This window comes from Malania oleifera, chromosome 3 (genome assembly GCF_029873635.1).
Source record: "Malania oleifera isolate guangnan ecotype guangnan chromosome 3, ASM2987363v1, whole genome shotgun sequence".
Taxonomy (NCBI): Eukaryota; Viridiplantae; Streptophyta; class Magnoliopsida; order Santalales; family Ximeniaceae; genus Malania; species Malania oleifera.
The window spans coordinates 28,042,537-28,114,625 of record NC_080419.1 but is presented as its reverse complement, the minus strand read 5'-3'; the positions used below and the strand labels follow the sequence as shown (position 1 = coordinate 28,114,625).

General features: G+C 34.1%; 2 protein-coding genes across 2 annotated transcripts; both read left to right on the top strand.

Annotated features, from left to right (window-relative positions):
• Window positions 1-42,604: 42,604 nt before the first annotated feature.
• LOC131151228 (beta-D-xylosidase 1-like) lies at window positions 42,605-50,028 on the top strand. Its single transcript, XM_058102482.1, has 7 exons — window positions 42,605-42,895; window positions 44,805-45,095; window positions 47,267-47,436; window positions 47,548-47,645; window positions 47,743-48,096; window positions 48,620-49,042; window positions 49,421-50,028. Exons 2-7 carry the CDS (start codon window positions 44,829-44,831, stop codon window positions 50,026-50,028), a joined length of 1,920 nt encoding a protein of 639 aa, XP_057958465.1. The 5' UTR covers window positions 42,605-42,895; window positions 44,805-44,828.
• A 17,476-nt stretch (window positions 50,029-67,504) lies between these two features.
• On the top strand, window positions 67,505-71,834 carry LOC131151062 (uncharacterized). The gene is made up of 7 exons (XM_058102237.1): window positions 67,505-67,616; window positions 67,725-67,821; window positions 69,370-69,438; window positions 69,565-69,612; window positions 71,079-71,141; window positions 71,264-71,333; window positions 71,587-71,834. Exons 2-6 carry the CDS (start codon window positions 67,768-67,770, stop codon window positions 71,327-71,329), a joined length of 300 nt encoding a protein of 99 aa, XP_057958220.1. The 5' UTR covers window positions 67,505-67,616; window positions 67,725-67,767; the 3' UTR covers window positions 71,330-71,333; window positions 71,587-71,834.
• Window positions 71,835-72,089: the final 255 nt, after the last annotated feature.

The window sequence follows — 72,089 nt, the reverse complement described above, 5'->3', positions numbered from 1 at the left end:
AAAATGAATTACAAATCAATTTTAAAATTTATTTTTAAATAAAAAATGGGGGATGGTTCAGAGGAGAGGAGAAAAGGCGAGAAGAGACCAAAGTTCGCCATGTGTCACCCATCCATGAGCTCTTTAATGGTAGAATTTTTTTTTTCTTTTAACTTAAATGTGTGTGTGTGTATATTCTTTTTCTTTTTCTTTCTTTTCTTTCTTATTCTCTCTCTCTCTCTCTCTCTCTCTCTCTCTCTCTCTCTCTCTCTCCCTCTTCTTTCTTATGGTTCTCTCTAATCTTTTCAATCTTTCTCTTCTCAAATCTCTCTTCCTCAATCTCACTCTCAAATTCCTCTCTACTCCTTTGATCTCTCAAATCTTTCTTTCTCTTTTCTCTTTGTTCTGTAGGTTTGGATGAATACTCAATGGCAAAGCCTAGAGTAAACCCCATTTTCCCTTCCTTTTTTGCTTTCTCTCTCCCTTTCTTTTTATTGTTTCCTTGATTTTCATGTGAATGAAACAAAGCTGAGGGGCTCGGTTGATTAACTGAGGTTGGGTTAGTGTTAGTTTAGGTCTGGGGCTAGGTTTTAGTTAAGTTGGGCCCAATGAATTAAAGGGGATTTAGGGCTTAGATTTTAGGTGGGTTTGGGTTTTGGGTTTTGAGATTGGCCCTGACTAGGATAAATGGGTTTGTGGGATGGGATCTTAGGTAAGTTGGGTTAAGGGTTTAGTTCATAAGTGGGTTTAGGTCTAGGGTATATAGGTCAGTTGACTCACATCAGATTTGGTTATTGGATATGAGTTGGCCTGATTTGGGTTTGGGTCATGTTGACCCGAGTCTGGGTGGTTTGACTCGAGTATTCAGGTTGGCTATTTGGGTGTATAGGTCAAAATTTCAGGCCTTGCCTCGGGTCTATGTGGGATTTCTGAAGGGTTTTTTTGGCAAAGTTTTTTCTTCTTCTTTTCTTTTTGATTCTAATTTTAGCACTCTTTAGGGATTTTTGAATTTTTGGGTACTTGCTGAGGCTGTTTTGGCTTAATTTAGGTTTATAACTGAGGAACTTGATCAGTATTCAAAACATTTTGTAATTTGGAACAATTCAACACTGTTAAACTTAATTAATTATTCAAGCAAACATTTATGGCTAAAAATGAGATGGAAGTAGGGATTGGGGTACCTACCTCTTTGGTCTTCTTTCTCGTTACCTTTCTTTACTGCAATTGCCCACTAAACTTCTTTTTTTTTGGCTTTAAATACAGTAAGCTTCCTCAAATTATTGCCTTGGCATCCTCTTAATGCCCTTCTTGATGGCTTTTATTTTCTCTCAATGGTTTTTTAGAGTTTCTCCAATTACCCTTTTTTAGTACTTGTTTTTACCCTCTCTATGTCAAATTTTCCCCTCTATGAATTTGCACTTTGCCCCTATTTTTAGGCAATTTGGCATGGGAACCAACCACTTTGGAAAATGGTGCATGAGGAAGGAGCTATAAGAGAGGCTACCAACTCCAACCACCAGAGGCCTTTAAATTGGGCCCTTGCTGCTTCAGCCCAAAATTGGGCTTCAATTTAAAATCCAAACCCACAATTGGCCTTAATTCACTATAAATAAAGCTCAAGAGATGCCTTTTCAACAATAGGCCCAACATGGGTTCACAATGGCTTTAAAACACAAAATTGGCTCATAATGGGTCCAAAATGCTTTAACATATGAACTAACATTGTGACCCTTCTCCTGTGTACGCAAGTGATGAAGAAAGCCCAACAACAATAGCCTAAGAATGAAGAATAATATTTTTCCCCTTTAAAATTTTACTTATAAATACTCATGATGCAAAAAACATATACAAAAAACCCTGCTTAATGAAATCTCATTTCAACGTGGTGAGGTCAAAAGAATCAATTGAGACATCCGACTAGGTGAAAACCTTAGATGACACCAAAGCAATTTGACTAAATTAAAAGACAAGAATCAAACCCCTAAAATTTTGCTATATAATGGCTTGACAAAATGAGGTGTCTACAGATTGACTAGTTAAAATTTATAAACCTATTGAGAAAGTAAGATATAAAAAAAATTCACAATACAAGTGAAATTTAAAAATTCTAGATCGGTTCATCACTCCATTAAAGGAGGCCACAGAGGTAGCAAAATCAATTGTAATCGTCTCCAATTCATACATTCCCTCATTAATTATTTTTTTCAATATGTTTTATTATTTCAATATGTTTGCCCAAGGATTGAATTTTTTATTTTATTTTTTATATGATGGTGTCTAACGCCCTCTAGGTACTTGAATAATCTACCAAGATATTGGACCTACCCTTTTATGCTTCTTGACTAAAATACCAAGATTTAAATCTCAATTGAAAAGTAATAACTCCAAAACACGAATCCTAAGAATTGACAAGGCCATATGCACTAAGAAATTGTTGGCAACTAGTAGGGAAGCTCCTAGGCGACCCCTAGGAAATAAAAGATCATGTGTAATACCAAGAGAATTAAGAAGAGATATGAAGGTTTGTAACTTCACATAAATACCATAACCCCTAAATCAGTACGAGCATTTAAGGTGGGGAATGTCGTGTTGATAAGCAGGGAGCAAGATAGAGATTAAGGACTCTCTAAGACATTGTGGTTACAAGTACTTATACTTTATCAGTATTAACTCCAACTTAGTGTCGAAAAAGACCAGCTTACAAAGGTTAGTGGGATCTCATGAACTCTTTTATTTTCCTTGATTGTAGGTAATCATCTACGATAGTTGTTGTTAGGGATCTAGGAACAATAATCACACACACAAGCAAAATAAGCACACAAAATAAGAACACCAGATTTACGTGGTTCAGTCTAATCTGACCTACGTCCATGGAGCACACCAGATATACTATAATCTGGTAGAATAATAAGAGGAGGAGACACACACTCAACTTAACTCTTCTCACACTTTTCTCTCTCTCACCTTCAGCACTCTCACACTCCTCACTTACTCACTTCACTTGCACATTTCACACAACACAAATGTTCTTATTTATAGATACATAGTGTAAGAACCCGAACCATGATATATGGGTTAATTATGTAAAAGAAAGATAAAATGGTAAATGGAGCAGAGTTCATCGACGAGGCCAGGGTTCGTCGACGAAGTTCCTTCTATCCTCGTCGACGAAATTCAGAAGCTCGTCGACGAGAAAAAATCGAGAGGTTTGGAAATTTGAAATATCAAGTTCGTCGATGAAATCGCTGTCTCATCGACGAAATCCCTGAAGACCTCATCGTCAAAGGCCTTTAAAAGATCTCATGGGATTGCTTAGTTGCTAAGTTTTGGAAATCCTCTCCCTCTCTCTCTAGAATTCGAAGCTCTCTTTCTTTCTCTCTCTCTCTCTCTCTCTCTCTCTCTCTCTCTCTCTCTCTCTCTCTCTCTCTCTCTCTCCTCGATTTCTTCGCCTTTTGTCGCCTAAATCGCAAATCCAAAGTTATTGCGAGGATCAATGAAGGATTCTCTACGTTTCTAGCGGATCAGAATCTCGTTTCGAGCAATTTTGGGTTTTGAGCTAAAATCGAGGTAAGACTCGATTTTCGTTTCTAATTCAATATATGTGTAGTAGTACGGATTGAAAGCCTGTATTGTACTGTGGTTTGTAGGTTTTGGAGTCCCGATTTGTAGTTTTGGGGACCGTAGAGTTCATAATTGGAATTCGGGTTAACGTAAGAGGATTCAGTTTATATCAGTTTATTTTCGAAATCAGGATCGGTAAGCTTGTAGGCTACGATCGTATGTATGTTTTGGCTACTTGTTTGGGGAAATCCATTGGGTAATAATGCGGGATTTTCAAGTTACAGTTTTCAGGAAAATATGGGATTTCGGGTATCATCTCTAGCTTGTTTGGAAAACTGTTGGTTTTGTTAAAACTGTATTATTGAGGTGACCGTAATCCATATTTGCATAAACTGTATACTTGAATTAGTAAACGATATGATTTGTCGTAAACCAAATAAGTGTGATATGTATGATTGTATGTATTTGTTCCAAGTAAGTGTAAAATAGTTATGTGGTGTACGACATGATTTGTCGTAAACCAAATAAGTGTGATATGTATGGTTGTATGTATTTGTTCCAAGTAAGTGTAAAATAGCTATGTGGTGTCTTATTATCATACGCTGAAATGTTTAGGAACGTGAGTTCCAAAATGATTCTAGGGATTTGTAAAACAGCCATGTATCAGTTAACTACCGTGGGCGAGAGTGGCCAGCTCTATATCCAGGGTGTGAAATATCACCAGTATGTTCCGGCTGGTCACCGAAGGGTGTATACTACACCGTAAGTAGCAATGTAATCACTGTGGGCCTAAGTCGTCGCATCGTAGTTGCGTATGTATCAATGTAATCATTGTAAGACTAGGTAACCTTGTGTAGTTTCGTATGTAGCAATGTAATCACTGTGGTACTGAGTCGTCACAGTGTAGTTGTGTATGTAACAATGTAATCGCTGTGAGATGAGGTGACCTTGTGTAGTTACTTAAGAACCCGAACCATGATATATGGGTTAACTATGTAAAAGAAAGATAAAATGGTAAATGGAGCAGAGTTCGTCGACGAGGCTAGGGTTCATCGACGAAGTTCCTTCTGTCATCGTCGACGAAATTCAGAAGCTCGTCGACGAGGAAAAATCGAGAGGTTTGGAAATTTGAAATATCAAGTTCGTCGATGAAATCGCTGTCTCATCGACGAAATCCCTGAAGACCTCATCAACAAGGACGCCATCTTGTCGACGAAATCGCCCAAGTCAAAGGCCTTTAAAAGATCTCATGGGGTTGCTTAGTTGCTAAGTTTTGGAAATCCTCTCCCTCTCTCTCTAGAATTTGAAGCTCTCTCTCTCTCTTTCTCTCTCTCTCTCTCTCTCTCTCTCTCTCTCTCTCTCTCTCTCTCTCCTCGATTTCTTCGCCTTTTGTCGCCTGAATCGCAAATCCAAAGTTATTGCGAGGATCAATGAAGGATTCTCTACGTTTCTAGCGGATCGGAATCTCATTTCGAGCAATTTTGGGTTTCGAGCTAAAATCGAGGTAAGGCTCGATTTTCGTTTCTAATTCAATATATGTGTAGTAGTACGGATTGAAAGCCTGTATTGTACTGTGGTTTGTAGGTTTTGGAGTCCCGGTTTGTAGTTTTGGGGACCGTAGAGTTCATAATTGGAATTCGGGTTAACGTAAGAGGATTTAGTTTATATCAGTTTATTTTCGAAATCAGGATCAGTAAGCTTCTAGGCTACAATCGTATGTATGTTTTGGCTACTTGTTTGGGAAAATCCATTGGGTAAAAATGCGGGATTTTCGAGTTACAGTTTTTAGGAAAATATGGAATTTCGGGTATCATCTCTGTCGCGACGTCCCGGACCCGGCCCAGAGAACCAATCTCTGGTTTAAAAATGGGTTCGGCTTGCGAACTGGGAAAAATGAATGTGTATTTTGAAAATGTGAATTTTCGTGAAAAACGATGTGTGGTGGAGTCGCCACTAACCTTTTGAAGTGTGGTTAGAACACTTGATTACTACCCCGTTAGGGGTAGAATCGGTCTACGTCACCAAAGTTAGGCTCGGGAGTATGGTTACGCAAGGGGAAGGTATTAGCACCCCCTACACGCCCGTTCTTACGAATGGTACCAGATTAATAAAGAGTTTTCCCGAAATAAATGTAATAAGCCTTTAAAGATCACTCCCTTTCAAAAGTCAAAAACAAAATGAAAATACTATATAGGTATTCCCTCAGAACCGGGGCAATCTAGTACTCCGAAGAGTCAATGTTCTCGTTTGCAATCATCGGGAAGGAAAATCGAAAATAGGATACAAAATACGCTCCCGAGGATTTTGAAATCTATAGGTTTTTTTTTTAAGTATCAAAAATACTATTTCGGGAGGTTTTTGAGATTGGTTCGGGATTGGAATGAATTTTTCTTGTGCCTAAAAAGATATTTTTGTGATTTTTCCTAAGTGTGAAAATGATTTTTGATATTTTTCTCGAACTTTCAAAATAACACAAATGAAATCAATTGAAACCAAAATGTGAAAATACTTTTGGAATTTTTGAAAATTTCATGATTTTTGTGAATTTTATGGATACAACAATAATATACAAGCGAAATGGAGAAAACTGGGGTGAACCAGTTTGGGAATGGTGAGCCGGTCAAACGTTGACCAGTGTGGGGGGGAAAAACCAGTTTAAGGTCTTGGTCGAGACCAATGATTTTCCGGAATTTTCCAATGTCCTTCCGAATACAACAGAATTTTAGACAACAATCACGAAAGTCATGGTTTTAAAGATATGCCTTTAGAATGTATTTCTTGAATGTAGGGAAACAAATCTAACCTTTGCCAAACATGTTAGAAACTTTCTTGGATTTTCTTCAAAATTTTTCAAAGGTAAATAAGTTTCAAAGCTTTAAAAATTTTTGAATTTTCTTTGAAATTTTTTTTTGAATTTTTGTGTCTTTTATGAAATTTTTTTTTGTTTTTTTGTTTTTTTATGAGTTAAAAGGAAGCTATTTAAAGTAAAGAAAAGTGAAATAAAGTCAAATAAACCAACAGAGGCCGATTAGGGAAAGGGGGACGGAAATGTAACATAGGAAGAGAAAGTTCATTGGTCTTACCTATCGTCTTTTTCTCCTTCGGTCTTCTTCTCCTGTCTGTGAATCCGCAAGGTTAGTCTACAGCGCCTTCCCGAGGGTTGTTCTTGAGTTATGATTTGAGGCACTAGGGAGTACCTTCTTCAAATGGAGTGACCCGGTACCGGTAGGAAAAGGGATCAATCGATCGCTTGATCTTCTTTCGTTTTCCTCTGCTCCGGTCTTCTTTTCCTGCTGATGAGTCTACTAGGGCCGCTCTACAACGTCTTCCTGAGAGTTCTTCTTGAGCTCTGATTTGAGGCACTACGGGGTGCCTTCTTCAAATGGGGTGACTCAACACCGATAGGAAACGGGATTAGTCGACCTCTTGATTTTTACTCAAAAAAAAAAGACTAACTTCACAAACTCGTGATAGAAAACTTCAATATTTGAAATCTTCTCCTTACCACCACTAAGAGCTCCCCCCCTTGTGCTTGAAATGAGAGGGCTATTTATAGGCTTAGCTTGGGGCAAGCATAGGAAAGAAGACATAGGGGAGTCATGATGGGGGGAACCAAGTATGGGAGGAAGAATGATGAAGGGAAATTAGCATGGGAAGAATGATAAAAGGAGAAAACATGACATGTGGTGAGTGATGATGGAGGGAACAAAGTATGGGATGAAGAATAATGAAGGGAATATAGTATGGGAAGATTGGTAAAGGGAAGAAACATGACATGTGATGAGTGATGATGGAGGGAACAAAGTATGGGATAAAGAATAATGAAGAGACTATAGCATGGGAAGATTGATAAAGGGAGGAAACATGACATGTGGTGAGTGATGATGGGGGGACAAAGTATGGGATGAAGAATTATGAAGGGAATATAGTATGGGAAGATTGGTAAAGGGAAGAAACATGACATGTGGTGAGTGATGATGGGGGAACAAAGTATGGGATGAAGAATTATGAAGGGAATATAGTATGGGAAGATTGATAAAGGGAGGAAACATGACATGTGGTGAGTGATGATGGGGGGACAAAGTATGGGATGAAGAATTATGAAGGGAATATAGTATGGGAAGATTGGTAAAGGGAAGAAACATGACATGTGGTGAGTGATGATGGGGGAACAAAGTATGGGATGAAGAATTATGAAGGGAATATAGTATGGGAAGATTGGTAAAGGGAAGAAACATGACATGTAGTGAGTGATGATGGGGGAACAAAGTATGGGATGAAGAATTATGAAGGGAATATAGTATGGGAAGATTGGTAAAGGGAAGAAACATGACATGTGGTGAGTGATGATGGGGGAACAAAGTATGCTTGCATTTGACAAATTAAAATAAATAAATAAATAAATAATAATAATAATAATAATAATAATAATAATAATAATAATAATAATAATAATAATAATAATATGAGGGTTCTAGAAGCTGTGTGGAGCCCATCGGAGATGTGTGGGTCCCACGCGCCATGTGGGGTCCACAAGCCGTTTGAGGGTTACAAAAGCCCGAGCTAGCAAGGCACCGGATATGTGGATCCGAACTAGCATACCAAAGGGGGTAACGTGCACCGGATGTAGGAATCCGAGCTAGCGTACCAGGAGAAGTGGGGCCCACAAACCGTGTGGGGCCCAATTGAGATATGTGGGGCCCACAAGCCATGTGGGACCTAAAAAGATGTGTGGGGTCCACAAGCCATTTAAGGGTTATAGGAACCCGAGCCAGTAGACACAAGCATGCCAAAAGAGGTAACGTGCATCGGATGTAGGAATCCGAGCTAGCGTACCAGAGCAGGTAACGTGCATCGGATGTAGAAATCCGAGCTAGCGTACCAGAGGGGGTAACGTACGCCGGATGTAGGAATCCGAGCTAGCGTACCAAAGAGGGTAACGTGCATCGGATGTAGGAATCCAAGCTAGCGTACCAGGAGAAGTGGGGTCCACAAACCGTGTGGGGCCCAATTTGAGATATGTGGGGCCCACAAGCCATGTGGGACCTAAAAAGATGTGTGGGGTCCACAAGCCATTTAAGGGTTATAGGGACCCGAGCTAGCAGGCACAAGCATGCCAAAAGAGGTAACATGCATCGGATGTAGGAATCCGAGCTAGCGTACTAGAGCGGGTAACGTGCATCGGATGTAGGAATCCGAGCTAGCGTACCAAAGGGGGTAACGTGTACCGGATGTAGGAATCGTACCAAAGATGGTAACGTGCATCGGATGTAGGAATCCAAGCTAGCGTACCAGGAGAAGTGAGGTCCACGAACCGTATGGGGCCCAATTTGAGATATGTGGGGCCCACAAGCCATGTGGGACCTAAAAAGATGTGTGGGGTCCACAAGCCATTTAAGGGTTATAGGGACCCGAGCTAGCAGGCACAAGCATGCCAAAAGAGGTAACGTGCATCGGATGTAGGAATCCGAGCTAGCGTACTAGAGCGGGTAACGTGCATCGGATGTAGGAATCCGAGCTAGCGTACCAAAGGGGGTAACGTGTACCGGATGTAGGAATCGTACCAAAGATGGTAACGTGCATCGGATGTAGGAATCCAAGCTAGCGTACCAGGAGAAGTGAGGCCCACAAACTATGTGGGGGCCCAATGGAGATATGTGGGGTCCACAAGCGATGTGGGGTCCACAACCAATGTGGGACCTACTAGAATATGTGGGGTCCACAACCAGTGTGGAAAGGTTTTGACATGAGGTCTCCTCGGAAAGGCCTGGTTAAAATTGGGGTGTCGACAATCTCTACTTTGTTTGGAAAACTGTTGGTTTTGTTAAAACTGTATTATTGAGGTTATCGTAATCCATATTTGCATAAACTGTATACTTGAATTAGTAAACGATATGATTTGTCGTAAACCAAATAAGTGTGATATGTATGGTTGTATGTATTTGTTCCAAGTAAGTGTAAAATAGCTATGTGGTGTCTTATTACCATACGCTGAAATGTATAGGAACGTGAGTTCCAAAATGATTCTAAGGATTTGTAAAACAGTCATGTATCGGTTAACTACCGTGGGCGAGAGTGGCCAACTCTATATCCAGGGTGTGAAATATCACCAGTATGTTCCGGCTGACACCGAAGGGTGTATTCTACACCGTAAGTAGCAATGTAATCATTGTGGGCCTAAGTCGTCGCATCGTAGTTGCGTATGTAGCAATGTAATCGTTGTGAGACTAGGTAACCTTGTGTAGTTTCGTATGTAGCAATGTAATCACTGTGGGCCTGAGTCGTCACAGTGTAGTTGTGTATTTAACAATGTAATCGCTGTGAGACAAGGTGACCTTGTGTAGTTACTTATGGAGCAATGTAATCACTATGGGCCTCGGTCGTCGCAACGTAGTTGCGTATGTAGCAATGTAATCGTTGTGAGATGAGGTGACCTTGTGTAGTTGCGAACTAGTATGACGACACTGACCATATGTTTTGGGTATTGTATGTATTGGAATGTTTTTTGTGAAAATACTGGAACTGTATGTATCTATATGAAACTCTATGTAAATATTTCAAACTATATGTATCTGTACGAAACTGTATGTAAATGTTTTGAACTGTATCATATTTTATAGTGTTATGAAGTATGTAAAATAACAATGGTATGTCACACACTGACATAACTTGCTTTCTTCCTTATCGAGAGGTGTCTCACCCCGAATGTACGTACAATGTTTTTCAGGTCCTTCTGGTAGTCGTACTTAGCATCCTAGCATCTGGAAGAGGGGTGTCATTAGCTATCGCTAGTACCTATTAGGTACGAGTTTGGTTATCTAGGTTGTTAGGATGGGTTTTTTTTTTTTTTTTTTGTAGACACCTGGGGTATGTTTGGTATTATGGGAATGTATATCCTAGCTTGTATAGAATCTGGTATGATACTGGTTATATATAAAAGACCGTATTCTGCTGCATATTTTTTGATGAGTATGGATGTTTGTGTGTATATATGTGGGCATCCGTTCACCCCACGGGGTCGGATGCTCGTTTTGTATTGTATCATGTATGTTTTAAATTGATACAGAGATAGGTTAGGTTACATTTTCATCCTTGGGTCCCATTTCGGGGTTCGGGACGTGACACATAGGATAGATATAGAAGGAAAGGAGTTATTGCATTCTAATGGGATAATGAGCATGTGGTATTTAATGGAGTATTTTAGCACGTGATAATTGTGTTTTTGATGGAATGAATTTGGTACGCGGCTACAGCTCATCCTCTTTAAGGCGTTTCCATTTTATTCGTTTCCATATTTTCTCTGTTTTCATTTTAGCTTAACAATCTCCCACTTTGAGACGGAGATACTATCTCAACCAATATATAGATAATGATGTGCTCAAATCTGTCTTTAAGCATGAAGACCAACTGAAGTTGAGCACAACTTCAACTTCTCAATACTCACCACCTTTGTCAACAAATCTGTCAGATTCCTGCTACCTTGGATTTTTTTCAGTGTCAACACTCCATCCTCTAACAGAAATATGACGAAATGATAACGTAATCCAATGTGTTTGGTTCTGGAATGAAATGCAAAGTTATTTTCCAAATGTATCGGGCTCTAACTGTCGTTGTGCAAAACATTTATTTCGTACTTTATTCTGAGCTCTGTTAACAAATCTTGAAGCTAAATCATCATTTTACTAGCTTCTGTCACTGCTACATACTCAGCTTCTATAGTGAATAAAATAACAATCTTCTATATCTATGACATCCAACTAACAGTTGTTGTGCCAATAATGAACACATTTCTAGTGATGTCACGTAGATATCTCAAAATCCACTTCACTGCTTCCCAGTGAGTCTTCCCTGGATTTGACATAAACCTGCTGACAGCTCCCACTGCTTGACTAATGTTTGGTCTGGTACCAACCATGACATACATGAGACTTCCAATGGTTGAGGTTTAAGGTACCTTAGTCATGAAGTCCTTCTCTTCATATGTTTGGGGAGCCTGATCCTTGGAGAGACGAAAGTGACCGGCCAATGGTGTATTTACTGCCTTGGCACTGCTTATGTTGAATCTCTGTAAAACACGACTAATAAACTCTGACTGAGATAACCACAACGTTCCCTATAGTTTATCTCTAGTGATATGCATCTTAAGTATCTGTTTGGCTGAACCCAAGTCCTTCATGTCAAACTCCTCTGACATTTGCTGCTTCAATTTCCTGATTTCTCCTTTATATGGTCCTACAACTAACATGTCATCGACATATAGCAATAGTATGATATAACTAGAATGATACCTCTTGAAGTAGCAACAGTGGTCGATATTGCACTTTTGAAAATCTTTTCTGCACATAAAGTTGTCAAATATTCTGTACCATTGCCTAGGAGCTTGTTTGAGACCATACAAGCTCTTCTTAAATCGGCACACATCCTCTTTACCTTTTATTGAGAATCCTTCTGGTTGGTGCACGTAAATCTCCTCATCAAGATCACCATAAAGAAATGTTGTCTTCATATTCAACTACTCGAGATGTAGACCCTCTGAGGCAACAATGCTCAAGACTGATATGATGGTTGTTAACTTCACAACCAATGCAAAAATGTCAATGTAGTCAATTCCTCCCTTCTGCTCGAAGCCTTTTACTACTGATCGGGATTTGTATCTCTTGAATCCACCATGCTCCTCTTTGATCATGTACACCCACTTATTGTGAAGAGTCTTCTTACCATTGGGCAACTTAACTAGTTCCCACGTTTTGTTGGAGTTGAGGGACTTCTTCTCATCCTTCATTGCAAGCTCCCACTTGCTCGAATCTCCTGCCTAACATGCTTCATCATAACATTCGGGTTCTCCTCCATCTCTAAGAAGTAAATAATTCATATACCTCTTATTTGGTACATGCTGCCAAGAAGATCTCCTAAGCTCCGAAGCTGGAGTAGGAAACGGTGGTGCAACAATCTGCTCCATCGATTCCTCTACTTGAGGAATCTCGACATTTTGCTGTTGTGTCTCCTCTGCCTAAGGATTCTCAGTGTTTCACTGTTGTGTCCTGACACCTTCTAGGACATTATCCAAGTCTACATAGGTTGTTTCATTTTGAACTAGTTCTGGAGGTTTTGTTGGTTCCGTTGTGTGTTTGTCTTTGTACATCACCTTTTCATTAAAGATCACATCTCTGCTTTTGATCACCTTCTTGTTTTCATCATCCCAAATGCAATACCCATACTTATCTTCACCGTAACGGACGAAGGTACATTTCCGAGACTTTGGATCAAACTTGTTTTTGACATGCACATAGGCAACACAACCAAAAACTTTCAAATGTGAAAGTCTCACCTCTTTTCCACTCCATATGTAACGACCTCAAAATCTTAATATAAAATGAAACATAAAAAAAAAAATAGAATAGTCAACTTGAACCCGTGGGTAACGGGGACACCTGTCAATCACAGTAGGAACTTAAGTAGCAATAAATATAAAATCTCAATCATCCAACCATAAAACATAATACCAGAGTTTACTACATCATCAAAATACGGTATTTATATAAAACTTCCAAAACATAAAAATAACTCTAGGATCATACAAAAAAATAATCCTGATCCTAGTACAAAATCTTACCCTCCTAATGGGGTAACTCGATAAACTCAACGGCGGCCACGACTCGCTGGACTCTCAGGGTCTCCTGAAAAATTAATTAGATTCGGGGGTAAGACACATCTCAGTAAGGGAAAATAAACTAAATACAGCTGTGTGGCAACATGAATATATAATGCAGTTATACATATACAATACATTTCATATATCTGCAAACATTCGTCATAACATACTGAATCATCATATACTTTCATATTTTTCTAGTAACTCATATCATTCATAAATTATCTTTTATATCTGATAATACTGAAAACATACCCAAGATGAATAGTTAGATGATGTCATGTATTACCTCCCATGACGGGTTATGCAGCCTGAAGGCGATACCCGACAATGGCTGGTCGACCACTGCATAGTAAAAAATGTCTGTAAGTACGATGGGCCCGCCACACCCTAGTCCAGATTGCCAGGTGGACGTTCACACTCTACTAAAAGCCACATCGACTATCCATCTCCCACCCCCTCGTGGGGTGGTTAGCACAAGTCTGAACATAGATATCTGATCTATATAGCTACGGTACCGTGCTCCTGAATTGAACTAAACTAACATCCAGGTTTTGATAACATATAATACATGATATTATAGCATCTTTCATCATTTCATAAATACGGCCTTGTGCCGAAAATCATTTCATAAATATGGCCTCACGCTGAAATCATTCCATATATATATGGTCTCGCACCGAACATTTCATAAATATGGCCTCGCGCTGAAATCATTTCACATATATCATTTTGAAAATAAATCAATTATCATGTATTTTCAACATCATTTGTACTGTAACATTTCATATTCTTGAAAACATGCTTCATTCGTAACAAAGTCACCTCATAATACATTTCACGTAAAGTAATATTCATGCCACACATTTACTGTATAAAGCTATACATTGTATTCTAAAAATCATAATTTCTGGCATCTCATACATATATACACATTTCAACATAATAGCAGTATTTTCCCAAACGTGCATTTCCTTTGTAATATACAGATATATTAAATGCTTTCCTGAAAATAAATTTACTCATACATAATAATAATCTGCATGGAAAATAACTGTTTTAGTTTATTCCCTTACCTGGTTACTGAGAAAAGCCCCTATAAATTTTGGACTCACACATGTAGGATTTCTTGATCAATACCCTGAAAATGAAAACTCCCAGTACTAAATTTCAGTATTTTCACATGTATATCATTTCCTATAACTACCGTAAGACCAAATTAGCTTAAAAAGCCTTACCTCAACTCAGGGACGAATTTCAACGGAGTTCCATCGACGATGTGCTATGGCAGATATGTAGAGAACTTCTTTAGGAGCGTCGTGGTGGCTTCAAATCGTCGATCAGGCAAGCGACGGAGCCGGAATCGAAGAGAGAAGGGAGGGAAACCGAATGGAGAGAGAGTGTGTGAGATCTTTCTAAAATTTTACGTTTAAATCCGGGTTTTTGATATTTATAGGACTGGATTTGTTGACGAACCACGTCATCTCGTCAACGAGTCCTTTAATAATTTTGTTGACGAAACCCACTCCTCGTCGATGAAATTCAGACTGCTCAAAACCTCTCTCGGTATTTCCTCGTCGACAAATCTTGTCTTCGTCGATGAGGTCCTCTTATACTCTCGTCGATGAATCCCCTGTGTTTGTCGACGAGACCCCGGTAATTTCCCTTGGTTATTCCCTCTGTTACTATTTCCATTTCCTTTACTCTTTATTTTTTTAAATTCCATTATTATTCGGGTTGTCACACCATACCTCTTCTGGTAGATTATTGTCCAATGGTACTGATGGACTCCTATTAATAAAGTATGTTGTTGTATTGATTGCTTCTGCCTAGAACTGCTTTGGTAAGCCTGACTGCATACGCATGCTTTTGGCTCTTTCAGCCAATGATCAGTTCATCCGCTCGGTTATGCCGTTGTGCTGAGGGCGTACTTGACACAGTTCTTTACATCCTAATACCATGCTTATAGTAGAATTTCTTGAACCTGGTGTCATCATACTCACCATAGTTATCGGTTCCCAACTTCTTGATTTTTAAACTAGTTTCATTTTCAACCATTGCTTTCCAAATCTAAAAAGCATCAAAGACATCATATTTGTATTTTTGGAAGTAAACTCATACCTTCCAAGAATGATCGTCAATAAAGGTTATGAAGTAATTCCTTCCATCTGGGGATGAGACGGTCATCAGTTCCCATACATCTGAGTGGACTAGTTCAAGTCTCTCATTCTTTGGGGTGCTAGTGTATGTTTGGAAACTGACTTTCTTCCATTTCCCGAGTATACAATCCTCGCACATATCAATTTCTACTGACCGTAGATCACTCAACTTTCCCTTGAGTGGATCACCTTGAGTCCCTTCTCACTGATATGACCAAGTCATTGATGTCAAATGTTGTTATCGACATTTCCTATAGAAACTGAAATAGACATACATGCATTAGAAGTCACATAAAGTGTTCCACTTTTCTTATCTCGTGCAATCGACAATGCACCCTTTGAAATCTTCCATTCATCGTCACTGAATGTTGTGATGTATCCCTTATCTTCCAATTGACCAACTGAGATCAAGTTCTTTCTCAAGTCTAGAATATATCTGACATCCTTCAGCTTCCATACTGACCCGTTTATCTTGATCTTCACAATTTCCTGGTTATTTATGTTGCAAGGTTAATCATTGTCAAGGTATACCTTATCGAAGTCACCTGGTATATACTCCTTTAGGCAATCGTTATTGCAAGTGGCATGAAATGAGGCTCCAAAGTCTAAGACCTAAGAATCCCTCTTGCTTTCCAAAGAGTATATCAACATATCACCTTTTTCTAAAGCAACATTTGCTTATGTCTTCGCCTCATACTCCTTTCTTGGACCTTTATACTGGTTTTTGAAATGACTAAACTTTCCACAGTTCCAACACTCAATGTTCTTTGTGCCTTGGGAACCTTTGGGATTTCTGAATTTGGATCGCTTGGACCTAGATCTGCTGTGATTATTTGATCAACCATGCTCGCTTCCTTTCCATGAATCTCTCCCTCAACTTTTCACATTCAATGCTAAACTTGAAGTGGAAGCAATGTTTGACATCCTGATCTCTTCCTTCAAAATCATGATGACGATTTCATCAAAATTCAGCTTTGATTTTCTTGTGGAACTATTGATCACAGTAACAATAACCTTCCAACTCTCAGGCAACTAATTAAGAATTAGTAGGGCACAAATCTCACTATCAGACTTGATTTCAACTAAGGCGAGTTGATTCGACAACTCATTGAAATTATTTAGATGTCTACTAAAACTTTCACCTGCGGATATGTTCATGGTAAATAACTTATTCATTAAGTGTACCTTATTGGCGGCTGATGACTACTTATACATGTTTGAGAGCGCATCCATAAAAGACTTGGTGGTTGTCATGTGCTTGATATTAAAGGCAACAAACTTTGCCAGCATCATCCTGATAGTTTTGATAGCTTTTCAATCAAACAACTCCCACTCGTCCTCCTTCATGGAATCTGGTTTTCCCTTCAATGATAAATGCAACTTCTTACCAAACAAGTAGTCTTCGATCTGCATCTTTTAGAACCGAAGTTTGTGCAGTTAGACATCTCGATCTTTGAGCTATTTTCGTTTGACATCTCGATTCGTCAATTTAGAGATGAAATTAGCTTAAGTGGACAATACGGTTGGATTTAGAACAGCTGAAAACCTTAGAAATGGTTTATATTGTTCAAAAACAGACTTGAAATGACTTCGAAAACCTGGTCAAACCTGTTTTGATGGAATGAATTTGGTACGTGACTACAACTCATCTTCTTTAAGGCATTTCCATTTTCTTCGTTTTCATATTTTCTCTGTTTCTATTTTAGCTTAATAGTTGTGCAGGTGATCAATACTCAATTTTTTTTGTCAACAATTACAATACTATTTAAAATTTTATATATATCTATTTTCTTTATTCCTTTTTCATAAGCCAAACTCATTATGTGAATTAATAAAAGGATTTGAGTCTTGAAAAAAAAAACTAGAAGTATTGGGCCTATCAATAAAATAAATTAATAGGAATTATTTATATATTTTTATTATAAACTTATTAGCATAGAAATTCATTTATGTTGCGATGCACAATCTCCACAATCTCCTCACTAGCTACATTTAAGAGGAAAGAAAAGAAAAGAATGAAACTAAGTAATGTAGGCACAAGAACAAAGAATCTTCAAATAAAATATAGAACAAAGCAAAGTGAAGAAAATTTAAATTGCCAAAAATTAATTCCTTGAACAAGAATTTGATTTTTGGTCTCCAACAATCAAAAAATATGTACACATAGAAACAATAATAAGTAATATTGTATACATATCTAAGGTTATCAAGATTTTGAAGTAATGCAAGAGGGTATCTTTGTTGTATTGGAGGATGTAGATTTTTCGATAAATCATCTCTATAGAGAAGAGAATAAAGTGGTAGATGCGTTGGCTCGACAAGGTGTCATGGGGAGGAATAGTTTGTTTACAAATAGTAGTCAACTTTCTAGAGTTATCAAAGATTTATATAGATTGGATAAGATGGGTACGACTTATATGATGTGTGTTTAGTTGGCTTTCTTTTGATATTGGTATAGGATTGTTTTCTTCTTTTGTTTGGTTTGATGCATGAGGTGGTTTATTGATTATTTGTAAGTCTCAAGTGTCCTTTTTGTTAGGACCTTGTGAGCAACCAAAAAAAATTGAGACACCAGAAATTTACGTGGTTTGGTCAAGGTTGACCTACATCCACGGAGCACACCACAATTCATTGAAAATCGTCGGGAAAGAAATACAATTCTCTTAAACCTCTCTTCTCTCTTCCTCACACTCTCTTCTTCCTCTATTTTCTCCTCTATGTTTTTATGTGTCCACAGCTCCTCTATTTATAGGTAGCTTGGAATCAATCACAATAAATTACGCTGAATTAGATTTGAGAAATTTCATTCATCAAAATTAAATGGCCTGTAGATAACATCTCTAGCTTGCAGCTCACGCGTCTCCAGCTCCAGCACAACAATCTCCTACTTGGAGACGGAGACGCCTCCTTAACCAGTATTAGTATATGAATAGATGATGTGCTCAAAATATGTCATTAGGCATGAAGACCGACTGAAGTTGAACACAACTTTAGCTTCTCTGTAGTCACCACCTTAGTTAACATATCTGCCGGATTTCTGCTACCTTGGAATTTTTCAAGTGTCAACACGCCGTCCTCTATCAGAGATCTGACGAAGTGATAATGCAATCCAATATGTTTAGTTCTGGAATGAAATGCAGAGTTCTTTGGCAAATGTATCACACTCTGACTATCACTATACAAAACATTCCTCTCCTGCTTTAATCCAAGTTCTATTAACAAACCCTAAAGCCAAATCATCTCTTTACTGGCTTCTGTCACTGCTACATACTCCGCTTCTGTAGTGAATAAAACAACAATTTTCTATATCTATGACATCCAACTAAAAGTTGTTGTGCCAACAGTGAATATATACCCGGTGGTGCTTCTGCGATGATAAATTTCACCTGCAAAATCAACATCTACAAACCCTTGGATTTTCAAATCGCTTTTGCCGAAACATAGACACTTATCAATAATGCCACAAAGATATCTCAAAATCCACTTCACTGCTTCCTAGTGTGTCTTCCCTGGATTTGACATATATCTGCTGATAGCTCCCACTGCTTGGCCAATATCTGGTTTGGTACCAACCATAGCATACATTAGATTTCCAACGGTTGAGGCATATGGTACCTTAGCCATGAAGTCTTTTTCTTCATCTGTCTGGGGAGACTGATCCTTAGAGAGACGGAAGTGACCTGCCAATGGTGTATTTATAGCTTTAGCGCTGCTCATATTGAACCTCTGTAAAATACAGCTAATGTACTCTAACTAAGATAACAGCAACGTTCCTTGTTGCTTATCTCTAAAGATCTGCATCCTAAGAATCTGCTTTGTAGGACCCAAGTCTTTCATATCAAATTCCTCTGACAATTGCTACTTCAATTTTCTTATCTCTTCTATATTTGATCCTGCAACTAGAATATCATCAACATATAACAGTAGAATAATATAACTAGTACGATACCTTTTGAAGTAGCAACAGTGGTCGGCATTACACTTCTGAAAATTGTTCCTCTGCATACAGCTGTCCAATTTCTTGTACCACTACCTAGGAGCTTGTTTGAGACCATACAAACTCTTCTTCAATTTGCATGCAAGATTCGCTTTTCCTTTATTTGAGAAACCTTATGGCTATTGCATATAAATTTCCTCATCAAGATCACCGTGAAGAAATGTCGTCTTCGCGTCCAACTACTCAAGATGTAAACCCTCGGAGGCAACAATACTCAAGACAGATTTGATGGTTGTCAGCTTGACAACTGGTGTAAAAATATCAGTGTAGTTAATTCCTTCCTTCTGTTCGAAACCTTTGACTACTAACTGAGCTTTATACCTCTTGGATCCATCATGCTTTTCTTTGATCATGTACACCCATTTGTTGTGAAGAGCCTTCTTACCATTAGGTAACTTAGCTAGTTCCCATGTTTTGTTGGAGTTAAGAGATATCATCTCATCTTTCATTGCAAACTCCCACTTGCTCGAATCTCCTTCTTGACATGCTTCACCATAGCATTCAGGTTCTCCTCCTTCTGTAAGAAGTAGATGATTCACATACCTCCTGTTTGGTACATGCTACCGAGAAGATCTCCTAAGCTCTGGTGCTGGAGTAGGAGGTGGTGGTGCAACAATCTACTCTATAGGTTCGTCTGCCTAAGGATTCTCAGTATTCTACTGAGGATTCTTGGTGTTTCGCTGACGTGTCCTTACACCTTCTAAAACATTATCCACATCTACAAAGGTTGTTTCAGACTCTGTAGATTTTTTTGTGTGTCTATATTTATACATCATATTTTCATCAAAAATCACATCTCTACTTCTGATCACCTTTTTGTTTTCATCATCCTAAATGCGATACCCATATTCATCTCCACCATAACCGATGAAAGTGCATTTCCAGGATTTAGGATCCAGCTTATTCCTGACATGATCATTGATATGTACATATGTAACACAACCAAAAACTTTCAAATATGAAAGTCTTACCTCTTTATTGCTCCATAGTTCTTCTAGTAGATTATAGTCCAATGGTACTAATGGACTCCTATTAATCAAATAAGCAGCTATGTTGACTGCTTCTGCGCAAAACATCTTTGGCAAGCCTGACTGCATATGCATGCTTCTGGATTTTTCTATCAACATTTTGTTCATCCGCTCGGATACGTCATTGTGTTGAGGCGTACCCGGCACAGTTCTTTCCATTCTGATACCATGCTCATAGCAAAATTTCTTGAACTCGGTGTCAACATACTCACCACCGTTATCTGTTCACAGCTTCTTGATTTTCAAACCAGTTTCATTTCCTACCATTGCTTTCCAAATTTTAAAAGCATCAAAAACATCATATTTATATTTTAGGAAGTAAACTCATACCTTCCGTGAATTATCATCAATAAATGTTACGAAGTAATGCTTCCCACCTGTGGATGAAATAGTTGTTGGTCCCCATACATTTGAATGGACTAACTCAAATCTCTCCTTCCTTGGGGTACTGATGTTTTCTTGGAAACTGACTCTATTCTGTTTCACAAATATGCAATCCTCACATATGTTCTTCATCGACTGTAAATCACTCAACTTACCCATTGAGTGCATCACCCTGAGTCCCTTTTCACTTAGGTGTCTGAATCGTTGATGTCATATGTTGCTATCATCATTTCCTGTAACAACTATAATAAACATGCATGCATTAGGAGTTACATAAAGGTATCACTTTTCTTACCTCGTGCAATCGTCAGTGCACCCTTTGAAATCTTGCATTCATCACCAATGAAAGTTGTGTTATATCCTTCATCTACCAATTGACCAACTGAGATCAAGTTCTTCCTTAGGTCTGGAATATACTTGATATCTCTTAGTTTCCATACTGACCCATTCATTTTGATCTTCACTGTCCCCTTTCCGGCAATGTCGCAAGGTTAATCATTGCCAACATATACTAGACTGAAATTTTTGAATGTATACTCTTTTAGGCAATCTTTGCTGCAAGTGGCATGGAATAAAGCTCCAGAGTCTAACACCCAAGACTCCTTTTTTCTCTCCAAAGAGCAGATCAACGTATCATCATTTTCTGAAGCAACATGTGCTTCTGTCTTTGCCCTCATCTCATATTCTTTCTTCAGACTTTTGCACCAGTTCTTGTAATGACCAATTTTTCAACAGTTCCAGCACTCAATGATTTTTGTGCCCTGAGAACCTATGTCCTGAGAACCTTTGGGATTTCTGGATTTAGACCGTTTGGGCCTAAATCTTCTGCGGTTGTTTGATCATCCATGCTCGTTTCCTCTGCCTCGACTTTCCATGTTCAAGGCTGAACTCGAAGTGGAGCCATGGTTTGATTGCATTCTGATTTCTTCCGTTAAAATCATGTTGACGACCTCAGCGTATACAAGTTTGATTTCCCTATGGAACTACTGATTGCAGTAACAACACCATTCCAACTTTCAGGCAATTGACTGAGAATCAGTAGGGCACGAATCTCACTATCAAATGTAATCCCGACTTAGGCGAGTTGATCCGACAACTCATTGAAATTATTCAAATGCTTGTTAAAACTTTCACATGCATACATGGTCATAGTAAATAATCTTTTCATAAGATGTACCTTATTAGCGACTGATGACTTCTTGTACATATTAGAAAGCGCATCTATAAGAGATTTGGTGGATGATATATGCTTGATATTGAATGCCACAGACTTTGACAACATCATTATGATGGCTCCGAGAGCTTTATGATCAAGCAACTCCCACTCGTCCTCGTTCATAGATGCTGGTTTACCCTTCAGTGGAAAGTGCAACTCCTTTCCAAACAAATAATCTTTAATCTGCATCTTCCAGAAACTGAAATTGTTGTTGTTGAACATTTCGATCTTTGAGCTCTTTTCATTCGACATCTTGGTTCGCTGATCTAGAGATGGAATTAGCTCAAATGGATAGCACGGTTGGATCCAGAATGATCGAAAACCTTATAAATGGTTCAAGTTGTTTGAAAAATGAACCCAAAATGACTCTGAAAAGCCCAGTCAAAGATCTGGTCAAACTTGGTCAATGGTGCTAACGCGGCAAGCGCTGATGTGGCAGTGCTGACATGTCATTGTGGGGCCCACCCACTGATGTGGCAGTGATGACACGGCATTGTGGGGCCCACCTGCTGATGTGGTAGTGCTGACATGGCACTAGGGTCCACCTGTTGACATGGCGCTGACGTGGTAGGTGATGTGGCGACTGATGTGGAGCTAATAGGATGCCGCTGATGTGGCCGAGTCTAGAGCGGGCGTCGGGTTTGTCTAAGTCTAATACAGATCTGGTTCGGGTGCAAACCGGGTCTAGAGCGGGCTTCTGGTTCGGGTCGGGTTGAGGGTTGCCGAGTCGGGTCAAGGTGGTTGGGCGAGGAAGACACATGGTGTGCGTGAAGGGTGCGTGATCGGCAACTCACCAGCGCATGACGGCACATGACGAGGCATACTACTCCTGCAAAGCGCATGTTGGCACGTGTGCCTCCGTCTGAACTTCTTTTGAGCTCTAACTTGCACTGTTGGCTTCGACTCGGCAAGGTGAATGTGATGGTGGTCTCAAATTTCAATTTTGAGCCACTAGACAGAGCTCTGATTTAGGTGAAAAACTCCAATCTGGTCTTTTTGCTCTAATGGGGCTCTGATACCACTTGTTAGGATCCTGTAAGCAACTAGAAAAAATTGAGACACCAAAAATTTATGTGGTTCGGTCAAGATCGACCTACGTCCACGGAGCACATCACAATTCACTTAAAATCGCCGAGAAAGAAATACAGTTCTCTCAGACCTCTCTTCTCTCTTCCTCTATTTTCTCCTCTGTGTTTTTATGCATCCACAACTCCTTTATTTATAGGTAGCATGGAATCAATCACAATAAATTACAATGAATTAGATTTGAGAAATTTCATTCATCATAATTAAATCAAAATTAAATGGCCTGCGGATAACATCTCCAGCTTGCAGCTCACGCGTCTCCAACTCAACTCACGTGTCTCCAGCTCCAGCACAGCACTTTTGTTTTCACGGTATTCCTTCGCCATAAGTGAAGGTTATTAATAAAATGAAGAAAGGAGGTGCTGCCCTCTTTTACCAAAAAAAAAATCAATCTAAAGTTTTTTTTTTAAAACAATGATGTTCGAAACTCTTTGGACAATCGACTAATTCACCAGAATAGTAGGTCCATTCCTCAATTGTTTTCCACTTAAATCTCAAGGTGTTATTTCAAATGAAAAGTTGTAATTCACAAGACTCGAATTCTGATCATTTAACCAAAAGAACCTTGAATTTATCACCTGAGTCGCCCTTGGGGGGCTTATTGGGAGGAATGCTTCTTGTTTTGTTATCTCAATGAATTTGAGGATTTTGATTATCCAACCCTATGCTAATTATATTTTCCCTTTTTTCTAAAAATAGAAAAGAAAAAATGTAAGGTAGTATTCAACTTGTATCTGTTTCCCCTCAAATGTCTTCCTTCTACAACTTCAAAATTAAAATAAAATTATTAACAATTGAGCAATTAGTAGAATAAAAATTTACTTGTACACAATTCCCAATTATATATCTCCCAAAAAAATTTAAATTTTGGGCTTTGAACAACATTTAATGTATACTTGCAGCTAGTCTGTGCATGTGTATCATATTATTCACTAGCCAATGTCAATTAACACGTGAAAAAATTGTGTTAAAATATGTGTGAAATATTTGTGTTACTATCTTTTTCTATTTCTTCTTACAATTTATATGGTAATTCTAGAGATGGACAATTCTCTTTGGCTTACCTCAACCTCAATAGGAAGTATATAACTAATAATATAAGTACAGGTGTCCATTTGTTTGAACTTTGGTTATCGAATCCACAAGAAATGATATATTCAAGAATGCAAGAAAGCAATATAAAAAGAGCGTTCCTAAGCCACAAGGTTTCTCACTTGAAATACAAAATTGAATTATGTTTTGTGTAAATGAACACAAACGGCTTCAAATACTTGCTAATAAACACAACCTTAGAATTTCGGAGTCAAAACAGAAAAATATTCAAGTTTTAGCAGTTACCCTCATTCTTTACTTATTTTGGGATATATGATTGAGAAGATTTGTTAAGGGATTGGTACCTTTGAGACCATGCAATTTTTAATTATTGCCATAGTTTCCATTGTATTTGAACTTACTAATTTTTCATTTTTACTATGATATATATCATTTGAAAGCTTTAGAAGGATTAGGTTTCTTGTCGTACAGTTTCATTGTGAAATATGTTGTTCACGACATTGTAAGCTTACTATTTTGGTTCTTGTGTTTCTCATCCACTAGTGTTGTCTTTACTCGACTCTACTTTTCATCCTTAATGGGTTCTTATAGGAATGGGTTAGAGAATGGAATATAGAAAAAGGAAAAAGAAAGGGTGTGCAAAATCAATGTATCTTCTGATGAAGTATTAGATGTGTTGTAAACCTAAAGGTAAGTTCGAGTTGTTCCTCAATACCTCTACTAATGGCTATGCCGTTAGGGGAAAACTAAGGTGATTTGACATTGAAACTATTTGCAATGAGAATAAATTTAACAAAAAAAATTAAAAGGAAAAGAAGAACACCATGCAATCAATTACTTTTTTCACAATATATAGAACAATTTAGAGGCAAGAAAGAACATAAAAAAGATGAATACACCAATATATATCAATTTGTTTGCTGCAAGATTAGAGAGAGAGAGAGAGAGAGAGAGAGAGAGAGAGAGAGAGAGAGAGAGAGAGAGAGAGTTCTATAATCCAAATTAGAACATGGAAATCGAATCAAAATTGCCTGTTATGGGGAATTAGAACTTGCAAACATCGATCCTTCAATAACTAATCAAATTTAGCCTTCGTTTAGTGAAACCTTCCTCCATCACATACCCAAATCATCCCCTCCACGGTTTCCAGCCATTTCCTTCATTGCAACTTAATCATTGATTGTCATTGTTTGATTTTGGCTTCTAAGCAGGGATGTATTCAAGTTGATTCGTATTGAAACAACATTATACTCAAATTTAACTCAATCCCAAACTGTTAAGCTCGAACTTAATTCAAACTTACACAAAAAGTTGTTGAACTCAATCTTCACTTGACGGTAAATAGTGTCATCGCCTTCATTGCAATTAGGTATGTATTTAAGTTGAGTTGTTTGGCAGATAATACTCAAACTTGACTTTGATTGAAAATTGTTAAGTTTGAATTATTGGTGTTTAATTTGTAGGTAGCATAAAAGTTTTTTTTTCATAGCAAAAGATAATGATTTTTCCTGAAATTTGATGAAAAGAAGACAATAATCTCTCTTGAGCTTTGAAAAATGACGCAGATCACCTTTAGTGCCTGTTTGGAACTTGAAAAATCTCTGGGAAATGAAAGGAAAATATGAAAAAAAAAAAAAAAAAATCCACTTTTCATGTTCAGTTATCAAAGAAAGTAAGAAAGAAAATAAAAAATATATCAAATTAATTAATAAAAATATGATTTTACACGCCATTAACATTTAATTTTTCTTAACTTTTAACCATATTAAAACAAATTTTCATTTTTAGTAGTATTTGGTATTGAGGAAAAATATAGTGAAAAATGAATTTCCTTCTTGTTTTCCTTTTCCTAACCAAAATCTTTGATTTAAACGGGTTTTTAAGATTTCAAGAATTTTAGGAATCTCTTGAATTTTCTTCAAATATGACACAACATAACTTAATAATTTTTCCTCTCTTCTTCTTTCTTTTTGTCATGTAACAATAGGATTTGTCATGTAACAATAGGATTATTGTATTAAATGTTAGACAATTAAAATAAGGATAGGACACACTCATCTTATCCGAGGTTTGGTAAAAATACAAAAACCTATCCTAAAATTTTTAGAAAATTACAGAATTTCACTTAAATTTATCAAAAAAATACAATCCTCCTATTATACTTTGCACAAAAAAATAAAATTAAATAAAGGGGAGGTCTATGTCATTATGGTAAACCTCAAGGAAAATGTTTTTTGTCACCTCCCCCTACTTTTTTTTTTCTTACCGTCAAACATTTAATACAATAGTCATATCACATGATAAGAGAAAGAAGAAGAGACAAGAAAATATTAAGTTAAGTTGTATCATGTTTGAGGGAATCAATCGTATCTCTAAATTTTGAATGATTTTAAATTACTAATTATTAGCATTTAAAATTTTCATAAGATCATTCAAAGTCTAAAACATGTCCCAGTCAAGTTGTCTAACCTAATAATTTTCTGTAAACTCATGTGTATTGTTTTTTTTTTTTTATCAAAAGGTAAATATATATTGATCAAAATGCATAACAAAATACATATTTACAAGTACTCTAGACATCCCCAAGTTGTTTGGAACCTTGTTCCTCATCCAATTACAATCAAAAGAAATATATTAGAACCTGGGCATACCCAGGGGCTATATATAGCCAATCAGAAACCTATCAATACTCCAATGATCTAGAAAACCTGTGATAAAAATTCTAAGACTTAATCAATGGAAAACAAATTAAATTTTCAAAGACCCCCATGTATGTGAATTTTTGTATTACATTAATCATTTCAAGAGAGGAAATGTAGTGTCCCTCAAATCTAGTTCTATTTCTTAAGTGCCACAGAAAGTACACCAAGGCAGCAAGACCAATTCTCCTTCCTGCAGCATGGAAATTCTTCCCTTTACCTTCTTTGCACAGCCATTTCACTGCAGCTTTGATTGTTGATTTTTCCCTTTTCAATCCCAACCATCTTCTAATTCCCTTCCATACCTCAGCTAAATACTTGCATTTAAAGAACAGGTGGTCAAAGCTCTCAGGTTCCACCCTGCAAAAAACACACATTGGACCCATGTCATCTGCCACCACATTTTCATAAGTGGGTAATTTTCCTTTCACACCTAGCCATAGACAAAAAGCATGTTTGGGGAGGATGTCTCCAGACCAAACAACTTTAACCCACGGCACCCTGTGTTTTTTAATCCTCTAATATTCATAACACTGATGAGAGTTCTTTTCCCACAACTTCATATTTTCTTCTGCACTTTCAATACCTCCACAACTGGACACTAATTGATCTCTAATATGCAGCAAGTTTTTGAATAGATTTGAATCCTCTTTCTTTGCTGTAGTTTCCCAGATGGAGGCTCTGTCTAGATAAATCAGATGTACCCATTGCGACCACAGAGTGTCCTTCTTCGAGTGTATATTTCATAGTGTCTTGGTCAACAGAGCTTTATTCCAAGAACCCAAGTCCAAAATCCCCAACCCACCTTCAACTTCTGGTACACAAACTTCCTGCCAAGCCACCAATGGCTTTCCTCTTCCGCCTCACAAGAATCCCCTACAAAGTTTCCTAATTCGGTTTAGAACATTGAGGGGGATAGGGAAAATTGCAAGCCAAAAGCATTCAATTCCTTGGATAACAGATTTAAGGACCTCCAATCTGCAGCATAAGAAAGAGTCTTCCCAGGTCAATCCCTGAACTGATCTAAAATTCTACAGACCAGAGGCTCATAATGGGCAGCATTAAGCCTTGCTACCAACAGAGGAATGCCTAGATATGTGTATTGTTTTTTTTTGTTGGCACTTGTACCCGTTATGCTAATGGGTATGTAATAAGATACTTCACTCTTCTCAACTCTATTTTCATATAGAAGAAAAAGTAAAGTGAGAGAATAAGGAGATACCAAATCATAGGATGTGCATTTACCAACAAAAAAGAAATCTAGATTATTCATTGAAAAGTAAGGGTCGTATTGTACCTTACAAATCAGTAATGATCACGAGTTTGCGTAACAAGCAAAGAGTGCAAGATGTAGACAATTGTTTAGGTAGGCTACAATTATTTTTACTTACCATGCCAACTTGCAATCATCATAAGCGAATTGTTTGAAAACTTAAAATATGTATTGAGATTTTATTTTACCTTAGTCATTTGTGAATGGTTAACAAAATTTTGATTTTACATACAATTAGTATTTGATTTTTTTTTCAAAAATTTGTAACCATATTAAGATAAATTTGTATTTTTAATAGTATTTAATGTTAAGAGAAAATATAAAGAAAATAAAAAATAAAATTTCTTGTTACTTTTTTTCTCTCTCTTTTCCAAAAAAAAAAAAAAAAAAAATCTTTTATCCAAATACGTAGCTAATATACGACTACTAATATCAATGAGTGTGTATTGAATAAAATTAACGTGTCTAACCTAAGGCACATAAAATTAGGGGTGCAATAAATTGAAGTTTAAATATTCTAATTTATTCATAAAAAATTATATTTTATCTAAATCTATAAAATACGAATATAGACATTAAATACTACTATAACACTATATAATATGGAGACTAAGAAAATCTTTAAAGTGTAGGATACCATATGATGACAGCACTCTAATAAAATTCTATAAAATATTAAATTGTAGTATTTTTACATATTCTATAAATAAAAAATTTAATAACCCATTAATATTATTTTAATTAGTATAAATCTCAATATATGATTTTTACTAATGAAAATTGCAATGAATTTATTGCATTTTATAAATTGTGAATTTCTACATAAACTATTTATAGTTATTAATATTTTTGTTTATTTGGTGGTCAATTAAGGAGTTTTTTAAATTTCAAATAAATTTAGAATTTATTATTTGGGATACTTTTAGGACTTAATTTTAATTCCAATATTTATTTTTAAAATTTATATTATTACTTATCTAAATAATATAAAACACTTTACAATAATTTTAGAAAATGTTAGAGAAATTATCTATTTTATTTTGGGATATACCTTTTTTTTAGTATTTAACATACTATTTTATTTATTTTATTTTTAAATAAATTCTAGATATCAAATATTATATTATTTAAAAAACTAAATATAAGTTTATCTAATTTTATTGAATTTAATTATTTTAAAAATAATTTACCTTACTTTATTTTTTTTCTGAAAAATAATTTATATTACTTGTAATTCTATATATGATATTTATGTATACTGCTAGTTTATTTTATTCTTTAACCAAATAATGCTTTTTTCATGTCCAAACTTTAATTTATGCAAATTATATTTTGTAAATTTTTTTTATCTAATTTTGATTGAATTTAATTTCTTTCAAACATATTTTGTCTTACCTTTAAATACAATGATATTTTTAATAAAATAATTTATTTTTAAAAATTTTATTAATTTATAATATAGGTGTAGGACATCATCATATCGATACATATGTATACTATTAGTTTATTTTAATTTTAAATCAAACAAAAAAATTTTCTTTTATGTTCCAAAAAAAATTATAAAATTTTTAAATAATTTAATCTAATTTTTATTGAATTATTTTATTTATAATTATTTGGTCTTACTTTCAAATGATAAGAATTTTTGTTTATGGTGTAAAATTTATTTCTTTATGAATGTTTAGTGTTGCTTTTAAAAGATAATATAATTTTGCTCACAAAATAATTAAGCCATTCTTAATTAGGTATATAATTTAGATATTAATTTTTATTAAGAATTTTTTCCTTATTTTTAAAAGATAATGATAGCTTTACCCACAAAATAATTTACATTATTTGCACTTTTTTATGGTATAGATTGATCTAGGATATTAAAAATTACGTTAAAACTAACTTAAATCCTTCTGAGTAAAATTTGTAAAATATTTCTATTGGGAGCTTTTAATAAATCCTATGAATTTGAAGCTTTTAAAAGTTAAAGGTAACTTTTCCCCCCACAATTATTCTATTCTATTGTTGCTAGTTTTTTTTTTTTTTTTCAAATATTACAAAATTATCAATATAATAATTACATTTCTTAAAAAAATATATGTCAATTTTAGTCATTTTAAATTCTTTGTAGCAGCTCCCTTTCCATAGGGACCAAACAATTTTTACAACAATCTCAATCAATTTCTTTGCATCATTTTTTTAAAGGTCATTTTAAAAATCAACAGGAGGGCCAAATTAAGCCTTCATTAGCATTGATCGAGTAAAATAAAGTCACTAAAATAAATTCCGATCCGTAAAGAAGTGAAATTTGTAGAATCTTTAATTAGCCCTACAATACTTTTTAAAAAAAAAGTTATTGTGATTCATGAATAACACGTGATCAATTGATGAACATATACATATACACACATTTGTGCACATACACACTATAACTCGATCTCCACACACCATAAGCAATTAAAAATTTAAATTTTCTTACCATACCTCTCTTAGTACTAGAAATTATTTAACCTTACTCTCTCTCTCTCCCTCCCCTTCATCGTCATCATCATCATCCTATGACCTCCATGGATTCGTGCTTCCTTGTGGAGAAGCTCGCGAGCCTTTTCCCTTTGCTTGTGACCCTTCAAGCGGTTTGATAAAGAACTTAATAGTTCGCAATGTCTAGCTACCAATTCACTTGCTACATCGGTTGACATTACGAGAAAATATAAAATGGTTGGTGATTTAGGCTAGGCATACCGCCACGCGAGTGGTGGTTGGAAGCACTTCACTGGATGTCCAACGTGGGTCTCTAGGGGTAAAAATAAATAGATCCCTCCAAAGGACTAAGGTGGTCCTCCTTTAAAACCCTCTCATCTAATAAAAATACACCAAACAATTAATAATTATCACACAGTAGGACTCATATATCCTTACTGGTTGATGTATTTTGATTAGATGAGAGGGCTTGATAGGAGGACCACGTTGGTCGATTCCTTAGAGCCAACAACTTCCCCCAAGTCATCACTATGGCTTCTTCCTTCGATAACTCCTAATGGGTAAAAATTGGAAGGGTGAAAATTAGCTTTTTGACAACATTTTTTCCTAGATTATTATTATTTTATTTTTCTTAATAAGTTGTGCCTAAGGAGATAAAAGATTCCAATAAGGAAAATGTTTTCAATTGTCACGTTATTGTTGGTTATTAAATATTAGGAAACATGATGTTTTGTTCCTTAAAAAGGAATTTTAAAGTTGATTTTAAATTAGGAAAGAACAATGTAATAGTTATGCGGGGTGTGACCCTGTTGGTAGAAATAAATTTTGTGTCATGCAAAGAGAGATAATTAAAAGAGCAATTACAGAAAAGAAAAATTTATAAAATAATTAAAATAATGAAAAATTATTATTGAAACTTTTATTGTATTTTTTTATTTTTTATTTTCACACACTTTATGGATTTTCTATGAATTTTAAGATTTTTCTATAAGTTTAGTTGAAAATTTCCTCTCTTTTTTTTGGAATTTTATTACATTTTTCATTGCATTTTTGGAATTTTGTACAATTATTTTAATCTTTCTTGTTTTTTCCCACAATATTATGTGTCAAAATTCTATAAATTTTATTTGTTTATAAATAATTTTAAAAAAAATTCTTCATTTCCAATATAAAAAATCCGTATTTACCAAACTTTTCTTCCTTCAAAATTTTTTACATTTTTTTATCTTTTGAAATTTTATTTGTCCTTGTATTTTCGTATTTTTGTATTTTATTTATTTTCTTCTTTTTCAATTTCAACATTTTATTTTTAATTTCTAAATTTTCTATCTTTTGGACTTCTTATATTTCTTTTTATTTGAAGAATAAAATTTTTATTTCCTTTTTCTTTGAACTTTCCTTACATATACGAGAACAAAATTTTATTTTATAATTATAATAATAAATAATAATTAGAAGGGAAAAAAACGAAGACATGCATGAAAGAGATGCAGGGTGGGCCCATCATTCCATGACTTGAATTAATTGAATTCATAAAAAAATTTTATTAATTATATGCCTTAGCAAAATCGAATCGAATTAAAGAGTATATCTGAAACTCATCTCACCGAATTTACTTTTGTTAATTCGTTTAATTGAAATTATGATGCATTTTAACTTTCCATATATATATAAATAAATGTATATTTATATTATATATAATATAAATATTTATATATTTATAATTTATATATTAATACATATATTGTAACGCTCCAACTTGGGTTTGTCGGGGAACACTACATCTTTTCTCCTTTATCTAGACCAGACAACAGGGAGACGGGCCTTATTGGACTAATGACTGGTCCAACAAACCAATATGTGTCATTTTCAGTGTGTTTTGTCCTTATTTATATATTTCTTGAGAAAATTTTTCAAAAGGTCATCATCCCAAGATTACTCCAAACCAAGCACGTTTAAGCGTGGAGGTCTTATGGGAAGACTCCCGAAAAGAAATGTGCACATTATTGATATACCTTTTTAAACCTTTCTTTCACGGAATATCACATATATATTTGATCGATTAATGTGATTAGCTGAAAAGTTTTCTTAAACTAAATCGATCACCGAACACTAAAATTCTTTAAAAACTAAATTGAATCGATCGATATTCAAATTTTAATTGTATCAATTTAACCGAACTTTTTCAAGTCGATGAATTCGGTTTTCACTGAATACTACTGAGTTTTACATGTCATCACATCCCATATAATAAAAAGGTAAAAGATATTGAGTTCTTTCAAAGTTTATGAAAAAAAACACAAACCTTACTTAAGTTTCACAAATTTACATAATTCTTTGAGGATTTATCAAAAATATTGTAAACTTCTCTTTATATTTGTCAAAAGAAAAGCATTGGCATAAAGGTCTGTGAGAGTTTGATTTTTAAAATTTTTAAAGAGGTTCGTATTTTTTTATTTTTTTTTTAACAAATCTTGGGAGTACATAGTATTTTTTAAACTAAAAAAGTTAGGGCCTATTAATTCTGGAAAATAATTCCATTTTTAATTTTTTAGCCTCCCAATTTCTTTTTTAAAAAAAAAAAGCTATTTTTTTGTAACATTTAATGAAATAAATGAATAATAATTAAAAGTTTTGACACTATTTGGTTGTGGACATAGTTCCTGTTTTTATTTTTTATTTTTCATATAATTATGAAAACGTCATCCTGTTTCCTATTTTCTAAATTTATATTAAAAAAGTTTAAAAAATATTTTTGCTATTATTATTATTATTTTTTTGATTTATAACTCTTATTTTCTGTATAGGGAATAAAATTTAGATATTAAACTTTGATTTTTGTGTTTTATGTCTTTAATTTTTTTCCAAATCCACAAAACTTTAGGCCTCATTTGTAACTTGGAAAATATGAGGGAAAGGAAAGAAAAATATAAAAGAATCTAATTTCTCACTTTTGATTATCAAGGAAATTAAAAAAGAAAAAAATTTATGTGAAATTAATGAACAAAAAATTGGTTTTATATAAACCATTCACGTTAAATTTTCCTTAATTTTTAATCATATTAGAATAAATTTTTATTTTTAATAGTATTTGATATAAAGAAAAAAATGCAATAGAAAATGAGTTTCATTCTCATCTTCCTTTCCTTTTCTTTCCCTACCTAAATCCTTGATCCAAACGGAACCTTAAAATAAAGTCTCAAAATATATAATTCCACACACTACTTATCGCAACGTCCCGAAGAAGGGACCGAAATGGCAAGGGATAATAAATATTGAAATTTGAATGCAGTCGCCATCTATTATTTATCTTAGTGCGGTTAGAACACCCATTTACTACTCATTGGTTGGTCTCTAGACTATTCCTAGGTGAAGGAACCAATAGTCTCAATCTGCTTTACTAGAATCGAGATCGGGAGTTTGGTTATGCAAGGAGAAGGTATCAACACCCCCTACACACCCATTCTAAAAACGATACCTAATTAATTATGAACTATCCCTAAATTGAATTTTAATGGTTTTTAATTAACTCTTTGAAAATAAACAGATAAATAAATAAATAAAAGTAAATAAATACATTAATTAATTAGAAAGGTAAATGAAAAATCATAGTGCGATTAAGAATGTCTAATAAGACCTCCAAATGAGAACCCCCCATAAAGCTAATACATGTGATGTGATACCCCGTGGAAGAAAGATTTAAAAAGGATTAGATGTTATTACCCATATCAATAAGGTGTATATTTCTTTTCGGAAGTCTTCCCATAAGAACTTCATGGTTAAGCATGCTTGATTTGGAGTAATCTTGGGTTGGATGACCTTCTGAGAAGTTTTCTTAAGAAGTGTGCGAGTGAGGGCAAAACACACTAAAGAAAACACGTATTGGTCTATGGGACCAGTCATTAGTCTGATAAGATCCACCCCTCTGTTATTTAGTTTAGGTGGAGGAGGAGAGACGCAGTGCTCCCTGACAAACTCAGGTTGGGGCATTACATGTAAGGTCTGAAATATCTCTTTACCCTTTTTGAAATCATTGGGACACACTCACACAAAAATAAGTAAAATCATCAAAAAGTATGATTAAAACTTCACCATATATATTTTTTTAAATCTTCGTAAAAATTCTTTGAAATTTTCCCACATTTTTCTAAACTTTATAGGATTTTTAAAAAGATTTTTCTTCCTTTTTTTGACCTTTTTTTTTTTTTAAATTTCAAGTCAAAATAACTCAAAATATTTTTCTTAACTTCAAAAATATTTTGTTCCAAAATTTTCCTGATTTTTTTTCCTTTTTTTTATTTTATGATTTTCCATTATTTTTCTCCAAATTAAAAAAAAAAACTAATTAAAAATAAATAAAGAAAATAAATAAATATATATTTTTAAAAAATAGTCTAAGAAAACATTAATTAATCCAAGCCCAAACATTCAGGCCACTAACTTAAATTTACTAACTTAACCCCTGAGTCCAAACTTAACCCAATTTAACCTAACTCAGGTTAGGTAAACATGTTTAGGCAATAAGAAAATGCAGGAAAATTTCATCAAACATAATATATTATTGACTCTATGAGTTCGATCTTTTTTTGACAATGACAAATCACTTTATTTCTTACATGTGCACTGAGTTTTTAAACAAGATCACTATTAGCACGCACGAATAGTAAGGACACAAAGAAGTCATAAGGACCCCAAAGATAAAAGCTTATATATGACATTTGAAGAGCACAAAGAATGAAGACCATATTTGTCAATTGTAATTGCATTCAAATTTTTGTTTTGGGTCTGTAATAATATGGTCTGTAATAATGCATTACATGCATGATAGGATTTAATGCCCAAAGGCCATAAACTGACCTTAGGTCCCCAAACACTTCATGAAAAATCCCCTAAGCTAAAATGTCATGCTTATACAAACATGGATAAAACTTATAAGGTCAAAGAAAGGCATTACATTGATTTTTCAAAAGTCTCGGTCGATCGTCCTCTTGGCGTTATAAACGCCTTAATCGACTGACCATGACAGAAGTCAAATGTTTGACTTGGCTCAGCCGACCGACCAATTTTTAAACTAAGCTTCCACGGTCGACTGACCATTAAAATTGACTTTTTCTAAATAACTGTATTTACAAGAGTTTCTTTAAACATCAGAATTGACAAACTTTAAAACTTCCAAAACATAACAGCTATTGGAATTGGTGTATTCCCAAGAGGGGGGTGAATTGAGTATTTAAAAAATTTTCTTCCTAGGTCAACTAACGAGTAGCAAGATAACATAACCTAGTGTCGTCTAAGAACCAATAACACAAATGAACTACTGAGCAAATATTTAACCTAATAAACCAATCTCGGTATTATCAATCATTCAATACATATTAGTAAAACTATTAGAGCAATAAATAATAACACATAGGTGCAAAAAATAAATTGCGAAAAAATAAAAGCTACACCAAATATGTTATCGGGGTTTGGCTAATATTGTCTATGTCCCCGCCTCAAACTCACAAGTAAGAGAATTCCACTATGGCTCGCTTAATGGGTGGAGCGGCACCTAATACAACACCTTACCAGGATGGTGCACCTAGTTCTCTTAACCGGGTCTGAACCAGTCTGGTGCTCTCCTAACCGGGTCTGAGCAAGTCCAAGACTATTCACATGGTCAGTCTCCCTCTTCCAACCATACGTCGGGAATACAATAATATTCAAATAAAATATTTTTCATACAACCAAAGTGTTATTAAAAAGCAGATGTGTACAACAATAAGCACAATGCCCTTACGTATGATATGAAATGAAACTCAATGTGACTATAGAAAACTTTTCAAAATATTTTGAAATCTTCAAAGACTAATGTATATGATAAAGCACTTCAAAGATTTAAACCCTAAAAATAATTTTATCCCAACAACAATTTTTTCAAATAAAGTGCAGGCGAACCTAGGGTTTTTGCTTTCAAATGATTTTTCTCAAAAATAATATATATGATCTTTGATAAAAATGTAATATGAAATATGTGCTTTCCAAAGATCTCAAGAACCCTCAAATGATATCTTCAAAATATATATATTAGAAATAAAGTGCAGGAGATTTAGGGTTCAAGCCTAGAAAAGATTTTGTAATAAATCCTAAATGAGCTTATGAATTTTTACAATGAATGTGCAAGAATTACAAGTAAGGATTTTTACTCCCAAAAATGTTTATCAACTGAGATATGTGGGAGAAACAATAAAATCACTCTAAAAAATATTTTTCAAAATTAAGATCAAAGAGAGAGTGAATGCCTTGAATAATCAATGCCCAAAATACGAATGCTCTCTTTTTAATAAATAATTTTTCAAAAGAATAGTAAAAAGAGAGTAAAAATTGAATGAAGAACAAAAATAATTTTGGGAGAATTTTCTCTCTAATCTCATTTTATAAAATGAATAATGGAGGGGGTATATATAGACTCAGGATGATTTTTTACCGTTAGGAACATATTAGAGATTTTTAGAAATATTTAATTCAAAATTAACCTCAATTATCGTGGTAAAAATATGTGAACCTGAGGGGTTCGATCGCCCAGTTCATAGGGTCGGTTGCCCGAACAGACTCATAGACAATATTGGATTCAATTGGCTAAGCAAGGCACCGATCAGCCGAGCCAAGGCAATTTCCCAATCGTTCGTACTTTCGGTCGCCTAGTGAGTAGTTCGGTTTGCCGAACCTCACAATTCGATCGCACGGGGTGATTTTGAACTATAAGTTTGAGCGCTCGTGTAGGTTGGAAAAAGTCAAGACTAGGGTTCGGTCGACCGTGGACAATAAGTTCAAATTTGGGTCGATCGCCCGAGCCAAGTCAACAATTTGACTTTAGGCTGGTTCAGTAGATTGACGCATTTATAACTGTAAGGTTCGGTCGCCTGAGGCTATTCAAAAATGTGCATTTAAGTCTTATTTAGCCCCTATGCTTTTTCAACCTTGTGTGAATAAGCTTGCAACAATTTAGTTAAAAGGTTTTGGTTGATTGAGGCTTTTTAACTAAGCTTCAAAGTTTAGTGTCAGTCGACTGAAGTCTGTCTATGATCTTTTGAATTCCCTACGGTCCATCTATGGTCATTATTGAGCTTTCATTCATACCATGCATGTCATGCATTATTACACACCAAATAGAAAGACTACATGCAATTACAAAGAGAAATAAATGTCTTCTTGTCTTCTTCTTCTTCTTCTTCTTCTTCTTCTTCTTCTTCTTTTGCTCCTCTGATCATGGAATATGTCAGGCAGTATGATCTTTATGTTTCTCAGGCTTCCAACAATCATCTTTCATGTGTGTGTTCTGTAATATTAACCTGTTCAAGTACTAAGCACACACATTAGTTCGAAGTGTTTTGTCAGCATCAAAACAAGGATCAGACTCAAAAAGTCAACAATACCTAATTACATCTCTAACTAGTACTATGCTAGTATTCATTAAACAACTGTTTCTCTTTCTAATCCCGCCCATGAGCTCTCTTACCTTGAGCTCCGGCATGCTCCTCACAGCTATCTTTAGGGTGAAAAATAATTGGGTGAGATGATGCTTAGTAAGTTAATGAGATTATATTAGTGTATAGCTAAGATGAGTTTTAATGCATCATAATCTTGTACCAGTAAACTTATAATTCAACATGGATTTGAAAAACTGTAAAACACACACACACACACACACACACACACACACATACACATACTTTCATTTATGTTTTTCCTGTAAATCATCATTTAGGCCTTCTAAAAGTGGCTCTCTTCACATAAATATAAGTATATATTTCTTTTACTCTAAAAAAACATCCCTTAGACCTGTTAAGTGTAAGTCACATTTACCCCCACAACTAAGCTGTGCGGTCCAAAAACTAAACTTAAGTGGTTGGCTGACCAACTAAATCAAACTACAACTATAAGTGAGATTTTCCCTATTAAATTTTGGTCCGAAACTAGGTGTACACTCACAAGAAATCCACTACTCTGTAAAATCATTTGTAAACAGTGTGATGCACTCTATAAATTATAAACTATAAGTCATAGTACTGAGCATCTGTAACCCTGTAATATCTGAGCCATAAAGATTTTTAAGACATATTAATATAATTTGTACAATAAAAATAGCATCATATAAATCTTATCATCACTCATTATAAAACATGTAATAAAAATAGCATTGTAAAATCTCATCATTGCTCATTTATAAAATATGTAATAAAAATAAACTTATGCCACACGATTTGTGTGTAAATAATTATTTATTATTAATAGAATATTATAATATTGTAAATTACCCAAGTGGATTAAAATACTTTCTTTAAAACAATAAACTTAGTTATATTTAATAAAAAAATTTGATATAATTAAAAGCACATACATTAATTTAACTCATGTATACTTTATAAAAATTGATATAATCCAATCTTCTTACTTTAATTCAAATTAGATATATTAAATAAAAGCTAATATAATCCAATCCCCTACTTTAATTTAAATCAGGTATATTAAATAAAACTGATATAATCCAATCCCCGTACTTTAATTTAAATAAGGTATATTTAATAAAAATTGATATCATCTAATCACTTTACTTTAATTTAAATCAGGTATATTAAATAACAAGTTAATATAATTCAATCCTCGTACTTTAATTTAAATAAGGTATATTTAATAAAAAATGATATAATCTAATCACCATACTTTAATTTAAATCAGGTATATTAAATAAAAAGTTTATATAATCCAACCCACTTACTTTAATTTAATTCAGGTATATTGAATAAAATAACTGATATAATCAAATTCAATTGAGTTCGAGAATATTTTATAAAAAAAAAAAAAAAACTAACATAATCAAATTTACTTACACTGAACTCCTCCTCTAATCATTTAAAGATGAATTTATATCTTTAAAAAATAAGATTGAAAAGAATGGAAAAGTAAGAATTTAAGTAAATAGAATTTTCCTTCCATCACAAAATCATTCTCTCACATTTCTTTCAACTATTCCTTGAAGTATTTTATGAAAAATGAACCGAGAACTCTCCTATTTATAGACAATTAGGGGGGAAATATTGTAATTTTGTATGTGGATGAAGAGAAATTGAATTTCTCGGAATTAATTAAGGGATTAGATAAGAGTGAGACGGGGGAGATTTTGAATTACAAGGGGGTGTTATGACACCCACCATCATTAATATATATATATATATATATATATATGCATATTATTTTATACCCTCAATACCTATGTATATATTTTTGGGGTTATTGCATTACCAATGAAAAAAATTATTGTACAAATTAATTTCAGCCAAACATGCATATAGGGCTAGGAAATTAACCAATCTAATTAAGCTAAAACTTTGCAATCAAATTATTAAAGGAAAGCAATGCTGCAGGTACAATAAAATAATGATCTAAAATGTGCAAATACATGAACACATGACTACTTGGCCCACTTCCATTCATTTTTTTTTTAAAAATTTTCCAATGTAAAAATGTATTTTCCTTTTCTCTACATTTTTTTTTTATTTTTTTGTATGAAATAAAAAAAAAATTCTTTTGTTTCCTTTGTTTTTGTAATTTAAGACCCCCAAACAAATTGGGTTGTCTACACTACCTTTTATATCTTTTTTTGAAAAGTTGGAAAACAAGTTATATTTTTTGTAATTATTTTAAAGTCTAGAAATTAAAAAAAATTAATTTTCACATAACTAAACAAACTCTCTATTTTGTATCTTTTTAATATTGGTCTTGTAAAACTGAAAAATAACGTAAATTTTTATATTTTTTAAAAATAAAAAAATAGAAAAAAAAAAATATTTTCCACAACTAAACAAACCCTTAATGTCTGAAAAACAATGAGTTAGACATTTACTAGGGAGAATGGTGAATATTTTCAATTTTTCAATTTCAAAATTTTAAATAATTACAAAAATGTTACCTTCTAATTTTCTAAATTTGTAAAGAAAATAGGAAATGAGGACAAGTGGAATAGGGTATCTCTGTTTACTGAAATATACTTAATAATTTATACCGGCTGTTGTTGTTTCCTTACCTATTATTACTTTTGCTTTAAGGCATTAATATTTTAACTTTTGTTGTTTCCTTACCTATTATTACTTTTGCTTTAAGGTATTAGTATTACTCTAAAGTAATATAGATAGTCTTTTAAACTTTAAAACTAAACCTTCTAAAGATACATATTCACCCACAGTCTCTTATTTCTTAATATAAAGAGGGCATTTGGTTCGTGATATCTTTCAAAATTTTTGTAAATATAATACTCATAACATCTCATTTTCGCATTTGTTTAAATTTAAGAATCTAGCATAATGGGAATGTTCGCGTTCTTAGAAACGAAAGAATATTTCTCATGAGACATGGAAATATTCTATTCCTGCTTTTCCCATTGGGTAATAGTGCAACTAATTTTCTTACTAAAGAAGGAGAAATGAGAAATAATGTAATTTATGAAAAACAACACCTTATATCATGTTATCTGAAAGACATTTTTCGGATGGATATAAGGGGTCTCACTTCCGTTCATCATTAGTTCAACCCTCGAGTTTTGCTTGGTGAATTTTGATTTGTTTATAATTGTTTTTGTCTCTATCTTCTTTGTTAGTTTTGTTTAGTTTTCTTATCTTGATTTGGTTAGTTACTGGTGGTGTTTTTGGGAGGGTTTTATTTTATTTTTCTGTAATCTTCCTTTTTCTTATCTTGTAACCACGGTATTCTTCTGCAAAAAGTGAGGGTTTATTAATAAATAAATAGAGGTGCCACCCTCTTTTAGTATTAAAAAAAAAAAAAAAAACAGGTTCATGGAAATCTCAATCCCATGAGAATCTTACTTTTTGGACCAAATTGTCTCACTATTTTGAATTTTGAACACTATTATTATACTTCAAATAAAAAACTATTAATAAAATAATTTTAATATTATTATTGTCTTATAATAATTTAATATAATAACTAATATTTAAACACTCCATTGCCTTCAATTATTTCGGTTAATTAATTATTAAGTGCTAAATTTTTTAAATTTTAAATTGTTAAAAAAGTTAAGGACAAAGATTTAATTAATTGTGTATTCTTAGTAGGTTTTTATGTTTAAAAATATAAATTTTTTTGTAAATATTTGTTACAGATATGTCAATGGTACAATGATAATCTTCTAAAACTATCTGTCAAAATTTCGATGTTGAATCAAACATTGAAATTGAAATGCAGTGCAAGCTCCACATCAATCAAGAAACATAAGTTTAGAATAAAAATTTGAAGTATGAATATAAAATGCTAATGTTAACAAGTATATCACCAGCATATTAGTCTATCGATTATCAGCAAGATGTAGGGTCCTTATTTTTAAATTTTTTATAATTTGTAAAAGTTATTTAACTTTTAAACTCTTTTGCTTATAAGTACTAACCTAATCGTTCTAAGTGGGAACAATTTTGAAAATTGTAACTAAGACTAACTTATATATTAGTATAATACGTAGCATTGATTAAATAAATTAAAATTTACAACTAAAACAAACTTAGACCCGTGTACCAGTGAAATTGTAAAAGCTTCAATTAGTGCTTCGATTCTTTTTTATTTAAAGTTATGATGATTAATTCTAGATATTAAGCTGTAACTTATGTATTATGCGACATATGGTATTAAAATTTAGATTAAAACAAACTTAGATCCGTGCACAAGTGAAATTGTAAAAGTTTTAATTAGTGCTTCGACCCCCTTTTTTTTTTTAAAGCTATGATGGTTTTTTTTTCATGCTAACCAATAGCATGTGAAAAATTGGCGAACGTATATATATAGAGGCAGCAGACAAAGACTCGATCTCCCACACGCTGCACGGTGATTTCAAATTTTGTTTCTTATACCATGCCTCATGGTAATAGTAATAATTCAACCTCGCTCTCTCTCTCTCTCTCCCTTCTCATCTTCTTCTTCTTCTTCTTCCATGGATTTTACCTTCCTTGCGGAGAAGCACGTGCGCCGTTTCCCTTCGCTTGCGATCCGAGAAATACTTTGACAAAGAACTTGACATTTTGCAACGTGGAGCTTCCAATTGAGGACAGAGCGAAGGACCTGCTCGCGCGATTGACCTTACCAGAAAAAATAAAATTGCTGGTGAGCAGTTCGGCAGCGGTGCCGAGGCTAGGCTTACCGGCGAACCAGTGGTGGTCGGAAGCACTTCACGGGGTGTCCAATGTGGGCCCCGGCACAAATTTCAAGGGCCAAATCTCGGCGGCCACCAGCTTCCCCCAAGTCATCACCACTGCTTCTTCCTTCAATTCCTCCTTGTGGCTCCTGATTGGACAGGTAAAAATAAAAGGAAAAAGCATTAACTTTTCAAATTTAACTCGCTAAGTGTCTCATATCAAAATATTGTTAGTTATTTTTGTATTCTAAGCCTAATAAACCCACACAATCACTATGCATATATCCTTCTCTTTTTTAAATATACTACGCTAATCAAAGCAGGCTAGCCAGCGGATTCTAAAAAATGAGAGCATTTGGCTCCTATAATATAAGTGAATGATAGCTAAATTGGTATCATGAGTTGTCGGTGAATGTTTTTAAAAATTTAATATTGCACGAGTTGAGTGCGGGCTACCCTCACTAATGAAAGGTCTTGGCCTGGCTAATTCTCAACTAGCTCTTAAGCATATTGTCTTTTGTTTGATTAGTCTTTTTATTTGTCTGACTTATGTTTCATAGTGTACTAATTATCAAAAAATTATGTTTGAGACCTTACAAAAAATATTTCATTAAGTGTGATTGTTTGAATTTTTTATTTTAAAAAAATTTCACAATGTTTGTCAATTTTCTTGAGACTTTTCAATTTTTGGGAACTTTATATTTTATTATTTTTTAGAAGTTTATTACAAAATTTTGTAATTTTTGAAATGTTTCACGTTTTTTTTGAATTATTTGGGTTTTTAAAAATTATATAAATTATTTTGTATTTTTTTAATTTTTTTATTTTCTACATTTTTACTTATTTTTTGGTATTTTTCAAAATTTTCCATTTTTCTATTTTTAATTCTTTTGCATTTCTATGTTTTTTTTTTTTTTTGGAATTTTTAAATTTGTTGATTTTATGTTTTAATTTTTAATTTTTTATATTTTTTTAATTTTCTGTTTCTTAGTTTCTACAGTTTTATTTTTATTTTCTGTTTTACATATTTTTGTACTCCCTGTATAGAATTTTCTATTTTTCAAAGAAGGCATTTATTTTTAATTTTTTATTCTCTAAACTTTCCTTAGTTTTGTTAGAAAAAGATTTTATCTTTTTTATATTTTCAATTTTTTCTGTTATTTATTTATATATTTTTGAGAAATTATTTTATCTTAAAATTGATTTTCTTTGCTTTTTTTTATTTTTTGGTTATTTTTCTGTGATTTCATTTCCTCCGGTATATGAAAATTCCTTTTTTCTTTGAAAATTTAAATTTGATTTTTTTGAAAGATATTTTTTTACAATTTGTTTCCTTTTTTACTTTTCAAAAAAATCTTTTTGCTTGTTTTTATTCAAGAAACACAACATAATAATAATAATAATAATAATAATATGGTCAACAAACCAATAACCAAGTAAACAGTTTTGCACATTAGTAATTAAATGTTGACACACCTTTGACCCTATCCAAACAAATTAAGAGAAAAGGAAGGAGAAGCGACCTTAATTTCCAAACTTCAATATGATTATCTCTGGTATTGGTATAGTTCTCTTCCTCCGGAAAAGCAAAGGTTAATGGTCTCATTAGAAAACCTTAAACCGCGTTTGACTGCAAAATGAAAACCTTCTTGACAATAAAATCTTTGTAGTATCTTGAGAGGACACACGGCGTGAATGAAATCTATATTTAGATTTAGGTGTAGATCCTATCCATTTTTTGTGTTTTCTTAAATTATTTTTGTGAATTTTTTTTTTTCCGTTTTTGGTTAAAAAGTCTAGTGCAATGGTTTTGCTCTAATTTTAATGAGATACTGTCTGCTTTGAGTAATCGGGCTTACGGTTTTTTCCTATTAAGCACGTACCATATAGTTGGAAATCGAATGTCTTTGTAAGTCATAGATCTTTCTAAACATATTTGATGTAGGACAACAACATACTAATTGAGCTTTGCACAAAGTTCACAATAATGAATATTTATTACCAATATTTCATTCAAATTTGCACAATCTAAACTTAAAAGCCTTGACTTGAAACTTTTTGTGAATGCAGGCCGTCTCAGATGAAGCGAGAGCCATGTATAATGTAGGACAGGCTGGTTTGACATATTGGAGTCCTAATGTGAACATTCTTAGAGACCCAAGGTGGGGTCGTTCACAAGAGACTCCCGGCGAAGATCCTCTTGTGGTCAGCACTTATGCAACCAGCTATGTTAAGGGATTACAGGACGTCGCTGGGCAAGGCAATGAGAACCGATTAAAGGTCGCTGCTTGTTGTAAGCACTACACAGCGTACGACCTTGACAAATGGAAAGCCGTTGATAGATTTCACTTCAATGCTGAGGTAAATTATTAATGCAATGCAAATTCGCTCTACTATTGAGAACTTAATTTTGCTTTATAGAGGTTAAAAGGAACACCCACATGTATGCAACGTGTACATTATCTTTTTATTTTTTCGGTAGTGTGGATTTTCCTTGTCTTTGGTACTCAGTGTCAGTGGTAGGGGTAAGCATAACTTGGGTTTAACAGAATCAACTGATCGAGGTCGGTCGGTTCGGTTTTAGATTTGGATAATTTCGGATATTCGATTTTCGGTTCGGATATGGGGAATCCTTAATTCGGTTAACCGAATTACCCGAATTACTTATTAATTAATAATTAAATATAAATTAGTAATATTAATATATGATATATGTTAAATCTCAAATGTTTAATCTTAAAATATCCTTTTTATCAATAAAATTAATAGTTAATTAAGATTAAATTGGTAAACCAAAAAACAAAATTTGCAATCATATTTTGTTTTTATAATTAATTTTAAATTTATTCGATCAAATTTGGTTAATCAAATTTTTTGAAAAATTGGTTTGGTCGGGTACAGTTCGGTTATAACAACTAATTTGGTCGGTTCGGCTAGTGATTAGTGTTAACTGAAAAATTTGGTTAATTCGGTTAATTAACCAAATTTAGCCGAATCGACCGTTTGCACACCCCTACTCAGTAGGCATTGAAGGGGGAAAAAGAAAATTTTATTAATTCATGAATGCAATTTCCTTTACTAGCTACAAGGACACATTACTACATGTTTGTTCCACAACCTTGAATTTAAAGAAATAATGTAGAAGTTATAGGTAAGTTTTGAGAAATATTATTTGGCTAATTTATTTATTATTGAAATTTTATTTTAATTTCAAACTTGTAAAAAATAAAATAAAAAATTATTGAAATAGTGAGAAGAAAAATGCAGACTAAAATTGCACCCATTTTAGTTAATAACACAAAATTTTCTCAACCATTTATTAAATAATTTTTGAATTTCTAGGTCAAACTAGATTTGTCTACCAAAACACTCAATAATAGGACTGCAAGGATGCCATATAATTTTTCTTAATTTAAATCGTATCAAAATAATTTAAAAAAATTTTTTAATAGCGGTATATAAAGAGAATATATAATAGCAAATGTATTTTTCTTTTTTTTTTTTCTCAAACAAAGTCATTAATCCAAACAGTGTTCAAAGACAAATTTTTCATGTTGTCTTTTTAAACAATTTACCACATTTTTTTTAGCATCACATTTAACATCTTTGAGCTAGCAACATTCTTGAAAACCTATCTTCCTTATATCAATAACAAATAGATCGTAATTTGATTAATTGTTTGTTCACCAAAAGGATTATTGGTTAAATATGACGGTAAGATTTTATAATAAAAAATGCACTCCAACTAAAAGATATTTTAGAACAAACAAAATTTTCTATGCATTTTAATAATAAGATAAATATTTTTTAAAAAGAATAAAATTGAACTGATTAGGTAAATTGTATTTAAGCTCACTTGAAATTTTATAATTATTATAAACTATATAATATTATTAAAATAAATAATAATCTAACTTTTAATAGATAAATATTAAAAATATAATCACACAATTGTATGTTCAACTCTCCAAGAATGTCCCTTGATTTGAACGCTCCTCACCCTATGTTTTCCCACATGCGATTTTCCTCTAACTATGTCTGAGAAATTGAATTTTGAACTTGCATTAAAATTTGTACGGTTTTGAAAAAAAATAAAATAGAGTACGAAATTGTATTAAATTTTTTTTTTTGTCCAATCTGTTATTCAAAATCTAATTTGTAAAGGGTCTTTGGCACGATTCATAACAATGAGTTTTTCTTATCTTCCTAGCGATTTGTTGAACCGCGAATAGATATTTTACCAATAATTTTTTGGACCTATACCAACAATCTAAACCCTTGGTAAAACCCTTTTTTCAATGAATTGTTAAAATCAAAAGAATGTTTGCACATAAGCACACCATAAATAGAGTACCTAAATGACACAATTTAAATTATTATGTCTTATGCCTACTTATGTCTTCATGTATATAAATCATGCTTTCTTTATACTTTTATCCTATGTAAATCGACTCATAAGTGAAATTCTTAACAATATTACTAGCTTTTAGATGCATAATATTGATTATGACTGAGCTAGCTTTGGGTTGCAGGTGAGCCAACAAGACTTGGACGAGACATATAATGTCCCGTTCAAAGCCTGCATAACGGAAGCCAATGTTGCTAGTGTCATGTGCTCTTATAATCAAGTTAATGGAAAGCCTACTTGTGCAGACCCTGACCTCCTTGGCAAGACCATTCGTGGTCAATGGAACCTTAGTGGGTAAATAGTAATCAACTAAACGGATGACTCTTAATTCACTCATCATCATCATCATCATCATCCTCCTTAACACCAATTTTGATTCTTAACCATTAATGATGGGTTGTGTAGGTACATTGTGTCCGATTGTGACTCAGTCGATGTCTTGTTTAAATATCAGAGATACACAAAAAGGCCTGAAGATGCTGCTGCCTTAACCATCAAGGCAGGCAAGTACCAATTTAACTTTCTTCTATAAGATCATCTAACTAGATTAGCTGATTGAACTGAATCATACTGATCATTGAATTTTTTGAGAACTACTAGGTTTGGATTTGAATTGTGGGTCTTTCCTAGCACGTTACACCGAAGCTGCTGTGAGGCAAGGCAAGCTAAATGAAAGGGACGTGAACACAGCCTTGACCAATACAATTAAGGTCCAAATGAGATTGGGCATGTTTGATGGTGACCCATCTTTGCAACAATCCTTTGGGCTACTAGGCCCAGCAAATGTGTGCACGAAGGCCCACCAAAAGTTGGCCCTTGAGGCAGCCCAACAAGGAATTGTCCTTCTTCAAAACCTAGGAAAATCATTGCCCTTATCAGCTTCCTGTCGGCCCACCGTGGCTGTCATTGGGCCTAACGCAAATGCTACTGTCACCATGATAGGAAACTATGCCGGTAAGTCACTATTTTTATAAGCGAGCCATGTGAGGTTCAAATTATTTAAACTCAAACTCACTTTATAACTCAACTCAAATTTACTAGAGTAGGGAGTGGAGTTTGAGTTTCAAAAGGCCACTCGAGTTTCATCCAACTTTCATAATTTTATTATTTTCATATTGTAGAATCAATATAATATATATTTAATATTTTATTTATATTATAAGTGTATTTAACATAATTTTAAAATCAAATCGTACTTAATCGAGTTGAGCTCAAGTCTTGAGAAACTACAATTGAGTCAAGCTTGAATGCAATACTTACGGAATAGAGCAAGTTTCGTTTAAGTTTCAAGCACCAAAATTTTTAATCAAATCGAGCTCAAAGTCTCACTACATTGACTTGGCTTAACTCAAAGACACATCTAACCAATAAATTTAATTATTATGGGCCTACAAAAGTGAGAAAAAGAGGCCCAAAAATTGTAAGCCTATATTAATCTCTTACTAGGTTTAAATTTTAAATAATTTTGGCGACGTAGGTGTTCCTTGTGGGTACATAAGCCCTCTACAAGGAATTGGCAATTACGTCAACACCACTTATGCACAAGGGTGCACAAATGTAGCATGCAGCGGCAAGCAAGACCAGCTATTTCTGGCGGCAGAGGCAGCAGCCCAACGGGCCGATGCCACAATTTTGGTAATGGGCCTAGACCAGTCCATTGAAGCAGAGGGCAGAGACAGGACTGTGCTCCTCTTACCTGGACGCCAACAAGAGCTCATTTCGAGAGTGGGCAAGGCCTCGAGAGGCCCAGCCATTTTAGTATTGATGTCTGGTGGCCCAATTGATATTTCGTTCGCGCAAAATATTGACGCTAATGTTGCTGCAATTTTATGGGCCGGGTACCCTGGTCAAGCCGGAGGTGCAGCGATTGCAGACGTTTTGTTTGGAAAAGTCAATCCAGGTATTTATTTGAGGGAAAATTTGATAAAAAAAAAATTGTATATTTTTCATTTTTTAATTCAAAAAATAAAAACTTGGTGTTTATATTCAAAGCTTGGTAAAGTTGATGATAACACAAGAAAATATTACGAATCTCATAACTCATAATTACTTATAACTTTTGTTTTGTATGTCAATCTCTCGACATACTAAAAGAACCTTATATAATTTTATAATATTAATTATAAAATAATAAAATAAAAAAACATTATTTAAAAATAAATAAAAAATATATAGCATAGATATTGCATATGCCATATGGCATGTTTTAAAGTTTTAAATCATGTAAATTGCTTTGTGGTTGAGGTTGATTTTTTTTTTTTTTTTTTTGGGGCTCTAGGGGGAAAGTTGCCCATGACATGGTATCCACAGAGCTACGTGGATAAGGTTCCAATGACTAACATGGCCATGAGACCTAACTCATCAACAGATTACCCGGGTCGGACTTACCGATTCTATGAAGGCGCTGCAGTGTATTGGTTTGGGGATGGACTCAGCTACACCAACTTCGAACACACCTTGGTTGGAGCCCCGACAACGCTTCAAGTGCCCATTTCTAATCTCCGCGCATTCAAAAACTCAACCTCATCAAGCAACGCTATTCGAGTCGCTCACACCAAATGTGAAGGACTCTCATTGCGCGTGCACGTTGACATAAGCAACACTGGATCCAGAGATGGGTCTCACACCCTCCTGCTATTCAACACGCCTCCTGTTCACAAACAGGCTCCTAAGAAACATTTGGTTGGTTTTAAGAAGGTCCACCTGGTGGCTGGGTCGAGAGGAGGAGTCATGATGGATGTTGATGTGTGCAAACATCTTAGCATTGTGGACGAATTCGGAATTCGAAGGGTCGTCATGGGCAAACATACCCTTCACATTGGTGATGACGGTCTTAAGCATGTCGTTTCCCTCCAAACAAGTTTAGAGGGAATGAAGCCTCTCTAATTTTGGAATGCTAATTGGTGCATGTATGTTGCACGTGATAATTATTTGTATGTGCATTAATATTTAATTTTTTAAATTAATTAATGTCAACATCACTGAGTGCATCATACAATTGCTTCTAGTAAAATCACAAATATGTATGAATAATGCTTATATTAGAATGGTAATGACATAGTACTAGCTATTAGAAGACTTGTTGATACAACAAGGCAATGGATAAATCATTATATATCGAGCAAAAATATGATTCTCATGCTTTTTGCTTCGCAGGAACCATCGGTAGTCTTAACATTTTTTTCTTAATTTTCCTTCTCTCCCTTTGTTTTGTCTTCTATTTTGTAAAGTAAAAATCAAAAGGTAAAATTGTCACTTTATTATACTATTTCTAAAAGCATAAAACACTTTTTTTGGCAGTCCATTGTGACAAATTTCTTAATATCTATTTTGTCCTAACTATTTAAGAAATTTTAATTAAAAATGCACTCCTCTACTGCCCTTTTCTAAGGAAAAAACACTTTTTTTGGTAGTCCATTGTGACAAATTTCATAATACCTATTTTGTCCTGACTATTTAAGAAATGTTAAAAATGCACTCCTGCTCTACTGCCTTTTTCTCCTCTCCAAATAATTTCTTTTCTCAACCTTTTCATTTCCTACCATTTCTTCTCCTCCAAATGATTTGTCTCCCAACCCTTTCATCTTCTCAAACCTCATTTTTTGCCTTCTCATTCCACTTATATATATCCTTAGTGAAGAAGAAAGTTCAAAAAAAAGATTTAAAGGCAATAGTGAGAAGTATAACTCAAAATTTTAAAGAGACACAAAATCGGGTACATGTATGGATGAATTGTTAAAGAAAGGAGGTTATAATAATAATTTCACCTGATTTAGCAACTATCCCAAATCAAGAAAGAGTTCAAAAGGGGAGCTCTCTACGTGTAGGATTCAAGAAAAAGGTCTAAAGGCTATAGTGAAAAGTAGAACTTAAATTTTTAAAGAGACAAAAAAATCTTGTATAGGTATGGATGAATTGTTGAACAAAAGAGATTATGATAAAAATTTTATCTCATTCAACAACTATCCCAAGTCAAGGAAGGGTTCAAAAAGAGAGCTCTCCACGTGTAGGATCCTAATTTGATGTAACGCCTTGAACCCACAAAGTGGGGCCCCAAGGTTATTTGTTCATTCACCTATTTCTGATACTGTAAACTACAACTCATGCAGCGAAAGTAAATAAACAATCTCTACTTAAATACCAGAGTCTATCTATAGATCCCAAATAAAACAACAGGATCCAATTGCTTATATTACATCCCAGTATTTAAAACATAAGCTATACATAAACTGTTCTTACAATCACCCCAAAATTACCAAAAATACTAACCTATCTGGAGCTCAAAGTTCGATCACTTGATGGACCCGAAAATATAATCATTTTTTAGGGTGAGACACATCTTAGTAAGGAAGAATGAATCATAACAGTGTGCGGCAAAAAGTTTAAATATATATAAAATATAATCATCTGTTATTCAACATCAGCGAAGGAAGCACATACAAATTACACTCACACATACATAATTATTTTTAGTGATAATACCTGAGAATAGAGAAGATTATCCGCCCATACAAGTAACTTCCCTCTGCTCTAATACCAATACCAGGGTATTCACCTTACTCAATAAGCTATCGGATTATGTATATAGGTAAAGTATCCGAGAATAGGGAAAATTACCCGCTCATACAAGTAGTTTCCCTATACTCTGGTACCAGACCGAGAATTACCAAAGCACTCGCCTTTCTTAGCAAGCCCTCGGGTGGAGAGTTCTACTTTACCATAAATATACATAAATTAAATTCACATACCATATATCATATTCCACGTCAATTATCCACACAGGAAAATACAGTCCACATAGGACTCACATCCACATAGAAAATACTGTCCACACAGGACTCACATTCACACAGGAAACACTGTCCACACAGGACTCTGCACAAGTTCTTCCCCGCTGATTATTGTTGTCATACTTCCACATTGACCTATCCATAGTATATCAATAGAACAACCTCCTCAGGCCTGCCAATGCTCTACCCCAATATATAATGACAATATAACGAACTCCTCAGATCTGCCAATGTTATATCATGATTATATCTAGGCAATATAACAAACTCTTCAGGCCTGCCAATGTTATATTGTGATACACACGAATAACCACACAGAATAACTCATTTACACACATCACATTATTCATCTCACAGTAATCACATGTAGCCTGTATTTGCAACCAATCTATGCTCACAAATAAATTGTAACCACAATGAGCCAATATTCACAAGCAGTCAGTATTTATCACTAATCAGTAATCACAACAGCCAGTATTCTCAACTAGTTAATTTATAAAAGTTATATTCATGTCACACAGTTTTTCCCATATATAATATATATAAAAAATCATCACTTTCCAAATACCTAACTGTTCAGAAAATCATACCTAAATATATAAATTTATATAATCAAACTTAACCGCCTTAAACTTAATAAAACATGCTATAATTGATTTCTCTTACCTGTTCCTCGAATATTCTGCCCAAATCGAACAAGAAACGAAACCTTGTATTCCAAAAATCCCAACTTAATTAGTTTAACCCCAAGATATTTATCATTTAAAATCTCATAGGCCCACACACTCCCAATACTTAATTTAATATTAAATATACCCTACTTACCCTGGTTTTGGAGTAGTTCCCAAGAACTCCAAACTGAAAATCTGTTCCGCCTAAATTGCAGAGAATCTTCCCAAGAATCTCGCGGTGGTTCTTGATCGTTAATTCGGGCTTTAACGGAGCCGAAAACGAAGAGAGAGAGTGAGGGAACCGTAGGGTAGAGAGAGAGAGAAGCGTGAGGAGAGAGAAAACATTGCTTAAAATGAAAGAAACCTTTTTTATAGGCAGAACTTCATTGACGAGACACGTGAATTTGTCGATGAGCAAAGAAGGAGTTGTGAGTTCGTCCACGAATCTCAGTAATATCTAAAACCTCTCTCAATATTTCTTCGGCGACGAGACATGTGTCTTTGTCGATGGGCCAAAGAAGGATGTTCGTCGACGAATCTTTGCTGATTCCCTTTAAAAAAAAAAATTCCTTCTTCCTTGTTTCTTTTATTCATTTTTATTTTACTTTTTCGGGTTCGGGTTACTACATTTGAAGACTTTTACGAACCTAGTGATAAACATTAATATTTAAATCCCAATTAGATGGTCATGATGCTCCAAAAAATGTAAATGTTTGTGTTGACTTTTTGAGTTCAATCCCTGTTTTGATGCTGATAAAGCACCAGTATCTTATATGTGTATTTAGCTTATGAACATGCTTATATTTTAGCACACATATAAGGGAAAGGTAAATGAAAGTCAGAAGGAACTTAAACCACGTACACTTAGCGTATTCCATGAAGGCAAAAAAGCAAAGAGGAAGAAGAAGACATATTTGTTTCTATTATAATTGCATTTATATTTTAGACTGTAATAATACATTGCATGCATGATGTGAATGACAGCTCAAACAAAGACCATAGACTAACCCTAGGGAGCCAACTTTTTCAAGAAAAACCCTTTACATTATTTGTTAAAACACTTAAAAAGGTTTCAAAATGATCTTAGGCCAAAAAGAAGACAAAACATAAGTTTTAACTAGGCTTGGCCGACCGACCCCCTTATATGCAAAATGCCACAGTCAACCGTCCTTGCCAGGTGGCCGTTTCTGTGAAGCCTCAACTGACCGATCTTTTAAACAAGAAAACATCTTGGCCGCCCGACCATGAATTTGGCTTGTTTATCAAAGCTCGGTCGACCGGTTCGTGTGTCTTAAAAGAGGCTCAACTGACCAACCTTGTCCTCTTGGCAAACCAGCCTTAAGCCCAGGTGACTGAACCTATAAAGACTTAAAAAATCGCTTTGGCCAGCCGACCGGTCACCTCTCACAGCCAAGTGAACCCCACAATAAATTTCAAATCTCTCTGTGTGTTCGGCCGACCGATGGTTTCCCTCAACTGACCGAACCTCTCGGGTTCCAGCTATTTTTTAAGCACTAATCATGTTTAAATTTTAATTAAATATTTTTAAAATTCCCACTGTGTCCCTAATGGTCAAAATTTTCAAGAATTCTATATATACCCCATTATAATTACTGATTAGTAACTTGATTAGTTCAAAAATTCTCCCAAAATTTTTATATCTCATTTTTATACTTTCAAGGAAGATTTTCATTATCTCTTTGTTATTCCTTTGAAAAATCATTTTAAAAAGAATTTTTTGATTATTCCTTTACTCCTTTTCACTTGCAAAGATTATTGCATTTGAGGGCTGTTGAGAGAAATAATTATATTGGGCATTTGTTTTACAAAATCAAAGCTCTTTCATCTTTTATTTTGCAAAAATATATTTTGAAAAGCAAATACTCAATTTTCTCCTATTCCTTCTTTGAAAATATTTTTGAAGAAAATCTCTCTTTGAGTTTGTTTAAAAGCCTTGAGCATATATTAAGTCATATATATTGATTCAAAGGCTTTTCTATTTGAAAATTCATCAAGCTAGCTTTGAGCATACTTAAACTCATAACTTTTACTTGAAAAGCTTCTTGAGTTGTTTTTTTAAAACCCTAGGTTCTCCTTCATTTTAATTGAAATATATTTTTTGGAGAAATATTTTGTTAGGGTTTAAATCTTTGAGCATTCATCATATAAATATATATATACCTTCACTTAAAGATTGCAAAAATATTATTGTGAAAATATGCTTACTCACTTTGAGCTTCATTTCATATCTTGTGTTTTACGCCCCGAACCCGGTAATGAGACCCAGAGGTGAATTAGTAACCTAAGTTGTCCCTGTATCATACAAAATATCCATGATACACAATATTGAATGAGAGTCCGACCTCGTGGGGTTCTCGTACACCCTATACACATTCATATACATAACACATACACATCGAAAAATGTTCTTTCTATATATACTTTGTACCATACCAGAATCTATACAAAAGGAGTCTAGGCTATATAACCTAGAACATAAACCCGAGTGTCAGTCAAAAACCCCAAAATGACCACCCGATAAAGTCCTAGTACTTACACAAGTACTTCCCGCAATACACCGACTGCTACGCTCCCAACACAAAGACGCTAGTTTCGGTTACTCGAAGGACCTGAAAAACATGTACGTACAATAGGGTGAGACACCTCTCAGTAAGGAAGAATCAACTTATATTGGTGTGTGGCATATGAGTGTTATCATGACATATAAAACAGACACAATTTAAACGATTCTAGTATTTTCACAAAACAAGCAATACAATCTCGTGGCAATGGGTAAGATTTGGACTAGAAGTTCAGTCGACTAGACACCAGGGCTCCAAGGCGATTTTTCCATTTCCACGCGGTTCGGTCGACCGTGTGGATTTGAACTGAGTGGTTCGGTCGACCAGGCCATTGGATTCTCACACGTAGGGGTTCGGTCGATCAAAGTGTTGCCCATTTAAATTTGGTCAGTCGACCGAAGATTCAAAGGTTGACTCGATGGGATGGTCGAAAAAATGACGTTGTTTGCAAAATCCTGTGTGAATGAATTGAGAATCCAAGAGATGATTATATCGTTGCATTTTTTCCACGAAGCATAGTCGTCTAGTTTGGCTGTGGCAGATGACACTGTGGTGGGCTTGTCTATGAAACCTAACTTGGATTTGGCGTTCAAAGAAATCGTCATGACTCTACACCATGTTGAATAATTATCTACACTAAGAGGTTTAGAAACAAGCATCATTCCTAGATGATCGAAATGGTAAAGAAAATATGAAATGACAGTATCAAACTTGCTTTCATTCAAAGGTTGCTCGTTCACTATGATAATGAAAAATGACAATAAAAGGAAGGCAAAAAGAAAGAGGACAGAGAGATAGGGTGTCACTCCCTGCTCAGATAACATGTAAAAGAAAGAAAAAAATATTTATCTTTGAATGAATTTCTATTGAATTAATGAGACGTAGGTTTATATAGGAGATTTTATATAATCACGCTAATCTATTTTATGTAGTGCAAGTATAAAAAGACAACTAGTGACCAAAATGAAAGGTCAGATATCATTGACCTTGTCAACAAGTAATCCATAATCTAAAGTCAAGTTTCCAGAATGCCTCTCAACTAATGAATGGCGCCACCATTGGTGATTAGACATTGTAAGAATCTGCAAGATTGCAATGAGAATGAAGAAAAAATAAAACACCTTTGGAAAATGAAAAGAAGAAGAACGCCACACAATCAATTCCAAATGCAACACATAGAGAACTTAACGACAAACCATTTAGGGGGTAAAAAAGAACATAAATGAAAAACAGGGAAGAAGAAGAAGAAGAAGAAGCCATTTATATCAATTTGTCTGCAGCAAGATTGAAGAGAGAGAGAGAGAGAGAGAGAGAGAGAGAGATACCTATTAGAGTTCCATTTGCGACCCAAATCAGAAATTAAATTCGGTTTGAAATTGAATCTAGCCCTAATGAAATCGTCCGTGGTGGGGAATCAGGACTTGCGGGCGTCCCTTCAATCGCAAGTCAATTTTATCCTTCGTTCTTTATCGAACCTTTCTCTGTCACAGACCCAAATCATCGCCGCCGCGGTTCCCGTTTCAAGCTTTAGCCACGCCATTGCCTTATTTCAATTGAATCATCCGTCGTCGGTGTTGATTCCGATCAATCCAGACCACTGAAAGAAACCCCCGACGCTGATGAACGACTTCACCTTCAGATCGCCATCGTTAAATTTTCATTCTGGGTTTGTTTCTGGCGCTGTTTTCAGTAGAGATTAGAGAGAGATGAGACCCAAAAGAGTATATCTAAAATTCGAGAAATGGGCAATTAAAATTTCAAAAAGTGCAACGAATCAATGGGGCGATTTGATTTTGGTTACTTGAGAATTTGGGATGGTCGTAGTTAATATGAGCGGCTGAGCGCTCAGGAAGTTTATAGTTTTGATTCATTTTTTATTTTGCTAATAACAAATGAAATTGAATCAAACTATAAAATTAAAAATGTATGAAAGTAAATTAATGCGAAATCAAATTTAATTCAACCCACCACTTTGAATTCAACACAATCTTACTTACATCAGACTTTTAATCAAATTTTGATTTTTTTTTTCAATTCAATAGGAGCTAAGAAAGTGTTTAAAATCTCATGTAAAATCATTTGTACAAACTATATAATATTATTATCATTATTAAATTCATTTTTTTACTTTTTCTTTATTTTTATCACCATATTACCCATCATCAATTAATAGAATGATTTCCAAGGCTTATTTTAGCTTGTCAATCTTGTAAATATTAAACCCAAAAGTTATAAGAATAGTATGCTTGGCGTGGGGCTAGAGTAAGAGATAAGCTTGAAAAAATTTCGTAAAATACAAATTAATTTAAGCTATATACACTTTTTTTTTTTGCTTTACAAATTAGTACTAGTGATGGGAAAGTGAATAGTGGGGTTTTTTTTTTTTTTTCAACCCACTATTCACTTATCAATATTTCGATTAAGTCATCATATTAATAATACATAGTACCTCAAAAGAAATACGTCCGTATTTTATATAAAGAAACCTTTTAGAGGATGGAAGTCCACTTTTAATTTTTTATCGCCATACAAATGCTAATATTGCAACATGTCTTTCTTAGTTGAAACTAATGCCTTGTTTGGTTTGGTGGAATTAATAACTATTTTATTGAATTAAGATAGAATATAATTTAGATTTTGAGAATGAAGGGAATATAATTTACCACCCAACACCTTCACATTATAATTTTCAACTATAACATCTTGCCTTTCAGGGTACTCAACTCTCCATGTGTAGGCTGTGGCTGCACCTCTTTGAGATTGCAGTGAAGACTTTTGTTTTACTTCTTCAAAAACCCTTCTCCTCCTCCTAAAAATTACGCTAATGTGTTATTAATTCAAGAAGCTTTGCAAGGATTGCCAAGTTAGTGGGCTATCATCAAGCAATGAACATCTTTCACTTAGTGCATGGCCATGATATTCAATTGGGCTTCACCAAATATTAGTGGGCTATGCTACATTTACAAGGGAAACTAATCTAATTGATGGCCAAGAGGATGCCATGCATAAAAGTCTCGGGCAAATTTATCTAAGATAATATTTAATTTAGAATCGAGCACAAAATTCGATACTTAAATTTGAATTTGTATAGATTTTTTTTAAAAAAAAAAAACTCAAAATAATTTATAATTATATTTTATAAACATTTATAAAAATATAATTTTAAATTTTAAATTTCATACTTCCACATGTAAAGTAAGATATTTTTTATTTTAGCCTATATTAAAAATCACGATTTTATCTCATAACAGGTAACTCACAACTTTGAAACATGATCCATCATTATATAGTCAATATCTCTCAATACATTCACAGTGTGCAATTATAATTATTAGGACCGGAGGAACCTATGAGTGGGTTTGATACATATGGGTGAACATCAACTTGATCTAAAAGTTTAAGCCTATTAGATTTTGGGTTCAACCATGTATATAAGTACCCATCATTCACTCTAATTTTTCAATATGAGACAAGCTCACAAGTAGAATTTTCAACAATAATAGTATACGCCACCATCCTCACAAAATTACGTATTTATAAATTTATTTTCATCTAAAAACAAACCGAAAATAATGCTCTTGTATGTAAAATAACCAAAACTTTCTTCTTCACTATTAACATCCTTCCTCCTCTTCTCTTTCTTCTTAAAAAAATTGTTTTAAACAATTTTCTTGGCTTGAGGGGCAAGAAATCTTCAAGATGTGATTCATGATAAATACGTTTGCTGGATTTATACCATAATGATTGAGAATAACATGAGACATGGGGTGGCCCAAGAGCTAGCTAGGGTCTAGGGAATAGGGAGGCGGGCAACAAACCCTGCCTTTCATCTAACTTGGGAAATTTGAAAGATAATGAACAGCTAGACCGACCCATTCTCTGCCTACCCACTTTCTCTAATATTGTTTTGAATTGATTTTATTTTTAACTTTGTCTTTGTAATTTAAATTTTTTACATTTCTATTTTATTGTATTTAGGAATTAGCTTAGATAGACTTATTATTTGAATTTTTCTGTCCCGTTATATCTAAGAGTTAGTTTAAACAGACCTATTATTTAAATCTTAGAATTAGTTTAGACAGACTTGTTATTTGAATCGTTCTATTTCATTGTATTTTTTTGACTTTCCTATCTTCTACGTTTCTCTCTTTATGTGTGTGTGTGAAGTTAAAAATTAAAATAATTTTTAAATTTTTTAAAAAGCATGAAAATATAAATTATATATATATATATATATATATATATATATATTATTGACAACGGAATAGGTTTGAGTCTTTTAACATTGTCAATTTAAGGATAGCAATGCCCAACTTGTGAACTTTTTGGCACATATATTGTGCTTCAAGCATTTATTGAAGCAAATATTTTAATTTTTTGCACGAGTACTTTTGTTATAGAAATACATGATTTTGAGCAATATAGAGTTTGAGACTTATATTCGATAATTTATAAATTTTAATATAATTTTGTATTGCATTTGATAGATTAAAGTCTACAATGTTTTAAATTCAAAACTTAGGTTTTACACTTTTTAATATTATCAAAATATTTATAAAATCACATATGTTGTTGTTGAAGCCAACCATTATGGATGGTGGAGATTGATTAAGTTATGTTCTTATATAGATACTTGAGTGTGAGGACGGTAAAGAGTTGAAATTTTATCTCATATAAAAGGAATGAAAATAATAGTGCTAATGAAAAATGCATTCTATCCAACGATTCAAATTGGTAATAAATGAAAAAATATAGATATTAATTAATAATAATAATAATAATAATTTAAAGCAATTCTCGGACATAAGCTCAAGTGGTAAGGAGATTCACCAGACGGTCTTGGACAAAGATGAAGTATGAGGTTCAAACCCTGCTGTCTGCAGTGCACATCCGTGATTTATCTCCTACGTGTTGGCTGGGCACACAATTGACACAGGCGTGTGATTAGTCTGCCATGCAAGTCCAGGAAACCCAAAAATAATAATAATAATAATTATTATTATTATTATTATTATTATTATTATTTAAATCACACAAATTAATACTAATTTATGACATCATAAATAAGATTATAGAAAAAGGATTCAAAAGGCATTTTGAACAAAAACAAAAACAGCACTCTTAATTTATAGGACAACTATTACAGTCCTATTTCGAATGTGTAGTAGGAAAATCTTGAACTTGTAAATGTTTGGATCTTACTCTATAAGACGTCTTTTATAAGACAAAATTATAAAGTTAGTGGGTCAAAATGAATAAATATCTTATTGAAATTGGCTCTGAAACCATAATATTTTGTAATAGAAATCATCCTGTGAATTCCGTTGTGTGGGATCCTACACAAGAGTACTCTTAGGGAAATAAAAAAAGAAAATTTATCCTTCAATATATTAAAAAACTTCCACATTCTTTTGTGTTAGAAACTCTTTATATTTCTTACTAAATTATTCTTTACTATATGTGCGTATATTCTATAATGGACTAGATAAGAAGATTGCTAAAAAATTATATTTAAATATGAATTTAAAAGTGCTAGAATTACAAAAAATCGAGACTTATATTATGATTACTGGCGCAAAAAACTGATGAGGTTGATCATAAATTCGATCTCCTGAAAAAAGAGCAAAAAAATTTTGAGAACTTGAGATATACTCTAAAAATCTTTTCGATGCTTAAATCAGGAATTGAAGAAATAAAATCAGAATGACAATGTTATGAAAATTATGTAGCTCGGACATGTCTTACTTCCTCTTTTAGATCCCCTTTTAATATTGCACCACTAATTCAAAGGAAATTGTTAAAATTGGGAGAAAAATTAATTTTTCTCTATTGATTCACACATGTTACAAACAAGGGTATATATATACATGAGAGAATTTAAAAATGGAAAGTGTATATTTCTCTTAAATGGAAAGTGTATATTTCTCTAATACTCCCCCTCAAGTTGGAGTATGGAGATCCATAATGCCTAACTCACGTGATAAGTCTTGAAAATGTTCACAACCCAAAGTTTTGGTGAAGACATCGGCAAGCTGACTATGGGTAGGAATATGCTTAGTGAAGAACAGACAATCTCGTAATTTTTCACGAACAATATGACAAATGATTTCTATATATTTGGTATGTTCGTGGAAAACAGGATTATGGGCAATGTGAAGAGCCGCTTGGTTGTCATAATATAAAAGCATAGGTTGGGAATGCCGTACGTTAAGATCATTTAAAAGAGTTTTGAGCCATGTAAGTTCACAGGTAGTGGAAGCAAGTGCCTGGTACTCAGCTTCGGCGGAGGAGTGAGAGACTGTAGTTTATTTCTTAGTATACCAGAAAATTGGACTAGTGCCCAACTGAATGAAAAAACCAGTGGTGGAGTGGCGGGTGAGGGGACAACTAGCCCAACCCAAATCAGAATAGGCTGAGACTTGAAGAGTATTGGCAGTAGGAAAAAATAAGTCTTGGCCTAGAGATGCCTTAATGTATCGAAGAACACGTACATCAGCATCATAATGTGGTTGTCTAGGCTGGTGCATAAATTGACTGAGAACGTTGACTGGAAATACAATGTTGGGACGAGTGATGGTGAGATAGAGCAAACGGCCAACGAGTCACCGAAACGAGCTTGGATCGGAGACAAGATCACCATCAGTATTATTGAGTTTGAGATTTTGTTCCATGGGCAAGTGTGTAGGATGAGCGCCAAGATGACCGCTATCAGTAAGGATGTCAAGAGCATATTTCCGTTGATTAAGAAAGATGCTAGTGGGAGAACAAGCAACTTCAAGACCAAGGAAATATTTTAGTTTTCCCAGATCCTTTCATTTGAATTTTTTAGAAAGCATGACATTGAAAGTGCTAATATTGGAGATATCACTGCCTGCCATGAGAATGTCATCAACATAAACAAGTATGAAAGTAAAAGACTGACCCCGAGAGCGAGTGAAGCGAGATTAATCGGCCTGAGATTGGGTCAAACCCTCAACAAGTAAAACAGAAGATAATTTAGAGAACCAATTGCGAGAGGCTTGCTTAAGGCCATAAAGTGATTTCTGAAGATGACAAACATGAGTCTCCCCCTGCTTGCAATAACCCAGTGGAGGGGTCATGTAAATCTTCTCATCGAGGTCACCATAGAGAAAAGCATTGTTGACGTCCAATTGAAGGAGATGCCAATTTCGAGTTGCAGCCACTGTAAGAAGACACCTAACAGTAACGAGTTTAACAACAGGAGCAAAAGTATCATGATAGTCCAAACCTTCTATCTGAGTGTAGCCCTTGGCCACCAAGCGAGCCTTGTGTTGCTCTATGGATCCATCAGCCCGAATTTTTATTTTGAACACCCATTTACAGCCATTTGGTTTTTTTCTAGGTGGAAAGTGTTGAAGAACCCATGTATGATTGGTTTCTAAAGCTTGGAGTTCAGAACCCATGACAACACGCTAGTGTGGATGTAGCATAACCTGAGAATATGAGGTGGGTTCAGGATGTTGGGACATAACAGAAAGAAAAGCCAAATGTTGATGAGAAAAATGATGATAAGATAAAAAAGAGGAGAGACAATGAACCATACCAGAGGAAGGTCTTAAAACTTGTGAAGTCGTGGAGGGCTTTGGTAAAATAGGGCAAATATAATCATCCAAGTAAGAGGGATATGTGACAACTCGTTTTGGTCGTGAAGAGATGGGTGGAGGGGGAGGTGGGGGAGGGGGTGAGGGTGATGGTGTCGGTGAGGAGACCAAAGGAGAAGGAGGGAGAGATGAGGGGCTAGGAGTAGGTGTGGGTGGTTGGAAAGGTAAAGAGTACGAAGAGTGTATATTAGGAATAGGAAGAGGAAGGATTGGGTAAGGTGTGGGGGTTGGAGATATAAGATGATAGGGAAAAACATTTTCTTCAAAGGTGACATCACGGGAGAGGAAATTTTTTTTGTTTTCAAGATCGTAAACACGATAAGCCTTATGATAAGCGGGATAATGCAAGAAAACACATCGAAGAGCACGGGGAGAGAATTTATCGCGATGTTGGTGAGCGGTTTAGGCATAGCACAAGCACCCAAATACTCGCAAGTGTGTATATGATGGTGGTTTCCTGAAAAAGAAGTTCATAAGGGGACTTATTATTGAGGCTGGGAGAAGGAGTGCGGTTAATTAAATAAGTAGCTGTGAGGATGCATTCACCTCAAAAAGAGATGGGAAGATTAGCTTGAAAACGTAAACACGTAGCCACATTAAGAAGATGAAGATGTTTACGCTCGACAACACCATTCTGTTGAGGTGTATCTACACATGTGCGCTTATGAAAAATGTCGTGATCATGGAAAAAGGTTTGAAGTGGAGAAAATAGAAATTCTGTACCATTATCAGTGCACACATACTTAACAGTGCAATTGAATTGATTTATAACCATGGCGCAAAAGTTCTTAAGGCTAGTGAAAGTATCAGATTTCATGAGCATAAGATAGACCTATGTAGCACGCGAGTAGTCATCCACTATTATTAAAAAATAATATGCACCAGAAAGTGAAGTTGAAGGATAACCACCCCATATATCACAATAAATCCGATTAAAACAAAATGTGCTCTTATGTGTATTCAAAGAAAAAGGTAAATGAGTGTGCTTTGCTCTAGTACAAACATCACAAGCCAAAGGAGAACAAGAAATATTTAAAATTTTCGGAATACATGAAATAAAAGGATGACCAAGCAGTTTATGCCAAAGAGTAGTGTAAGAAATATGCTGAGAATGGAAAATGGAGGCGGAGAGAGGTTTGTAGTGATAAAGTCCATCCCGTACTTCACCCATTCTAATTAGTCTCCTCGTTGATAGGCCCTGAAAAATACAAAAAGTAAGAAAGAAGATAGCAACACAATTGAGATCAGGGGTGAGCTTGCGGATGGACAATAAATTAAATTTAAAAGAAGGCACATAAAGAACATTAGAAAGAGAGAGATTAGGAGAAAAACGCATAGTGCCGGTATGAGTTATAGGAACACTGTCACCATTAGGAAGCTTAATGGGGCATGGTTGATTAAGGAGCTGAATATTGTCAAGAGAAAACAAATTGGAAGTTATATGATCTGAGGCACTTGAATCAACAATCCATTCAGTATTAGAAAAAAAAAAAAACCAAAAAACAAGAGGTAAGGTTACCAGCAAAGTTGGCAGAGTTGGTGTTTGAGGGCGATAAGAGATCCAAAAGCTGACTGTATTGCTCGTTGGTGAGACCAGAGACAACAATCTCAGAAGAAGTCGAAGGACCTGTGACATGTAGTCATTGAAGAACAAGGTTTTTGGTCGGGTGTGCTAAAGGACTGAGACTTGTTGTTAGGAAAACCGCGCAGCTTATAATATTGTGTTTTCCAATGACCATCACGACCACAGTGGCCACATATTGGACAACCACGCCCACGCCCTTTCCTATAAGAAGGATGAGGAACCGCCATGGTAGTAGATTCTGTTGGAACACTAGAGATATGAAGAAGGCGCTGGTTCTCTTCTTGATGCAAAATTGAATAAACTTTGGTGACGGAAGGTAAAGGATTCATGGCCAAAATATGGCTGCGGATGGACGCATATGAGTCATGTAGCCCCATCAAAAACTAAAAAACTCTCTCAGTGTCTTGCATTCGGATTAATTCGGTTAAGACACCACAAGTGCACTGTGGTGTGGAGGCAAGCATGGCGAGTTCATCCCAATAACCTTTAAGTGTTGTAAAATACACAAAGATGGTCATGGAACCTTGGGTAAGATTAGCAATGTCACGCTTCAACTTGAAAATAAGAGGATCGTTACTTTGAGAGAAACAATTTTCAAGATCCAGCCATACATCACGGGGACATTCATGATAGATCAGACTGTGAACAATGGATGGATCAATGGAGTTAAGAATCCATGATAAGACCATATCACTGCAACATTCCCACAATTGAGTTTCTGCTGAGGAGGATGTTGGTTTGTGAAGGGTACCATTAACAAAACAAAATATATTTTTGCCATTCAAGGCCATTTTCATAGTCCTCTTCCAGGTAGGATAATTGTCACCATTGAGAGGAGTGGACATGAGGATGGCACCAGGGTAATTAGCAGAATAGAGAAAATATGGAGAAGACACGTCCAAAATTGATGAGGATGTTGCTTTGGAAGAGGAGGCTTCCGCTAATGTGATGTTGGATATGGTTCAATTGAACCAAAAAAAATGTATAATGCTAAATTTCCTAGAATACGATGCACTCCTCAATTCCATGAAATCATCAAAATAACTGCCTAAGGTGCGACAATTTTAGAACACAATTCATCGGATTGGCTACGTACTTGCAGGCGTTTCTCCATCAAACTGGCAATCGAATGCAAGTCAATCCAACTAAGGTTTCTCCTTTTCCAGACACAAGCAAAGCAGAATCAAATCAATCTGCTTTCAGATTGAAGTACCCACAACGAGACAAATCATCACCAATCAGAATCGAATCAAACAATCCGCATATGTGAAATCTTCAAATTTTCAAGGAACAAAATAAATACATTTAGACACAAAAAGATATAAAACGAAGCCTCTGGCATATGGAAGTTTCCGTAGATAAGAAGTTGCCCAAAGGAGATGACGGAGATGACGAGAGAGTGTCGGAGCAGAGTGCCAAGAGTTGCAACAGAGAGGCATCGGAAAGAGAGAGAGCTGAGAGGACGTCGGAACGAAAGAGTGCCGAGACAGAGTGAGACAAGAGAGTACCGAGAGTTACAGCAGAGAGATGCTGGAAAGAGAGAGGAAACCGAGAGAGACTGAGAGCCTGAGAGAGGTATTATGCCAGTGATGAGTGACGAGGACGAGTTGATGACGACGAGAGAGATTAATCAGTCAAGGATGAGCGGAGACGGACGAGGTGGAGCGAAAAATTGAGACGTCGTCGGGAGCTGCTGCTGTTCTTCGCTGGAGAAGACAACGTCGGTGATGGTCGTTGGGAAGCAGGGTCATCCAATGCTGTCTACTATAGAGAGACAGAAGAACCGTGACGACGATGAAGAACCGAAAGGCTGCGTTCATAAACGAGCTAGAGGTTGCGGGAGGCTACGAAAAGGAAGGTTAGGGGGAAAAGAAAGAAAAAAATTAGGTTTTGAATTTGATTTTGAACTTTACTCTGATAACATGTTAAAATTGGGAGAAAAATTAATTTTTCATATATATATATATATATATATATACATGTGAGAATTCAAAAATGGAAAGTGTATATTTCTCTTAAATAGAAAGTGTATATTTTTCTAATAGAAATTATAGAGGTTATGTACCTTTATTATCCTATTTTCTTATAAATTCCGAACTCTTTATTAGTCCTTTCTTAATACCTTATGTTAGAGCTCAAAATATCTTTGGTCTTACAGATATTTTGTGGCTCGTCAATGATTTATGCTTACATATTTTACAATTTTGCCTTTAACATTCAAATCGATTAATGTTAAGAAATAGCATTGTTAAGATCATTCTAACAACTTAAATTTTATTACTTATTCTAATTTGTCCTGATTTAATGCAATACTTTTCTATATTATTTTTTTTCAAAAAGGAAGGAACACAATTAGATTTGTTCAAGAAATAAGGGGGAAGGTAACTCAAAACACTTCAGCTTTGATTTCTCTACTTGTGTTTTGCAAAGTAAATTACTAATGATACGTCAATAAATGAATGATGATATTTTCATTCTCCCGATCCTGTGTGGTTTAGGTGGATCCAAAGGATTAATTTAAGTTAATGAATGACTTTTGAAAAGGAATCTATTGATTCTCTCTCAATTGGTTAGATCATAGGTGCAATAATTTACTTCACGAGGGAGGTCTCTAATTCAAGTCTATAATGATTCATCTACATTATGAAGAAGAATAGAAAAAACATTTATACATGCTCCACTTAGCTCGGAGTTATATAGCTTAGTTGGTAAAACGCCATTCTTATAATTAGATTGTTGCAACCAAGGTTAGATGTCTAATTATTTAGGCAGAGAAGTTTTAGGTTATTACAAAAAAATAATAATAATAATAATAATAATAAAAATAATAGACACAAAGGGAGATGTTGGTAAGTGAGTGTGACAATCACGTGAAGCAAATGTACGGCTGTGGGTGACACGTGGACGGACTGATGGCGATATCTTAACGGCTTCTATTAATCCCTAACAATATTCTATGCATAATCTTCCATATAGCCCCACCCCTCTCTCTCATTTAATTAAATTAATTGGCTTCTATTCCTTTCTAAAATTCAACTCTCTAGACAATTAATTCACACCTAATTAAAGTTTACATCATATCTCTGTATTTATATTATATATATTTACATACCCATATATAAATGTTGTGACCTCAGTCCTCTCTCCATAACCATAACCCATCCATTTCTTTTCTTCTCTGGGTCTTTTGCTTCCTCTCTCGTCCTTCCTTTCTCTCATACCAGGTAATCCCATATTCTCTCTCTCTCTCTCTCTCTCTCTCTCTCTCTCTCTCTCTCTCTCTCGGGGTCTACATATTTCTATACCCATTTTCAGTCTCTGCAATTTCCTAGGGCAGGGGTGGAGAGATATATAAAGCTTATTACGGCGGCGGAAATGGCTGATTCCGGCGGAAGCGACGACTGCTGTTTCGCGTCCCAAAACGACCAGGTACGTTATTTAATTTATCATCCTCTATTAATTTATATAATTAATAATTCTTTTAAATTGAATTCGATGTATATTAAAACGCATATATAAATTAAATGAAATAATAAATGGAATACGCGAGATTTTATCCATCCGCCAGATGGCCCAGATATGGATATGGAAACACAGTAAACAGAGGTTTCAGGTCAATATAATCATCGCAATTCAATTTGATTATATTTTTGTTTTTCCCAAATTGGACCACTTGTTTGCCACGCGTCAGATCACAAGCCGTCAACGGTTTGATCTGTGGTCAGATCAGATGCGGTCTAGCGGATATTGCATTTTTCAGACTGTCGGTAGAGCGTAGAGTCTGAACATTTGGGCAGGTGGGCCGGCCCATTTTTTCAGCTTCGGTCCATTCGACGTGTTTTATATGTTTAAGATTTTGATATGCAATGAATAGAATAATTTTAATTCATATTTCATGTACTATTTTTGTAAAGAATAGAATAAAATATAAAAATTCATATTTGTTTTAATTATTTTTTATTAATATGTTAAGATAAAATTTGTCTATATCGTTGTTATTTTGTTTTTTTAATGAAATGCTTTTATTGGAGGATAAAATAAGAAAGAAAAGAAGGAAATGTTAGTATATTTGTTGGGTTGATTCAAATTCAAAGGAGAGTTCTAGTGGCAAATTTCTTTGACCAGTGTACTTAGTTGACTTTGTTCAACTTTTTTGGTCAACTTATTTGGGTAGTTGGAATTTGGAAGTCCGTGTTGAAGGAAACAATTTGTAGTGTTCAACCCAGCTAGGGACCTATGGTTCGCTAACAGGCAAACATGTCTTAGGAAAACCGAAAAAAAAAAAAAAAAAAAGCTTTTGAAATAGTATAAATTTAAATTAAAAAAATAAAAATTTTATTGAGTTTTGTTAGATCATACATATACAATTTTTTCATGTGATTTGAATTTCATTGTGCGACAAAAAAAGAAATAGTGGGGAGGAGGTCTCCAAACTTCGAAAATGATTAGGTATAGGAATATGATTTTTAAAATACTTACGATGATCGATATAGTAAATTTTATTATTAACCTGTAAATACCCTCGTAAATGGTATTATCCTTTTCTTTTTACTTTTGTTTAAAAAATAAAGTATTTTATACTCACATGTAGTTAAAATATTGTGCAAATTTATGACAGTAAATTTCAGGATTGGAATATGTATTTTAATCCTTTGTTTAGAGAATTGTTAGATTTGAATTGGTATTGGATTTGGTTAAGATAGAATATTTAATTGTATTATAATTTATTCAAATTTAAGGTCCGAAATTCATACTCCTAAACGCAGCATGAAAGTTTCCTATCCGAATCTTAGAATTGAGAGAAGTGGGTCAAAAATGATCTATCTCTCACAATCCCAATTCCTGGATTTGGGTTTTGACGAACCTCCCAAAAAAAAAAGAAGAAAAGTTTAAAATTGACTCACAAAATTCACATGCATTAAAATTAGTGTTGCATTCAAATTGTGACACGTGTGCGTGTTTGGTTGGGTAATTTAGGTAGAAGCAACATCGAGTGGGAAGAAATATGGAGGACTCGTGCCGAAGAAGAAACCTCTGATTTCAAAGGCAAGTTGATGATTGCTTCCAATTCCAACAACTACTAACTCTCTCTCTCTCTCTCTCATCATTTCTTATTCATTGGTTTCCAATTCAAAGATGAACATCTTTAGCGTTGTTGAATGGGATGTGCAGGACCATGAGCGCGCCTTCTTTGATTCAGCAGACTGGGCTTTGTGCAAGGTATTTTCACTATTTGCCTCCCCAAAAAGAGCATGAACTGTTTGCTTTACAATAATAATAATAATAATAATGTAAAAGGAATATTTTATTTTTTTGCATTTTAATAAGGAATCTAATTTCTTATATTTGGTTATTAAAAAAATTTAAAAAGAAAATAAAATAATATATCAAATCAATGAATAAAAATTTAATTTTATACAACATTCACATTTAATATTCCTTAATTATTAATAATATTATAACAAACTTTCATTTTTAGTAGTATTTGATACAAAAAGAAAAAATATGATAGAAAATGAGTTTCCTTCTCATTTTCCTTTCCTTTCCTTTTCCTATCAAAATCCTTGATCCAAACAGACCCTGGCGGAAAGTAGAGTGGAGAGAAAGAAGGGCGAATGAGAAATAAAAAAGGCAGGGAAAAACATTTATTTGGGAAATATGAAGGATTTTACTTTTTTTTGTGTTTGGTAGTGAGAAAGAAAATCAAATATATAACAAATCAATTAATAAAATTTCAGTTTCACACATAATTAGTATTTTATTTTTAAAAATTTTTAATCACAGTAGAAAAAAATGTAATTTTTAATGGTATTTCATATGGAGAGAAAATGTAATAAACTTCCTTCTTATTTTTCTTTGATTTTTTCTTTCCCAAACAAAATCCTTGACCCAAACATATCCTCAGAGAAAGAGGAAAGAATTTAAAGAGGAGAAACAACTAATCCTCTTTTACTAATCCTGGAGTGTTGAAATTCCTTTTCCAAAGAGTTAACACGCCATGATTGGAATAAATAACAAATCCTGATTTCCCTAATTTGTGGGAAAAGTTTCTTATGCAATGTTTGGGAGCATAAAATTAAAATTATCTAAACTTTAAAAAAATCAGAAAATATTTTGCGGGCAATAATATTTTGGATTGAATTCTAGTTCATTGAAAGTCTCATTTTAAACTTATGATGAATAAATATTTGATTTTACATATGATTAATATTTATTTTTTTAAAAAAAATAATTATATTGAACAAAATTGTATTTTTAATAGTACCGATATAAACATAAAATACAGTGCAAATTGGGAGACAAAAATTGAGTTACCTGAAATAAATAATTGTCTCGATGGAACCTTCTCTTCTACCATATATGGTTGTTGATACAGGCTCCAAATCATTAATTCATTTATATTCGTCATTATTTTTATTACTATTACCAATTCAAATGATCGGCCCAAAATACAGATAGTTAGATCTAAATATAAATAACTGAAAGGATTTTATCAAATATAAAAATTTTAGGTTAAATCCCATTTCATTAGGGTTGAAAATTACTCCCATTTTTCGACTGCACGGTGAATCTCTCCTTTTTTTTTTTTTTTTTTCTTTTTGGCCTTTGATTTTTTTTATTGGTTTTTTTTTTTTTTAATCCCCTTTAGTGATATTTCCATTTTCTCTATTTTCCATATGCAACAGCAAGGTGCAGGGCTGAGTCAAAAATCAGCAGTGACAATGGAAAATTTACGTCCAAAATTACAGGTATATATTAATGGAAAATACCCACATATATTTTTTATTTCTAAAAAAAAGTACTTTTATTTTTTATGGTACCAATAATTATTTTTCTATTTTAATTTATAATTTTATTTGTTAATTTACAGAGAACACCACACCAACAGCTTCCTCCTCGAAGACCTGCTTGCACATCGGGTCGGGAATCGGCGTAGTCTTGTGAGTTTTCATTTTGTAAACCGGATTTTACTTTATTAAAAATATGAATGCATTCAAGCTTTTAACCGAATTATAAAATAAATTATATATATGCATGAAATGTATAACGTATTGCTTATATTGTCGAGTAGTATTATGAAACTTAAATTTGTCAAAATAATTTTGACTAAGTTTAATCATTTACACACCTACTAATGAATATTTTTTAAGTTTTCTTTATTTAAATATTTTTTTTGGATTGACAATGTTGCAGGCAGGGTAGTGCTTTCAAAAACGTCAATTGGAGAAGCGGATTTAGTGTTTTGGGGATCTCTCCATCTGGTTAAACATTTGTAAATGTTTGATTAATTGCTTCTAGCAAATCTTTGAGTTATTTTCCCCTTGTCAAAACATTGTTATTTTAATTTTCATGATGTCCATTTAATGTTTTTTTTTTCCTCCCCGAGCATGCATCCAATGTATTATTGTATTTTTTTTCAAAAAATTATTATTATTATTATTTTGAGTTTGGAAGGGTTCTGCATGAATTGAATAATAATGTGTACAAATATTTTAAAATTTTTATAGATTTTTCCGTAATCACTGTTATAGGTATTTGGGGTCCAACTAATTAATTTGATAGTGAGGTGTCTTCTTAATTTTTACCATTCTTTTTAGTCTTCGTTTGGAACTCAAAAAATATTAGGAGAAGGAAAATAAAAAATTACCAAATCCATGTTTTCATGTTTTGCAATCAGAGAAAGTGAGAGAATATAA

Excerpts from the sequence above, each read along its gene's own strand:
- LOC131151062 (XM_058102237.1), top strand. The coding sequence starts at position 67,768 with ATGGCTGATTCCGGCGGAAGCGACGACTGCTGTTTCGCGTCCCAAAAC. Across the intron at positions 69,439-69,564 it reads AGAAACCTCTGATTTCAAAG|GACCATGAGCGCGCCTTCTT; the intron begins GCAAGTTGATGA and ends TGGGATGTGCAG. Across the intron at positions 69,613-71,078 it reads CAGACTGGGCTTTGTGCAAG|CAAGGTGCAGGGCTGAGTCA; the intron begins GTATTTTCACTA and ends CATATGCAACAG.
- LOC131151228 (XM_058102482.1), top strand. The coding sequence starts at position 44,829 with ATGTATAATGTAGGACAGGCTGGTTTGACATATTGGAGTCCTAATGTG. Across the intron at positions 45,096-47,266 it reads GATTTCACTTCAATGCTGAG|GTGAGCCAACAAGACTTGGA; the intron begins GTAAATTATTAA and ends TTTGGGTTGCAG. Across the intron at positions 47,646-47,742 it reads TGCCTTAACCATCAAGGCAG|GTTTGGATTTGAATTGTGGG; the intron begins GCAAGTACCAAT and ends GAGAACTACTAG.